This window comes from Nycticebus coucang, chromosome 6 (genome assembly GCF_027406575.1).
Source record: "Nycticebus coucang isolate mNycCou1 chromosome 6, mNycCou1.pri, whole genome shotgun sequence".
NCBI lineage: Eukaryota > Metazoa > Chordata > Mammalia > Primates > Lorisidae > Nycticebus > Nycticebus coucang.
In genome coordinates, this window is record NC_069785.1 from 489,869 (window position 1) to 561,957 (window position 72,089).

A 72,089-nucleotide genomic window follows, 5' to 3' on the forward strand; every position below is an offset into this window, starting at 1 on the left:
ATGTCAGAGGAACCATCCATATGATGCAATTTATGGCATAGATGTCCTTCTCCTGATGGGGGAGAATACTGAGAAATGTAATACATGCAGTCCCAGGTTATGGATGACTCAGAGTGTTGCACTTCATGCTGACAATCAAACTCAGAAGCTTCCCACAAGGACACTTTATAATTAAATGACTAACTTTATAACTGGAAACTCATTTCTTTCACGCATGCAAACAACCCCCCGTGATGTAAGCAGCTTGTTGTCACAGCCTGTTTACATCATTAGGGGTGGCTAGTTTCACAGATAGAGAAGCATCGGGTGGATAGATGAGAACACAAAGAATCACAAGATTGAGATGATTAAACTTTATGTCACATGCATTAGCTGACATATTCATTCTCATTCTAGAAGAATTTGTTAAGCTTGAGGACAAGGATCTTAAGATTGGGCACTTTACAAATGTTTATAAAAGTTGGTGAGAGTATGGTAATTTAAAATGGAAAATAAAGCAAAATGCTCTACAAATATCCACAATACATTTTTTATTTTTTCATATTTTTTTAATTGTTTGGGATTCATTGAGGGTGCAAAGAATCAGATTATACTGATTGCATTTGTTAGGTAAAGTCCATCTTACAATTTTGTCCTGCCCCCCAAGAGGTGTGCCATACACTGTGAACCCCCAGCTGCCTCCCTGCTTCCCTCTCCCTGCTCCCTCATTCTCTTACCCCCTGCCATTGATCAGATCATTTACTGCCTTCATATTAGAATTGAGTACATTGGATTCTTGTTTCTACATTCTTGTGATGCTTTCATAAGAAGAATGCATTCCAACTCAATACAGGCTAATACAAAAGATGAAAAGTTTCCATCTCTTTTAATAACTGAATACTATTCCATGGTATACACATACCACACTTGTTAATCCAGTCTAAAATCTTAGGCACGAAACAATAAAAATCCTCAAAGAAAGTGTGGGGAAAACCCTTGAAGACATTGGCCTGGGGAAAGAATTTATGAAGATGGCCATGGCAATTGCAACAACAAAAATAAACAAATGGGACTTAATTAAGGAGCTTCTGTATATTTAAGGAGACAGTAACCAAAGCAAAAAGACAGCCTTCAGAATTGGAACAGATATTTGCATGTTATAAATCACACAGAAGCTTGATAACTAGGATCTACAGATAACTCAAATTAAACAACAAAAAAGAACCACCTATATCACACATCTTCTCTAAAGAAGACAAAGTCCAGTCTCAGTGGCTCATGCCTGTAATCCTAGCACTCTAGGAGGCCCAGGCTTGCAGACCACCTGAGCTCATGGGTTCAAGACCAGCCTGAGCAAGAGCAAGACCCAGTCTCTAAAAATAGCTGGGTGCTGTGGCTGGTACCTGTAGTCCTAGCTACTCGGGAGGCTGAGGCAAGAGAATCGCTTGAGCCCAGGAGATAGAGGTGCTGTGAGCTATGACACCATGGCACTCTACCAAGGGCAACAAGTGACACTGTGTCTCAAAAAAATAAATAAAGACAGACAAACAGCAATCAACACCACCCTGAGATATCACCTAACCCCAGTGAGAATGGCCCACATCACAAAATCTCAAAGCTGCAAATGCTGGCATACATGTGGATAGAAGGGAACACTTTTACCCAATACCTTTCTCAAAGCACTGACTTCAGAGGCAAACTGCCCTTCTTCTGGAGGAGGCATATCCAGCTCTGTGATGGAGTAGATTTATTAGTCAGGTTTGTCCAGTGCAGTGGAGCACAGAGACTCTCTCCAGACAGAAGCTCCTGGACACAACTCTGAGTCCCTTCCTGTTTCCAGGTTTATTTTTACATTTGAGAAAGGGGGTAAATGAGCATCTAAATAACATGATCCATCTTCATGTGTACACATGTATGAGATGATGTAAGAAATTTTTTAATTGTTTATCACACAACAATTTAATAAAAACAAACCACAGTTTACCAAATTCTATCTTTATCACTAATCAGGCAACTCAAATAGTTCTGGGGCCAAGTTCCAGAGCCCACCCCAGACCTTCTATATACCAGGAGGACATGCACATAGGGCCTCCCCCTGCGCATGAAAACCAGCCCAGCCCTGACAAGGCAGCTCTGGAAGAGGAGCCCCAGCCCCGGGACTCCCAGGCCTTCCCACTCGCTGCTCAGGACTGAACACAGATGACGCACCATGGAGTCTGGACTGAGTTGGCTTCTCCTTGCTGCTCTGTTACAAGGTGATTTGTGGAGACTGGAGACTCGGAGTGTGTGAGTGGATGTGTGAGAGAGAACAGTGGGTGTGTGTGGAAGTATCTGACCAGATGTGTCTGTGTTTACAAGCGTCCAGTGAGAGGTGCAGCTGTTGGAGTCTGGGGGAGGCTTGGTCAAGCCTGGGGGGTCCCTAAGACTCTCCTGTGCAGCCTCTGGATTCACCTTCAACAGCAGCTGGATGCACTGGGTCCACCAGGCAGCAGGGAAGGGACTGGCGTGGGTCTCAAGCATCAGTGTTAATGGGAGTAATACATACTACGTGGACTCTGTGAAGGGTTGATTCACCATCTCCAGAGAGAACGGGGAGAACACTCTGCATCTGCAGATGAGCAGACTGGGGCCTGAGGACACGGAATTGTTTTAAAATGCAAGGGACACAGGGAGGGGACAGAAGTGTGAGCCCAGACAGGAAACTTCTGCGGGATGCAGAGGCCAGGGGGCACCGAGGACACATGCATGGAGTCACCCAGGGCAGGTGCAGGGTGTGCTCAGCCCCAGTTTTCTCTCCAGCTCTGGGACTCCCTCTGCATCTTAGTGTTTCCCCTGCGAGCCTCCCAGCGGAGTCCAGTATAGTAAAGTTGTAAAGATTTACAACTTTATTCCTACCGGTATAGTCCATAAATTTGAATAGTGTCTTAAAATAGGAGAAATCATTCTCTTATGACCCAGAGACACTTATAATTTGTGGAAGCAGAAAAATTCACAGGAGCCAGGTGAGGTTAGGGGAAATGTCAGATCAGGGTGCACGTCTGACATCAAGTGAAAGGGAGAGGGGAGAGGTGAGTGGAAATCATGACTACACTGTAATGCCAGCAAAGTGCAGACAGCCATTGGTGTCTCCCTGATCCAAGGTTGCCCTTGACATGCCCACAGCATCTCCCAGAGTGACTGTTATTACGACCACTACCAAGCTGGATCGTCACCTGGAACCAGCCCACAGGATGTGAGTCTTTAGCACAAACCTGGTGATGGATGGCAAGGGTGACAGTCAGGTGTCTGGTCCGTGGTGCTCCCGGTAGTTGGAGGGATGGGAGGTGAATTATCATGACCACACACTGTTCATGGACTTTAATAAAACAAAATATGGATTTACTTTAGTCTCTCAGGCAACGTATATGTATGTAAAAGACAGAATGTACTGTGCAAACAATTGTAATTTCCACATTCACCTCAGGTGCATTTTTCTTTTTTTTTTTTTTTTTTTTACCACTTAAATTATTTTATTCAAATGTAAAATTAATATTTACAATCACATTTTCTTTTTTTTTTAATTTTTTTATTAAATCATAACTGTATACAATGATATGATTATGGGGCATCATATACTCACTTCATAAACCATTTGACACATTTTTATCACAGTGGTTAACATAGCCTTTCCGGCGTTATCTCAGTTACTGTGCCAAAACATTTACATTCTACATTTACCAAGTTTCGCAAATACCCCTATAATATGCACCACAGGTGTGATCCCACCGATTCCCCTCCCTCTACCCACCCCCCGCCTTTCCCACTTCCCCCTATTGTTAAGTTGTAGCTGGGTTATAGCTTTCATGTGAGAGTCCCAAATTAGTTTCATAGTAGGGCTGTGTACATTGGGTATTTTTTCTTCCATTCTTGGGATACTTTACTAAGAAGAATATGTTCCAGCTCCATCCATGTAAACATGAAAGAGGTAAAGTCTCCATCTTTCTTTAAGGCTACATAGTATTCCATGGTATACATATACCACAATTTATTAATCCATTCGTGGATCGATGGGCACTTGGGCTTTTTCCATGACTTAGCTATTATGAATTGGGCTGCAATAAACATTCTGGTACAAATATCTTTGTTATGTTGTGATTTTTGGTCTTCTGGGTATATGCCCAGCAGAGGAATTACAGGATTGAATGGCAGATCTATTTTTAGATCTCTGAGTGTTCTCCATATATCTTTCCAAAAGGAATGTATTAATTTGCATTCCCACCAGCAGTGCAGAAGTGTTCCCTTTTCTCCGCATCCACGCCAACATCTCTGGTCTTGAGATTTTGTGATATAGGCTAGTCTCATTGGAGTTAGATGATATCTCAAAGTAGTTTTGATTTGCATTTCTCTGATGATTAAAGATGATGAGCATTTTTTCATATGTCTGAAGGCCGTGCGCCTGTCTTCTTCAGAGAAGTTTCTCTTCAAATCCCTTGCCCAGCCTGCGATGGGATCCCTTGTTTTTTTCTTGCTGATGCGTTTGAGTTCTCTGTGGATTCTGGTTATTAAACCTTTGTCAGAGTTATACCCTGCAAATATCTTCTCCCATTCTGAGGGCTGTCTGCTTGCTCTGCTTACTGTGTTCTTAGCTGTGCAGAAGCTTTTTAGTTTGATCAAGTCCAGTAGTGTATTTTTGAAGCTGCTTCAATTGCCCGGGGGGTTCTCCTCATGAAATACTCACCCAGACCAATTTCTTCAAGGGTTTTCCCTGCATTCTCCTCTAGTATTTTTATAGTTTCATGTCTTAAGTTTAAATCTTTAATCCAATGAGAGTCTATCTTAGTTAATGGTGAAAGGTGTGGGTCCAATTTCAGTCTTCTGCAGGTTGCCAGCCAGTTCACCCAGCACCATTTGTTAAATAGGGAATCTTTTCCCCACTGAATGTTTTTAATTGGCTTGTCAAAAATCAAATAGCGGTAAGTAGCTGGATTCATCTCTTGGTTCTCTATTCTATTCCAGATATCTACTTCTCTGTTTTTGTGCCAATACCATGCTGTTTTGATCACTATCGATTTGTAGTAAAGTCTGAGGTCTGGTAGTGTGATTCCTCCTGTTTTGTTTTTATTTCTGAGTAATGTCTTGGCTATTCGAGGTTTTTTCTGATTCCATATAAAACGAAGTAATGTTTTTTCAAGATCTTTAAAATATGACAGTGGGGCTTTAATAGGGAGTGCGTTGAAATTATATATTGCTTTGGGTAGTATGGACATTTTGATAATGTTGATTCTTCCTAGCCATGAGCATGGTATGTTTTTCCATTTGTTAACATTTTCAGCTATTTCTTTTCTTAGAGTTTCATAGTTCTCTTTATAGAGATCTTTCACGTCTTTTGTTAGGTAAATTCCCAAATATTTCATCTTCTTTGGCACTACTGTGAATGGGATAGAGTCCTTAACTGCTTTTTCGATTTGACTGTTGTTGGTGTATATAAAGGCTACCGATTTATGAATGTTGATTTTGTAACCTGAGACGCTGCTGTATTCCTTGATCACTTCTAGGAGTTTTGTAGTAGAGTCCCTAGTGTTTTCCAGATACACAATCATATCATCTGCGAAGAGCGAGAGTTTGATCTCTTCTGACCCTATATGGATACCCTTGATCGCCTTTTCTTCCCTAATTGCGGTGGCTAAAACTTCCATTACAATGTTGAAAAGCAATGGAGACAATGGGCAGCCTTGTCTGGTTCCTGATCTGAGTGGAAATGATTCCAATTTAACTCCATTCAATATGATATTGGCTGTGGGTTTGCTGTAGATAGCCTCTATCAGTTTAAGAAAAGTCCCTTCTAGACCAATTTTCTTGAGTGTTCTGATCATGAAGGGATGCTGGATATTATCAAAAGCTTTTTCTGCATCAATTGAGAGAATCATATGGTCTTTGTTTTTTAATTTGTTTATGTGCATTTATAGATTTACGTATATTGAACCAGCCTTGAGACCCTGGGATAAAACCAACTTGGTCATGATGTATAATTTGTTTGATGTGTTGTTGGATTCTGTTTGTTAGGATCTTGTTGAATATTTTTGCATCTATATTCATTAGTGATATTGGTCTATAATTTTCTTTTCTTGTTGGGTCTTTTCCTGGTTTGGGGATCAGGGTGATATTTGCTTCATAGAACGTGTTGGGTAATCTTCCTTCTTTTTCTACATTTTGGAACAGGTTGAGTAATATAGGTACTAATTCCTCTTTAAAGGTTTGGTAGAATTCTGACGTGAAACCATCTGGTCCCGGGCTTTTCTTTTTAGGGAGGTTTTGTATAGTTGATGCTATTTCTGAACTTGATATGGGTCTGTTCAACATTTCCACTTGATTCTGGTTAAGTCTTGGAAGGTGGCGTGCTTCCAAGTATCGGTCTATTTCCTTCAGATTTTCATATTTCTGAGAATAAAGTTTCTTGTAATATTCATGAAGGATTTTTTGGATTTCTGATGAGTCTGTGGTTATTTCGTCTTTGTTGTTTCTGATTGATGATATTAGAGATTTTACTCTTTTTTTCCTGATTAGGTTGGCCAGAGGTTTATCTATTTTATTGACCTTTTCAAAAAACCAGCTTTTTGATTTATTGATCTGTTGTATTATTCTTTTGTTTTCAATTTCATTTAATTCTGCTCTAATTTTGGTTATTTCTTTTCTTCTACTGGGTTTGGGGTTGGAATGTTCTTCCTTTTCCAGTTGCGTGAGATGTCCCATTAAGTTGTTAACTTCCTCTCTTTCCGTTCTCTTGAGGAAGGCTTGCAGTGCTATAAATTTCCCTCTTAGAACTGCCTTTGCAGTGTCCCAGAGGTTCTGATAGCTTGTGTCTTCATTGTCATTTTGTTTCAAAAAATTGTTGATTTCTTTCTTAATCTCATCTCTGACCCAGCTATCATTCAGCATAAGGTTATTTAACTTCCATGTTTTTGTATGGGTATGCAGATTCCTGTTGTTACTCAATTCAAGTTTTATTCCATGATGGTCCGAGAAGATGCATGGAATAATTTCTATTCCTTTAAATTTACTGAGGTTAGACTTGTGACCTAAAATGTGGTCAATTTTGGAGTAAGTTCCGTGGGCTGATGAGAAGTATGTGTATTCAGTTTTGTTGGGATGAAATGTTCTGTAGATGTCTGCTAAATCTAAATATTGGATGGTTAGGTTTAAATCTAAGATTTCTTTGCTCAGCTTCTTTCTGGAGGATCGATCCAACACTGCCAAGGGAGTGTTGAAATCTCCAACGATTATGGAGCTGGAGGAAATCAAGTTACTCATGTCTGTTAGAGTTTCTCTTATAAATTGAGGTGCATTCTGGTTGGGTGCATAGATATTAATAATTGAGATCTCGTCATATTGAGTATTACCCTTAACAAATATGAAGTGACCATTCTTGTCCTTCCTTACTTTTGATGGTTTAAAGCCTACTGTATCTGCAAATAAAATTGCAACACCTGCTTTTTTCTGATTACCATTTGCCTGAAATATGGATGACCATCCTTTCACCCTGAGTCTGTATCTGTCTTTTAAGTTGAGATGTGACTCTTGTATGCAACAAATATCTGGCTTGAGTTTTTGTATCCAGTCAGCTAACCTATGCCTCTTTAGAGGACAGTTTAAGCCATTCACATTGATGGAGAGTATTGATAAGTCTGGTGGAATTTTGGGTATCGAGTTTTTCAAAGGTCCAGTGGACATTTTTAATCCTTTCGCCAGTGTGGAAGTTGGAGTTTGATCCGAAGTTTCTGAGCGAGTTTACTTTTGTGGTATAGGATTGGGTTGGTCATTGTGGAGGATAGGTCTGAGAACATCCTGAAGAGCTGGTTTACTTATGGCAAATTTTTTCAACATATGAATGTCATTGAAGTATTTAATTTCTCCATCATAGATGAAACTCAGTTTAGCTGGATACAAGATCCTGGGTTGAAAGTTTTTTTGCTTTAGGAGATTAAAAGTTGATGACCAGCCTCTTCTTGCTTGAAAAGTTTCAGCAGAGAGATCTGCAGTTATTCTAATATTCTTACCTTTGTACGTTATAGTTTTCTTTCGCCGGGCTGCTTTGAGAATCTTCTCTTTCATGTTAACTTTAGTGAAGCTAATTATGATATGTCTGGGAGATGGCTTATTGGGGTTGAATCGTGCTGGGGTTCTGAACTGTCTGCTATCTGAATTTCAGATTCTCTAGGCATGTCTGGAAAATTTTCTTTCATAATTTCATGTAGAAGGGCCTCTGTGTCCTTGGCAGCTACTTCATCATTCTCCGAAATTCCTATAACCCTTATGTTGTTTTTTTTCGAATTATCTGAGAGCTCTCTGAGTGAGTGATCCGTTTTTGCTCTCCATTTCTCTTCCTCTTTGAGAGATTGGGAGCGTTCGAAGACTTTATTTTCAATGTCAGAAATCCTTTCTTCTGCTTGCTCCATTCTGTTACTGAGGGATTCTACTGTATTTTTCATATCTTTGAGGGCTGTAAGTTCTTGTTTCAGTGTGTCTAAGTCTTTGGTGGTTTTGTCTTTAAATTCGTTAAATTCTTGAGACAATTTTTGAATTTCTCCTCGAATTCCTAATTCCATTTTATTAATCTTGTCTGCAAACCAAATTCTGAATTCGACTTCTGACATCTCAGCCAGTTGTTTATGAATGGGATCTTCAATCACATCTGCCGTATCTTTTCTTGGGGGGGTTGATCTATTCTGGTTATTCATGTTACCAGAGTTTTTCCGCTGATTCCGCCCCATGGTTTACTCCCTTTGGTTTTTCCCCTGGGGTTTTATCGAGGGCCCGTACAGTGTTGTGGCCTGAGAAACTGGGGCCCTGTCTGGTGTGGTGGAGCAAAGTGGTTCTGTCTTATTTTCAGCTGGTTTCTGTTCGATCCTATTGCAACTTCTACTCTGGCTTGAAGTCTCAGCTGTGTGGAAAAATCAGCAATTAAGTCACCCCGCCTGCCCACCTCTGGCCCCAGTTGGAAAAGGAGAATCAAACCTTCCTACAATCGCACACCCAGGGCACCGCCTGAAGAGTCCTCAGTCTATTAGCCCAGTTCAAAAGGTCCGAATCAGCTGTCTCAATCGGCACTTGTCTCAGGTGGAAGGGTTCAAGAGGTCTCTGGGAACTGGATCACAGGGGCCTGGTGACTCCTCTGACACAGCTCACCCCAGTGCAGCGTGGAGTCAGGAGGAGCCACCCAGCAAACAGAGCAGTCTGGGAAGGTTGACGTCTCCTTCCCCACTTTGCCCCTCCGTCGGACCCAGTCACTGGTATCTCTGCAGATGGCTAACCCAGTTGCCTGCAGTGAACAGACACTCCAGGGGTTTGCACCTGCCTGAATCGCAAGGAAGTCTGCCAGGCCCCCGCAGACTGCCGCTATCTAGCAGGAGGAGATGGGGCCTGACATCTTTGAGTGTTTGATGCAGGTGATGGGAAGGAGGTGTTCACTCAGGCTTAGCCCCGTCCCTGATGCATGCTGCTAACAGAACAGAACAGAACAGACAACTTTGTGAGGTTCTGTCTCTGTTCCTGTCGTCGCCTACAGGAGACGGGCTGTTTTGAGTTCAAACGTCTTTGCTGCTGGAGAATTGCGTCTGAACACCTCTCTGGGTCGGCCCCGCCCTGGAGGCTTCCGGGTTTGTGACCCGTGTCACCAGTGGCCTCCTCTGGTTGCCCAGGGAGACAGGGGGTGTGGCCTCAGAATATCCAGAAGTGAGCGTTCTGCCGTTAAAGAAAAAACGGCTGTTGATCTACCTCCAGGGAACTGCTGCTCTGGTGTGGGCACTCAGGCGACCCTTTTCTCCTCTGTCCCGCGCCCCAGAGTCAGCACTGAGCGGCCGCAGTTTGTGCTGGGTCCACACCCCTTAAGAGATCCCCCAAGAATCAGAATTCTTGGGGGATGGGCCCCCAGACCCCGATTGGGAGTGGGGCGGGGGGAAGCTAGAGTTTCATTCAGTTTCACGCAATACTACCGTCCGGGGAGGGCTCCTGCACTGCACCGCAGGGAAGTGTCGCCAAGGCTTGATTTCCCCTCAGCAGAGTGCCCTCTCCTCGCTCACGTGTCCCAGAGTCAGCGCTGACCTGACGCAGCTCAGGCACTGTGCACTCCCCTCGAGAAATCACCCAAGGAGCCGAACTCCTGGGGGATAGGCCCTCAGACCCCGAGTGAGAGTAGGGGTTCTCAGCTCTCAGCGGGGAGGCCAGAGTCTGATTCAGTCTTGGGCCCCATATGCCTGGGGAGGGTTGCTGCACTGCACCGCAGGGAAGTGCCGCGAGGTGTGACTCCCCCTCAGCCCGGTGCCCTCTCCTCACTCGGCGCGCCTCAGAGTCAATGCTGACCAGTCGCACTCAAGGGGACTGTCCACTCCCCTTGAGAAATCACCCAAGGATCCGAAGTTCTGGGGGACAGGCCTCCAGACCTCAGTGGGCGGGAGGGGAGCACCGGGGATTCAGGGTTGCCAGCAAAGGATTTCCAAAGTTTAATTCAGCCCTATGTCCGGCAGGAGAACACCACGGCACCCCAGTAGGGGAGGTAGGTCCAGTTTTTAGAAGGTCTCTCCCGTGGAGTGTAGTGGGAGGGCCTTTAATTTCTGCCCGCTTGTTCAATTATGGGGCTCTAGAGCCGGTCTCATGGGGGAGGGGTACTCCCGTCCGCTTGGTGGTGGATTTTGTACCTTTTGTTTGCGTCCTTGTGATCACAACTTGCCTCAGCGGGGGAGGAGGACTCCCGTCCGCTTGGTGGTGGATTTTGTACCTTTTGTTTGCGTCCTTGTGATCACAACTTGCCTCAGCGGTGTTGATGTGCCTTCTCTCTTGGTGAGGCTCAAGTCCACCAGGATACTTACTAAATTCCTGTCCCTTAACTCTCCTTCTGGACGGGAGCCTTTGTTGAAAGCTGGCTTCAGTCCGCCATCTTGTCTCCCACCCTCAGGTGCATTTTTCCCTAACTTTCTCCTGGTCAGTGATTCCACTGACATGAGGGATTGTTCAATGTACTGTGAAATGAATTGGTTCTCATAGCCATTGGTTTCTGTCCATGTGCAGAGGTCTTGAACAGTACATTTCATCAACTCCAGACACAACTACTACCCTGACCCAGAGAAAGAGCAAAGACTTCCCTGACTGCTGAGTCTGAGGTGAAACCTGGCCCTGCCCATCTCAGAGCCTGCAGAGACCCCAAACATCACTCCCTATATCAAGTGCTGCCTCCCATGTGCAGGGAGCTCAGACTGCCCCCTCTGCTGACAGTGACTCAGGTCTGATTGTGGGGCTGAGAATCAGGACACTTGAAATTCATTCTGAACATTACCTTCCTCAGAGATGCAGGTGATAATCCAATCCCACGTCCCCTGACACCTCGTTTTCATTCTATATTGCTGCATATTTGGGGAAAGTAAAGGGTTGCCATATATTCACCTGAATCTAGCCTCAAAATCTATTGAATTTTTCTGGGAAACTCACACATAGGACAAAAGTGGGTTTTGTATTCTTACCAGAATATGTGCCTTTGGAAATTTCAGTGTGTTGTCCTGAGAATACAGCTCACTTGGTTGGTCCTGAGACAAGGAATGTAACTGTGACCTGGGAAGAATGAGACAACTTTGGACAATGTCAGATCCACCATCTTTCATTCCTTTTGTATTCTTCTGGTGTCACTTGTAATGTTTTCTCTTTACTTTCTTACATTTCTTTTTGAGTTGTACATCCTTTCTCTTTTACTTACTCTACTTAGTGTTTCTCATTTTTAACTTTCCAAAAGGAAAATAAAACCATTCAGGGCTGTGTTGATATTTCTAATGTTTTACATTCTCTATTTCATTTATTGATCTCATTTCCCTAAAGGATCATAAATACATCAATGTGAACTAGAGTGAGCCCTTGTTTTCACACCATGTTATTCTCAGGCTCAGTGAAACCTGTAACGTTGTCTTCTGAGGGATCTGTGGATTTGATGTGGCTCCTCCTCATGACCTGAATGAGAATCTGCCACCCATGTGGATGGGACAACGAACAGGGTGGTGTGAGGGGAGGAGGGCTGCCGTGAGGTCCAGACTGTCCTCTGCTAGGGACACCCCTCTTCCTCCTCACTCTGCCATTCAATCATTTCTTTCAAGGTGAAAAGTCCCTTCAATTTCTCTCTGACATTTGGATGGAAGCCTAGAAAGGAGACTTATCAAACCTAAATTCTGCATCTGCTCTCTTGGGGAATGTGCTTCTTTCTTCTCCTCTGTCCTGAGTCCACAAGCTGAAAACTCTCCTATTCCACTGCAGCCCACACTGCCTCTGCTCACACTGTCCAATGTGGCACCTGCAGCTTTGGCTCCTGGAACATGCCCCTGCCCTGTTTACCTGTAGCCTCTGACTGCCTTCCAGTTCATTCACGGTCTCTCAGATCACGACCCAGAAATTTTACACCAACATAATACTTACCTTCAACCCCTCTTCATTTTCTTTTCTTCCAAGTCATATCTTCATTCTAACAGCCTTTGTCATCTTACCTGAACTTCTGCACAGAAAAGGGTTAACTCAGCAGGTGTGGGTTGCCCAAACTGTATGCATTCCTGAAAGAAATCTATTCCTACAACTAATCCATGGTAAGCCCTGAGAGATGGGCTCTGATCTCTTTAACACACCTCCTGATAGCAGCATTTTAAAACCACATTAATGAGACATGCTGTCTGTGTAAACACTCCCCAGTAAATTACTTGCAGAACTCACTAAGTTAGGGTGTATGCATATACCCTTGAAACTAAAACCAACTTTAAGACCTAGATATATCTACCACCTCCCAAGGTCTCCTCACAGTCCCATTATTGTTATCAATTAACTTGCTTTTTGATCTGTTTGGGGGGTGAATAAAACATACTAGTTGATCACATGCTGATTTCTGGTGAATGCCTATTTGTGCCCCAGGGTCTGGTCTCTGGGTATGGGGGATCAGATGTGCAGGTCCTACAACCCTGTGACTGACCCCAGTGAGCAGCGCTGGGCACCAAGGCTGAGGGAAGCTTCCCTGCAGAACACCCCTCACACATGTGGTCAAACATCACTTCTGGTAGAACTGAAGGTGCACAGGAGGCTAACTGGGGAGAGGACCCCTGGGAGCTGGTACCTGGTGACCCTGGGAATTACTCTATGTGCCTTGCTAATTTTCATTTGTATAATAAGTGACCAGGAGTGTAGTATCTTATTCTAAGACCTGTGTTTATATTGCTCAGAGAGACCTAGGATGGTCTTGGCAGACTCTATATGATTACATCAGAAGTAGGGATTGTCTGAAGAACCCTGCCATGTTGATGCATGGCTAAAGCATAGTTTAGCAAAGCAAGGGATGAAAAGGTGGTGGAGATGAGCCTCTGACTGCTGATGCCTGCAGCATCACGTGGAGTGAGACAGCAGGTGCTCCAAGTAACTTGTTCGGGGTAAACGTTATCAGTGGGAGTTGGGAATGGTATAGTCACACTCTAGAGGCTCATTTCATGAACACTGAGACAGTTCAGAAATGTGTGTGTACAGGTAATAACTGAAAAGAGCAAAAACTGCTGCACCCAGTCCTGGCCCTCTGCATGCTAAGCTGTGGCTACAAGATTGATTTACAATCAATATGAACATTTTTCCTGAAAACACGAACCACAGTGTGAAAGAAGGTGGCCCCGATCTAGGGGTGGAGAGGAAAACCCTTTAAACTACTAAATCCAGGCAGTAGCAGGAGAGGTGTATCACGTCGTGACATGAATTTTATGCTATTTTGGGTGGATGCTGGATCCACAACTTACAACAGGACAGTCACACATGGTAGCAAGTGAGCCTATAACACAGCACCGTCTGTTTGTCATGTGAGAAAAGTGGACTCTGCAGATGAAGACACTGGCTCATTACCCAAAGCCTGGTGCTCTGGCTTCATGAAGGTGAGGATGTTCACCACATAACATGCACCTTTCCCAGGATGTGGAACGTGCTGTGATCAAGGGGGCCCTTTTGGTTCTGCACTGCAGGACCCCTTACTGTGCAAATTATATATCTTTGGATATATACAGTGTTGTTTTCCATCAGATTCCCCCTTGGGCCTTAGAGACACTGAGAAAATGAGACTGATTCAAAAAAGCATGGAACAGACACAGGGGAGAAGCAGGGCACTAGTGCCAAGAAGGTGGACGCACTTCAGTGGTTAATGGAGAAAGAAATGGCTAAAGAAGACAGTGGTGAGGTTGACACACGTGTCAGAAAACAGCACTACTGGTCGTGGGTAGAGCAGTGTGTTCCCTTCAAGGCTGCGGACACTGACAGACCTGACCACATGTTCCCTACTTACTGTGTTTGTAGGAATGTGAAAATGCAGAAGACAAAAGGGCTTTTACAAACTTGCCCTGAGTGTCATTAGCAAAGGTCTGGATAATTACACAAGATGAGGATTGCTGAAGGGCTGTGGCAATCTCCTGCCCCAGCTGGGTGCCCAGACCATGTTCACACGCGTGTGCAAAGGGCAGGTGGTGAGGCCAAGTCCTAGTGTCAATTCTTGTGAGCAGGTGCCTCTGCATGAAATTATCAGTTCACAGTCTCCCCAGGCTCTACTCCTGTTTGTTTGTTAGTTTTTCTTTTCTTTCTTTAGCATGTGAATCTAGTTGTATTCCAACAACTTCCCCCACAGGATCATAGACAAGCATGGACAGGAAGGAGCCCTGGCCTGAGTCCTGTGTGTACTTGGAACAGAATATGAGGGAGGCTGGGAGGGATTATTGGGACCCTCTTACACCTGCTCCGAGGTGCACATCAGTCTAGGAGGGGCCTTGGGGGTGCTGGGCTATGACCTCTGGGGAGCCTCCACTGTGGGGCAGGGAGTTAATATGCAAACTCAAGTGAGGGACACCCCCTTTAAATTCTCAGGAGGGTGGGCCTCCCACACTACCCGCTGGACCCTCAGTGCAGCCCTCACTGTGCTCCAGGATGGGGTCTGCCGTCGTCCTCACCCTCCTCCTGGCTATTCTTTCAGGTCAGTCCCGGCTAAAGATCAGGGGTCACAGGAGGGGTTGGCAGGAGGACCCTGATCTCAGTCCTGCTTCTCCCACACAGGCGTCTGTGCCGAGGTGCAGCTGGTGCAGTCAGGGGCAGAGGTGAGACGGCCCGGGGAGTCTCTGAGGATCTCCTGCAAGGCGTCTGGATACAGCTTCACAAGCTCCTATATGCACTGAGTGCGCCAGAGGCCAGGGAAGGGACTAGAGTGGGTGGGGAGAATCGATCCTAGTGATTCTGAAACAAAGTACAGCCCGGCTTTCCAAGGCCACGTCACCATCTCCACCGACAACACCATCAACACCGCTTTTCTGTGATGGAGCAGCCTGAAGGCCGAGGACACCGCCATGTATTTCTGCGCTAGGGACACCGCCATGGAACTGCAGGGAGAGCCCAGACACAGACCTCCTGCGGGGCGCGGCCGCCAGGGGGCGCGCGTGACACAGGCACGGAGATACCCAAGGCAGGTGCAGGAGGACTCAGCACTGGTTTCCTATAGGGTCGCGGCTTTCTCTCTGTAGAACAGTCACCACAACGTCTGTGGATTCATGGTTCCGAGCTTCCCTCCAAAGTCTCTGATTTAGATATGTTACTGGTAGTAAGAAAAAAATGTCTCCAGCACACGAAAGGCACAGAGAGGCTTGCAGTTACCTTATCATGTCCCCAAATGTACCTTAATTAGCAACATTTCTGAATAAGTCACTAAATATAATAATACAGATTCTTCCTTGGACCCCACTATGAAGCACAGAACCCAGAACATAAATTTACTTCTAGTCAAAAAGCAGGATAAAACCCTAATAGTTATCAGGGTCCTTGGGAATCACAGTATTTTTCAGTAAAAGAAAGAAGACCCCATGGTGCTCAAGGTCTAAGAAACAAGCTCAGGACAATCAATTGTAGTGGACATGACACAAGACCTTTCCTGTTAATGGGAGCCTAACCCACCACAGAGCCCTTATGAAAACCATGAGCCAGTCTCCCTTTCTGCTCTATCAATCCACTTTTGGCTTTCTTGAGAGGCCTTCCCTGCTCTCAGCAGACATCTCAATACTGGACATAATAAAGCTTTCTGTGTTCACCGTGTGTGTGTGTTTGTGTGTGTGTGTGTGAGAGAGAGAGAGAGAAGCAGAGCCAACATCCACACTAAGCATGGTGGGGGCTTCTCTGACCTTGTGTCATGTCCACTACAATTGATTGTCCTGAGCTTAGTCTTGTTAAATAGGGAAGGTGAAGGGATGACCCTGAAGATTTTCAGCAGACAGAAATCAACTAAGAGATTCTCACTTCTTATTCCATTCAACAACTATTTTTTTGAAAAACAATTTTCAGAATCAGATAAAAGACAATGATGGATAGACAGCAATCATGTATGCGGAGAAATAGAAGATATTTTATTAATATGAGCATATAATAATAATAATAATATGACTGAGAGGGTGAAGAGTTAGACAGAGTTTTCAGTCTATGGTAGGAGGAAGCTTCTCACTGTTCATGATTATCAGCTTATTCTGAAGGTCTTGGGTCTGTTCTCTGCTTCAAAACACCAGAAGCTTCTCAGTTTCTGTGAGAATTCTCAGGTTTGCATCCTTTATCAGAGGAGCCTTCCAAGAGACTAGAATTCTCTATTGATTCTTTAGTTGTGAAATATGAACCCCAGAATTGCCTCATTGGAATTTCGCTACTATTACGATTTCTTCACAGTCCTTAATAATATTTGTCCAGTGTGGCTCTGATGCAGTGTTCACCTGATGTCCCCTCCAGTACACACTGTTACTTGCTTGAACATGACACAATTTTAGAAAGTTGCAGTAAAAATGTAGCCTGACTCCATTGGTGATAGGAATGTGTATAACACATACACTAGTTTCAAGACCTTTTGTCCTGCATATAATATCTAAAATGCTACTATTTGTGGAAAAGTCTAAGTGTATGATCTGTCCAGATACCAAGCCATTGGGTAATAACTGACGTGTCCTTGAGTGAGTGCAACATGACACCACAAGTGCTAATGGCAAGGCCCTTGCCCAAGAGAGTTCAAACAAGGTTTCAAATTGTGAAATTTGAAATTGAATCTATTAATGGCAATTTGATCAACATTTCAGAAGATTTTATATAGATCACTGTGGTGCCATATAAGTCATGGTACTGTCTTACAGGTTTAGAAGAGATATAACCTAGGTTGAGTCTGCTTTTCCTGTGTAATGATCTGCTACAACATTTGCTTAGCTCTCATGCTATTTTTTTTTTTTTTGGATAATTTCCAAGGTTATATCATGTCTCTAGAATTTAAAAGTTTATTTAAATCTTTCTCAGCTTGTTATTCACTTTACTAGAAGTTATAAGAAACACTTTTGTTTTCAAAGCATCCCAAATTCACTTGCTATTCCAAACACTTGTGAATTTAATCTGTTTTTGGCTAATTGACAAGCTCCATGAAGTTTAATTGACTTCTGCAATGTGGGTTGATTTTTCATCTGGTGGGAGACCATATTCCAATGGAAAATTTGCTTAGTGACATGAATTAATTGTACTATTGAGGTATGAATAGTAGATAAATAATATTACCTTGGGGACTTTGGGAGGAATCTTATCTAAAATATAAGCAAACTTTCCCTGCTGTAGCTAAAATAACTGGGCCCACACTTAGCAATAAGCTATGTCACCTGTCAATCACACTGTGACTCACCTCTCCTGAGACTCACTCTTACTTGACAACCAGTTATTTTTTATTGTATTGTCTCTAGGATATCATTTATAGCTAATTTAGCAAAAAGTAAGGCAAACAATAGGAATTGAATAAAAAGTGAGAAAAATAATAACCTAATGAAATAAGAAACCTGGATGTGAGAAGCTCCAGCCTTGGCTCATTCAAAAGTTTATTCCATAAGGAGTTTTATTTTCTCAGTTTTCCACACTGATACATTCAGAATGTCAGCTTTATTCCTGATTTTCTAAAGGAAAGGAGAAAACTGTGAGTAATATGGTTCTGTAAACATACTAAATAGAACCTCTAAAGATTGAACAAGAGTAAGAGACAGGCTCATGCCTGTAATCCTAGCACTCTAGGAGGCAAAGGTGGGCTGATTACTTGAGCTCAGGAGTTTGAGTACAGCGTGAGCAAGAGTGAGACCCCATACCTAAAAACAGTCAGGTGTCGTAGTTGGTGTCACTAGTCTCAGCTACTAGGGAGGCTGAGGAAAAAAGATCTCTTGGACTCAAGAGTCTGAGGCTTCTGTAAGCTGTGATACCACAATACTCTATCCAGGGTGACAGAGTGAGATTCCATCTCAAAAAAAAAAAGAAAGAAAGAAAAAGAAAAAGAAAATTCTACCACACCAAGTATGAGTAGCATGATGCCTTCCATAAAAGTGAGTCTCCCAACCAAGCAAATCTCAGAAATAAGTGAATTCACAGAAATAAGATGAGTTTTATGACACCTTAAAAACAACAAATAATACCAATTGTCTTGAAATAGTTTCAACATTTAGAAAGGAATTCTCCCTAAATTATGATACAAGGAAAGGAGCACCCTCATACAAAACCCTGGTAAAGGCAGAACAACAACAACAACAACAAAAATATAAGAAAACATTCATGATTGACTGAAATGTAAAAGTTCTCAACAGAACTTAACCAAGTCCAAAGCCACATCAACAAGATAAGGCACAACATTAAACCAGGTTTTATGTGAAAGATACAATGATGGTTCATCATTCACAAAGCAGTAAATGTGATTTGCCACATAAACATAACTAAAGAAAACTAATATGATAATTTCATAGGCAGGCAAAGACATTGTTGAAATTCAACATCGCTTCTCAGTTAAAAGCCTCAACATGCTAGACGTGAAAGTAACGTACCTCCAAACAATAAAAGCTAAATATGACAGACCCCACAGATAAGACCATACAAAATGGGGAAGTTGAAATCCCTCCATACATGAACTGGAACAAACAAGAATATCCACTTTGAAAACTTTTATTCAGTGTAGGACTGAACATTCTAGCCAGAACAATTAGGATAGAAAAAGAAATACAAAGATCCAAATTGGCAAAAAGAAAGAAAAGTAAATTTCCCTTCTTTGCTGATGATAAAATCCTATACCTAGAAAATCCAAAAGATTCTGCAAAAAAGTTCTCAGAAATGAGCAATGAATTCAGGATATTTTCAAAGTACAAAATCATGGACACAAGTGAGTAGCATCAGTAGCATTTCCATACAGCAGTTCTGTCCTAAAACCACATTAACTAAAGCTACCAAAGATGCAAAACTTAGAAGTACACTCACCAATAAGGGGAAAGAAGTCTGCAAGGAGAACAACAGAACAAGGATGAAAGGAATTCTAGGTTACATGGACGTATATAGAAATATCCTATGATCATAGATTGGAAGAATTAATCTAGCTGAAACCACCATACTAACCATAGCAATCTACAAATTAAATCCATTCTTTACCAAAATGCCAAGATCATTTGTCACAGAATTATAAAACTCAATTATAGCATTTATGTAGAATCAAAATCGGACTTGAATAGCCAAAACAATCCTAAGGGGAAAAAGTAGGCTTGAAGCACCACGTTGTTTGACTTCAAATGATAGCACAAGAATCCACTAACTAAAGAGCACGGTCCTGGCATGAAAACGTGCAGGTAGGTCAAGGGAACAGAACAGAGGACACAGAACAGTTCACATACTTACAACAGATGATCATTGACAATGTCTATACTAACATACACTGAGGGAAAGGCATCATGTTCTTTTTTAATTTCAGATAATATGAGGGCACAAATGTTTAGGTTACAATGTTTGCATTTCTAAGCTAAAGCTCAAGTTGTAGTTGAGCCCTTCACCCAGGAGTGTGATGTACACCGTGCACTGAGCCCCTTAGGCAAGAGCTTACCAAACTACCTCTGTCCTCCTATTTTTCCTTTCCTTCTTTTCTTCTTCCCTCTCTCTTGAATATACATGAATTTTTACTACATCTGTGCATGAACTTCTTTACATGTTGGTTTCATGTTACTATTGAGTGCATTGGATTCTTGCTTTTCCTCTCTCATGATACTTCACTAAGAAGAATGTGTTTCACCTTCATCCAGGTAAATACAAAACGTGTAAGTCTCCATCCTTTACACGGCTGAATAGTATTCCATGCACTATTCAGGTATACTGATGGCATACATATAGAATGGTTTGTTAATCCATTCATGAGTTGATGGGCACTTGGGTTTCTTCCATGGAGACAGTGTTTCCAATAGATGGTTCTGGGAAAATTGGATCACCAGATCCACAAAAATGAAAATGTACACCTGTGTCTCACGAGATGTAAAAGTCAACCATAGATAAACTAAAGAATTCAATGTAAAACCTGAAACTGTGAAGACACTATAACTAAAGCCGCAGAAAACACTTCTGCACATTGATTGAGACAAAGAATCCATGACTATGACCTCAGAAGCACAGGCGACCACAGCAAAGCTGAACAAATGAGACTTAAGACAAAAAGCTTGTGCACAACCACAGACATAATCACGATAGTGAACAGAGAATTCGCAGAATGGGAGAAAATATATATGCAGATTGTTAATCATACAGGGTGCTTATATCCAGAATTTACAAGGAACTTAAACAACTAACAACAAAAAGACAATAATGATCTCATTAAAACAAAGGGTGTATACATAAGTATACTTTCTCTTTCCCTTTTTCATTTTTTTTTTCTTTTTTATTTTTTGAGGACACATTGGGTAAAACCTTGTGGATGTTTCTGAAATGAATGGTCTTTTCAAAAGATTTGCAAATGTTCAACAAGCATAAGAGAATACGTTCGATAGCAATTATTTTCTGAGAAAGGCAAATAACAAATGCAGCGAGATAGTTATCTTTCCAGCAGTCAAATATCTAAGACAGAAGACAGCAGAAGACACAGGGTAACATATATAGGCAAAGTTACCGATAAAAATAACTCACATAAGCGCACCCTATAAGGAAATTGCTATTGAGATGTCCGAATGAACTAAAAATAGAACTATGAATTTGATACAGCCAGCCCTCTACTGGGTATCTAAGCAAAGGATAAGAAAGAATTATGACAAAAGTATACCCACAAGTGTACTGCAATTCTATTCATAACAGCAAAGACATATAATCTACCCAAGGGCTCCTCCACAATGACTGGATGGGTGTTTCTGTTAATGGTGACATCATGGTCATCAGACTATGGCAGAAACAGCTGTCACTACCTCAGATGAAACAAGTGTCTAAACACATGAACAGGTGGACAACAGCACCAGGGCAGAGCGGAGGATGGGCCAGTCGGCATCCAGAGGTGCTAACATATGTTATCTCACTGTCCAGTGGTAGCAAAAGTTATAAAATATTCAGAGAAAAAAACAAAGTCCTACCGACGGACAAGAAAAAATTTTAGGTAACAAAATCATAAGAGTGAGGTCTGATGTTGGACATCAGAAGCTGAGACTTGACAGCAACCATTACAAATATTAAAAATGATAAGGGAAATTACATGCAGGAAAGTAAAGGGTAGTAATATAACAGGATTTCATTAAATAGTTAATTCTGTGGAGATATTTTTATAAGGAATATAATGGAAATTGGAATTATTTTGGCCAGTGGTGTAATGTTACTTTCTTAGGTAGCTAATGCTTTTTACAAACATTTCTGTTTTTTGTTGTTGTTGTTGTTGTTATTATTGTTTTTTATAAAAGTAAATTGATTTCAGGTTAATTAAGAATACAAACAACCAGGTCAAATTATTTTATTTTGTCAGGTGGAGTCCCTCTTGTCTTTATGGCTCCCACACAAAAGAGGTACCAAACAGGGCAGCACCTGTGGCTCAATGGAATAGGGCTCTGGCCCCACATGCTGGAGGTGGAGGGTTCAAACCCAGCCCAAAACTGCAAAAAAAAAAAAACAAACAAACAGGAAGCGGGGGTTCCAAACACCCTACCCCATTCCCATTCCGTGAAAGCACAACAAATGCCTCCCCCTACATAATTACCCCCCAATTTGAATTGAAATAGGTTTTTCTCCTAACCGGGTGTACATGAGATTGTCTGATGGCTTCATAATAGTACTGATACATAAACGCTTTTCCATTCTTGTGATATCTTACTAAGAGGAATGTGTTTCAACTCCATACAGGGTATTACAAGGGATATGAAGTCACCATCTTTTTTAATTGCTGATCCTTTTTTAAAATGTTGATCTATTCCTGAGCTGATGGGCCTTTTGGTTCTTTCGACTTCTTGGTAATTGTAAACTGAGCTGCAATGGGCAGCCTAGTGCAAAAGTCCTTAATATAAAATTTTTTTTCTTCTGGGTAGATACCTAGTAGAGGGATTTAAAGACAAGATTTCCCATATGTTTTTTGAAAGAACTCCTTCAGTGTATTAAATATTCATGTGTTTCACTACATTGGAAGGCTCTTCATGACAATTAAAAAGTGCATTCTATTTTTTGTATAGCATCAAAACTTCATGCAACATAGAAAGATACGTAAATATAGAAGAGTCCCAATAATAATTTTGCACATTTTTCACAAATATATGTTCCTTTTGTGACCACTGTCATTATAAATTAACGTTAACAAATGCACTCATTTTAAAAAACACACTTTCTGAGCTTGCTACATTGGTATGTAAAAATTTCCAGTGCCCTAGGAAACAGAGTCCAAGGCAACTGAGATTCAGAGAAACCCATTCTCAGAAGGTGACTGTCTGATGCCTCTACCTGGACCCAATCCAGTTCTTTATTAAATTCAATCAAATTCTCACTGAAATTCATCCCCTGTTCCTGATTTCTAAGAGGTGACAGCTCTGATTCCTTCTTCCAGCTCCCACCTCTGTGCAAGGCACAGAAGAGGTACAATAAATGTTTAGGAACAATGCTGCCAACACCACTCCATGTCCCTGTGACTTTCAAGTCTATCCATCTGAGGACACCCCAGAGCAGGTCACACTAGGGTGATCTGAAGCCCATCTCAACCTCCCTGCTGAGTCCATGTGTCATGCACAGGTAGGATTCTAGGGCACTCAGGGGCCCCTGCAGGACAGGCTGCCTGGTGTCAGGCACAGCTGGCTGCTGATCCACAGGCACCTCTCACAACTCACACACTTTATGTCCTGTGTGTGTCATGATGCTGAAACACCTCAGGGCAGCACCACAGGTGATCCCACTGGGTCTGGGGTCAGACAGTGCTCAGCAAACAGCCTGGGTGGGCCTGTCTCCCCCAATTTCCCTGATGTCCCAGTGACAAGAGCCCAAACATACAGGGTATAGCAGACAAAAGCAGGATTAAATTTAAAAATTGTAAAGCTTATTGTGCATAAAAAAGAATGTGAACTGAATGGGAGACCTTAAAGTAGAAGTTGTGAGAGGAGGCGGGGCTCTTGGCAGTGAGACAGCAGCTTTTAATGCATGAGTGAGGTCCTACATGGATCTCTCTTGTCCTATTAGGTCTGTGTAAGCTTACTTAAAGTTATCAGGCTGACATGAAGGAAAGTGTAAGTTTTGTTTAGGATTGAAGATAGAATTTTCAGAGAAATCCAAATAGTTTAATTATCAGGCATACTCCTCTGGGCATTTGGGGTAAGGACATGCCAAGCTGTGGACTCTACTTACATTTTATTACTCTGTCAACTATCTGTGATCAGCCAAGTTAAGGAAAAGTGCACAGCACACCCCCTGGGGAAGGGCTCAGCTACAGTTTGGACCTCACCTGACAAACAAACAATGTAACCTAACCATTGTACCTCATATCAATCTGAAAATTAAAATATAGTAATTTAAACAGGAATGAGAACATACATAATCATGAAAATATATTTTAAAAAAAACATTAAGTTCAACGGAAGCAGATGGTCTGAGTGTTGTACTGAGGGGCTGAGGAGGGAGCGGCAAGACTGAGAGTGGAGGCAGCTGCAGCCTCTGCTTCCTCAGAAGAACCGAGACATTCAGGAGACACCCTCCCTTCCACTAGATTGTCCCAGAAAAACCACTTGAATAAAACAGAAAGGTGACAGGGGCCACCGGGGGTGGACGAAGGGGCACTGAGGCTGCCTGCCCAGAGTGCTCAGAGCACTGCCCAGCCCCAGCCTGGACCCAGAGAGCAGGTGAGTGAAAGTCCCCAGGGCCACACAATTCCCTCCAAAACCTTTACCCCTTACTCCTGTGATGTTTAGAATGTGCCTAAATTCCTCAGTAAAGGGACTGAAAATAATCAAATGCACAATTTTGTCCAAAAGAACAAAGGGAAAGACAGATAATAACATGAGAAATGTCTGCGATACATGAAAATGCACCTGTTTAATTCTGCTTCTCTTCACACGCATAAGGTAATAACAGGAGTCAATAGACATCAAGCCATATTCCCATAAAGGTAAGAGGGTCTGCGTGTATGATCACTCAGTCTGACTTGGGGTGATTGGGTTCAGTGAGCATTTGGCTACAGGCATGAGAAGCACAGGCCCAGATATGGGGCTCATTCCGCGCAGGTGAGAGCTCTGAACACAGAAAGACAATATGAGCCTCTCTGTACATAGAAAACATTTGACAATACATACTGTGTTTCTTCTGTATGTGCAAAAGAAAAATGTTACCTGTAACAAGCGTTTATTAAACAGAGGCAATATTTGTTGACCAATTATACCTGCATAATATTCCATGGTGTACATACACCACAATTTACTAATCCTTTCGTGGGTTGATGGGGACTTGGGCTTCTTCCATGACTTAGCAATTATGTATTGGGCTGCAACAAACATTCTGGTGCTAAGATAAAACTGCTTTGGGCTGCAGTAAACATTCTAATTGCTAAGATAAAACTGCTTTTAAATGTAAAAATATTTTTACTGGAATTAGACGATATCTCAAGGTAGTTTTGATTGCATTTCTCTGATGATTAAGGATGATGAGCATTTTTTCATGTGTCTGTAGGCCATGTACCTGTCTTCTTCAGAGAAGCTTCTATTCAAGTTCCTTGCCCACGATGAGGTGTGATCACTTGTTCTTTTCTAGCTGGTATGTTTGGATTCTTTGTGGATTCTGATTATCAAATCGTTGCCAGAGACATAATCTACAAATATCTTCTCCCATTCTGAGGGCTGTCTGCTTGCTTTATGTACTATGTTCTTGGCTGTGCAGAAGCTTTTTAGAAAGAGTAGCCCACATCACAAAATCCCAAAACCATAGATGTTTGCATGAATTTGGAGAAAAGGGAAAACTTCTGCACTGCTGGTGGGAATGCAAACTAATATGTTCCTTTTGGAAAGAAGTTTGGAGATCATTTAGGGATCTCAAAACAGACCTGCTATTCCATATTGTAATCCCTCTACTAGGTATATATCCAGAAGACCAAAAATGACTTTATAACAAAAATATTTGCACCAGAATATTAAATGTAGCCCAATTCATATTTGCTAAGTTATGGAAGAAGCCCAAGTGCCCATCAACTCACAAATAGATTAATAAATTGTGGTATATGTACACCATAGAATATTATGCAACCTTAAAATGGATGGAGATTTTACCTCTTTTACGTTTACATGGAAGGAGCTGGAACATATTCTTCTTAGTAAAGTATCCCAAGAATAAAAGAAAAAGTATCCAATGTACTCAGACTTACTATGAAACCTATATATAATCACCCACACTTCCATGTTTACGCTATAACCCAACTACAGCCCAAGATGAAGGGTAAAGAGGAGGGGGAGGGGAGAGAAGGGCGGAGGATGGGTGGAGGGAAGGTAATTGGTCAGACCACACCTATGGTGCATTTTACAAGGGTAAATGTCAAATCTCCTAAGTGTAGAGTATAAACATCTTCAACAATAATTAAGAAAGTGCAGTGAAGGCTATGTGAACCAGTTTATTGTAAGAATTTCAAATTGTATATAAAACCAGCACATTCTACCCCATAAAAGCATTATTATACATAGCTATGATTTTATGACTAAAAAAAGGTTAAAATGTTCAAAATTAACATGTCAGGTATGCTATATTTCTATCACAGCTGAACCTCATAATAATCTATCACAACTTTCCAAATCCTACAATGGTTAAGTATTTGCCCCAGCACACCCACACCTCCCTCAACCTCCCACCCAAGACCTCCTATATAGCAGGAGCACATGCAAATAGGGCCTCCCTCTTCTCACAAAAACCACCCAAGCCCTGACACTGCAGCTCTGGGAGAGGAGCCCCAGCCCCAGGACTCCCAGGTCTACCCACTCGCTGCTCAGGACTGAACACAGACGACGCACCATGGAGTCTGGGCTGAGCTGGTTTCTCTTGGTTGCTCTGTTACAAGGTGATTCGTGGAGAACTGGAGACTCGAAGTGTGTGAGCGGGTGTGAGAGAGAGAACAGAGGGTGTGTGTGGAGGTTTCTGACCAGGTGTCTCTGTGTTTGCAGGTGTCCAGTGTGAGGTGAAGCTGGTGGAGTCTGGGGGAGGCTTGGTCCAGCCTGGGGGATCCCAGAAACTCTCCTGTGAAGCCTCTGGATTCACCTTCAGTGATTACTACATGTCCTGGGTCCGCCAGGCCCCAGGGAAGGGTCTGGAGTGGGTTGGTTTTATTAGAAACAAAGCTAATGGTGGAACCGCTGAATATGCTGCATCCGTGAAAGGCAGATTCACCATCTCAAGAGATGATTCCAAAAGCGTTACCCATCTGCAAATGAACAGCCTGAAACCCGAGGACACGGCTGTGTATTACTGTGCCAGGGACACAGCGAGGGGACTGCAGTGTGAGCCCAGACAAGAACCTCCTGAGGGCACAGGAGGCCATCAGGGGATGCCCCGGACCCACAAAGCACAGACTCAGCCCAGGGCAGGTACCTCTGGAGACTAAGAGCTGGTTTCCTGCCAGGGTCTGGGGCTTCCTCTCCAGATAACAGTTTCCTCTGGAGAATGTCTCTACAGTTATAATCCTGTCCCAACAATCCTTAAATACAAAACTTTGTTGTTGTTTGGTTGGTTTGGTATCGGAAGGACTCTCTCCCACCTGCACAAAAGTCAGGAAATCTCGTTAAAGGCCAAAATGACCCTAGAGTTGTCACCAGAAACAGGGTTCTGAGGAAGTTTAGGGGAATCTCATGCGACTTCCATCACATTCTGGGCACAGTGCTCAGTGGGATTTCCTGATCAGGAGCAGTGGGAGATGGGACAGGGTCAGTGCCCTGGAAAGGCTGACGTTTAGAGTCTGTCCTTCCCCTAATTTGTAACTGCACATCTGACTCAGAACTGACTCCATTGTCCTCTTTTCTGCTAATCCATTTTTGCTTTTGTATCTAGCATTCCCTATCTCAATTCCCTTTTCTCTGTTTTTCCTGAAAATGGGTGGGAGGGTGCTTTCTATGTTCTAAATCCCTGGGATCAGGCCCTTTGCCTGCAGCTCAGGTGGGGCTCAGGCTGTGGCCACTGCACGACCTCAGAAAGGCTCATAGAATGTTCTCAAACTCCTGCTTCCCTAGTAACTGAATTAAAGACCATACCACTTACCACATGACAGCCAATATGTTCAAAGACCACATTTGGAGCAAGGAAAGTGATTTATTCAGAAAACCATCCAACCCATAAGATGGGAAGAAGTGTCCTAAAGAAACTTCTGAAGATGGTGTGAACTACAGAATCTTTCTGGCGTTAAGGGAACTGGGAGAGAAGAGAAGGTTAAGGTCAAGGGATGACTGACAGTCACAGACATCTAGATGCCAGCAAGGCTATGAGAAGGGTGTGAAATTTGTTTGATTTTCATCACCTGACTGGTGGTGATGTAATCTAGGAGAAAGTGTTCCTATAAGTCTTCACCATGAGACTATCACTTGTGTGTGCACTTCCTTATTTCATTAGGAAACAGTTTGGGGACTGGGCTATTACCATTTATTTTTCAAAGTTAAATTATAATCTAGTTCTTTCTATCATTACCTGCTCTATGTGCAGATCTCACCAAAATTTTAACCTGCAGAATATGACCAAAATGGATTCAGTCAGGATACGCCTCCCTGTACTGCTACCACTGCCCGATGGCCAGATTTTTTTCCACCAACTTGTGGGTCTGGGGACTGAGAGGCATCATCTCTCAACTGGACACTCCCTGCTGTAAGGGGTCACTTGGGAAGACTATGGAAGAAACACCTTTGACCTGGATAGTATTATACCCTTTCATGTCTCATTAAGAGCACTGGTCACAGGTATCTCTTCTCTTGCTCAGATAGTTTCAAGCAGCCTTGCGTAACTGTGGGTCATAACACATGAGTTTTGCTGGTGTGAAGGTCACCATGACCAGAGAAGGAACAGGAGGGCCTAACTGAAGAATGTCTCCCATGAGTGAAGGAATTTTACATGTAATAGAAATCCAAGGATATAAATCTGGGAGCCAGTCTCCAAAGGATCCCAGATTAAACCTGCCCTGGTGCTCTGACAAGTGCTGATGCCAAGCGTCCTATTCTGTGCCTGTATCAATACGGCCTCTAAGCTGAAGGAGGGCTGAACAGGAGTGTAGGAGGAGGTGTGTGACCACACAGACTCGCTGCCCTGCAGTCACAATCCAGGGTAATGTGATGTCAAGTGTTACTGTAACAAAGGAGTCTGAGAACTTTTTAGACATCAAGGGCAGAAACAGTTTATTAGTGACATGTTTATACTTTCAGATACATTTCTTACTCTGTGTTAATGGGCAGCCATAACCCCCACTTAAGAAGACCATAACCAAAGCAACATGCAACTGGGATAGCCCCTTGGAGGCCTCAGGCTACCCTGGCGAACAGTTTTAGGGAGATGTTCAAACAGGCAACTTCTGGCGTGGTATGTACAGAAAAGTAGGTAGCGAGTGTCCCCAACCAACAACTTTCCCCACTGCCTTTCCCTTTAAACAATCATCTGCCTGAAGGGAACTTCCATGGTCCACACAGACAAACATTTTCCTGAGGACGTACAAACAGTGTCTGCTCCTATCTGAAAGTTTGCAGAAGCATTCTGGGTAACATGAAGTTCAGGTTGTTGAACCAGGAATCTGGGTGAGGGTGTTGACCATGTTCCTCTGGAAGCTGGCTCTCTTTCACTTCATCTAGTCTTTGAGAAAACAGTTTTTTGTTTGTTTGTTTTTAGAGACAGAGTCTCACTTTTTCACCCTTGTTAGAGTGACACCTCCAGCTCTTCAGCTTAGGTGATTCTCTTGCCTCAGCCTCCCGAGTAGCTGAGACTACAGGTGCCTGCCACAGTGCTGGCTATTTTTTTGTTGCAGTTTGGCTGGGGCCGGGTTTGAACCCACCACTCTCAGCACATTGGGCTGGTGCCCTGGTAACTAAGCCAAAGGCACGGCCCAGAGAAAACATTTTTTATTAAGACTTATTTTAATTTATTTCAAAGTCTTATAGGGGTACAAATTTTCTTGGTCTCATGCACAAATTTTTTTATTCTTGAGTCAGGGCTCTAAGTGTGCTGATCCCAAGAATAGTGTTCGTTGTACCTGTTGGTAGGTTTCAGCCCTTCGTCCTCCCCCTCCCTCCACTTGATTTCCACTGAGCCTTACTTGCCTCCGTGCACTTCTGTGCTCACTGGTAAGTTCCAGTTTAATAGCGAGTGCATGTGGTGTGTGTTTTTCATTCCTTAGATACTTCACAAAGGATAAGCATCTGTGGTTCCACCCAATGTAAAAGGCATAAGTTCATCCCTCTTCATAGCTGAGAGTATTCTTTAGTACACACATACCATGTTTTGTTAATCCCCTCATGGGCTGATGGACACTTGTATGGATCCCACATCTTTGCAATTGTGAATTGGACTGTAAGATACATCCAAGTCTTCATGATAAAATGATTTCTTTTCCCTTGGGTACACCCCAGTAGTAACATTGCTGGATTCATGATAGGTCTGCTTTACTTCCTTGAGGAACATCCGCACTGCATTCCACTGAGGTTGTCCTAATGTGCAGTGCCTCCCACCATGTGTAAGCATTCCTTTCTCTCTGCATCCACACCACCTATATTGTTTTCATCTTATAATTAGAGCAATTCTAACTGGGGGAAGGTGACAACTCATTGCAGTTTTACTTTGCATTTCTGTAATTATCAGTAATGTTCAGTGTTTTTTCAAAATTTTATTGTCCATTTGTCTATCTTCTTTTGGAAAACTTTCATTTACATCTTTCCCCCACTATTCAGTGTGTTTTTTCTTGTTAATTTCCTTCAGTTGTTTATAGATTCAGGTTGTTTTCCCAAATTATTGTTAGAATATAGATTGTGAATATTTTCTTCCACTCTGTCAATTAACTGTTTGCTCTATTGATAATTTCCTTAGCTGTGTAGAAACTTTTTGATTTAATGAAGTCCCTTTTATTTCTATTTTCTGACTGCGATTTCTATTGGGGTCTTCTTCAGAAATTCTTTTCTTGATGTAACATTCTCACCAGGCATAAACTGACAAATAGGGGCCACAGAGTTCCCATTTGAGGAGTTAAATAATTTATTAATGAATTAAAATAAAGAGGAAGGTTCTGAAAAGACTGAACTTTGAGTCTCCAGAATAAGTGGGAAAATTAGGGAGACAATTTGGCCAGTAGAAAGGGCACCTGTAGACTGGTGGGTCCTTATCATTACTTTCCACCAGGGCCTGAGTAAGAGAGAACTACAGAGGATCAAAGTAGAGAGTTGTCAGCGGACGCACAGGTTCACTGATAAACTGGCTACTCTAAGTCTAATGTGTAAGAGGAGACAAGGGTACAACTGAACACAGCAGCAAACACAGGATCAGAGTGTCCCTAACCTGGCTGAGGCTGAAGCTCTCAACCCAGCCATGGGATAGGTTAGGGAGTGTAAATACACTGAGATATCCTAAGTAAAGGACTGTTTTTCCAGTCAAGTGAAAAGCCGAAAGGGCAACTCAAGCAAATGGTGGTCATTTCCATGTCACTTATCCTCTTCATGACAGAGCAGCTGCAGGTCCTCCAGAGCTCATGAGCCCCCAGTATTCCTACTTCCAGACACGGCAGGAGTCTGCTGGACATGCCTCTTAGACCTGAGTGTTCTAAGCCCTCAGCTTTTATCTGAGAGTTTAACTGAGGAGTAAGGATGAAAGAAGCACTTAAATGGTCTCATTTCCCAGGCACAATTGATCTTTTGGCCCTTGTTCTGTCCACATTTGCAGGACGCCCAAAGTCTTGTCCGAAGCGGAGGTCTGGCCCTGACTGTGGAGGAGTGGTCCTCCTGGAAGCAGCCTTGTGAACAGAGGCCAGTACAGTGCCTGGAGTCGTAACACATTTGGCAATGGTAAATCTCCCCCTGTGTCAGTTGGTTTTTGCACCAAAGCAGGAACCAGGAATGGCCTCCCATGTAATATTCTAAAGGGGCTCAAACTTAGCCTGCCTGTGGGAGCCACTCTAACCCACAGCAGGATGACTGGCAGCATCTCACCTCCAGTCAAATAAGTTTCCTGACATACTTTTGCAACGTTTCTTTGTAAAGTGTGATTCATTTCTTCAATTTGCCTCAACAGTGCAATTTCCAGAGGAATATAGTTCTCAGCTAATCCTTGGGCTTTGCATGTTTGTTGAGTATGTTAGAAATGAAGGAAGGTCCATGATCACTTTGAAGGGCATTTGCAGAGTAAAACTAAAATGACCACATTCACCTCAGGTGCATTTTCCCTTAATTTCTCCTAGTCAGTGTTTCCACTGACATAAGGGATTGTTAAATGTACTGTGAGATGAATTGGTTCTCATATCCATTTGTTTCTGTCCATGTGAAGAAGTCCTGAGAAGAGGAACTTTGGTGACCTCCAGATACAATGCTACCCCGACCTAGAGCAAGAGCAGAGATTTCCCTCACTGCTGAGTCTGAGTTGGGAGCTGACCCTGCCCACCTCAGAGCCCAAACATCACTCCATATATCAGGTGCTGCCCCATGTGCCGGGAGCTCAGACTGTCCCCTCTGCTAACAGTGACTCAGGTGTGACTGTGGGGCCCAGAATTAGGACAGTTGACTTGTATTCTGAATTTTAACCTTCCTCACAGATGTAGGTGATGATCCAAACTCCCTTCCCCTGACATCTGTTTTATTTAACTATAGTTGAATATGTGAGGAGAATAAAGTGGGGTTATATAGTTCCCTCAGTCTACCTCAAAATAGACAGAATTTGTTGAGAAACAACAGATGGGACAAAATTGGGTTTAACTTTCATACCAAAATATGTGTGTTTGTCGTAAAGGCTATGATAACCAGTTTGATGAAAATATTTCAATTTGTATGTAAAAGCATCATATTGTATCGATTGCATTAATGCATAAAACTATGATTTAATAAAAAAAAGTATCTTTGCAAATTACAATGTTTTGAATTTTCCTAAACACCAGCACCTGTACTTTTCAGATGACTTGGAAACACATCTATGTTACAATGTTTTATAATCATTCCTGTTTTCTTCACTCCTTTTTGTCTTTGCAATTTGGTTTGCCTGACTTCCAATGACATTGTTTTAAAGCCCTGACCTCACTTGCAGACTGAGCCAACCCCTCTGCTGAGTGTGCACAAGGCTTCTTCTATGCAGAGCACAGTGCTTCTGACTGTTAGGAAACTCCATCAGATATTAATGTTTCCATCTGTCAGCAGAGTCACTGTCAGATCCTGCGGTCTTCCCATGTTGTCATGTAGAGATTTTACTCAGTATGCTCTTTTATTTGAAGCTCTAAGTGCTCTGTCATTCACAGTCATATTCAGATCGTTTGTCTACTACGGCTCTGGGCTTTCTCTCTGTTGTATCTCATATTTATGTTCATAACCACATATGTTGGGCTGGAGAGTTGTTCTTGCCTTTTTAGTTTATTGGATGCATTTTCTGCCTGTAGATTCTCATGTCCTACCTTTGCTAGGCACTTAGTCTACAGCTTCTTCTGACCCTCCTCAGAGATCTTTCTGCAGTCTGTATTTTCAGTGGTGACCAGGGTTGAATCTGCTCCTTCTGCGTCCATCAGAGACTTCAGGTTTCCCAGTGACACCTTGTCTGTGCTCTCTGCTTGGCTTCATGTTCTCCCCTGTGCTCTCCTGCAGAGGTTCTGTCTGTTCCAACTATCCACATACAATCCACTGTGAAACTCCCCTGACAACTGTCAGCGTATGGAAGGTCTCAGACTAATATCAGAGTCTCTGACCTTCTCCTGAGCTGTAATTCTAGGTAGGCATCAGGACCCTGGGACTTTGTGCTGCCTTCCTGGTGCTGCTGTCTCTGCCCCAGGTTTGCTGAAGGTCCCAGTTTTCCTGCCCCTCGTCCTGGGCAGAGTGTCTCCTGTTAGCATTTATTGTTCTCTCTCACAGCCCCAGTGTTTTTCCATCAGGGTCCTCAGCTTCCTGATTTGATGCCCTTCCCTGCAGATCAAGGCCTTTATTCCACTGGGAAGTAGTTGGGGGGTGGTTCTGAAGAAAACTTTGGTGGGGACCTCTGTGTCCCTCTCAGCTCCTATGAGGACCTCTGTGCCCCCAGGATGCCAGATTTGAAGACTTCAATGAAAATCAAGTCTTTAATTTTATAATGGTAATAAAATAGGTGAGTCAAAGTAAATTTCAGAAGTATGTGCTCTCTGTCTCTCTCTCCCACTGTGAATTTTGTGGAAAGGGAGATTTTTGTGACTGTCCTTTTTCCAAAGAAAAAAGATAAGAGGATAGAAACCTCCTTGAGCATGTGGCCCCTGAGAATTTTCCATCATCAAGCCTTCACCTCACTTAGCTCCCCAAAGTTAAATACAGATTCATAGTTTCAACTTCTCACACCCTACACTGTGTGTAGCAGCCTCTGCCCCAGATTAGATAATTCCATGGCCTTGTTTATTCCTGCAAGAACATGTCTCTCCCCTCATGACAGGTTTGTTGTGAGTTCTGTAACTTCAATTATCTGAAGTATTAAGGAATGTTTCCCACATTGTAGCTCTGCAGTTTTTATGTTGTTGTCAGTGTTGTTCTAAGGATGAAAACAAGAAACTGCTTCTCATCTGTGTACAACTTCAGGATGTGTGAGAGACTTACTAGTTAGATGTTGAAAATGTAAGAGTTACATGTTGATCAAGAGCTTAATAGACAATAATTACATGAAATTTCTGCAGTGGAATACTACCCTCATTAGAATTCATGACCGTTTCATACACTCGACCCTATGTATAGCAAGTATATATGCTCAGTGAATAAGCGAAAGTAATAAGCATAAAAACTGTAGTATTCCATTTGTATGAATTCTACAAAATAATAACTCATTTAAAGTAGCGTAATAGTGATGTATATTTGCCTAGGGAACTAACAGAAGAAGGAAAAGTGAAAGAAGGAAAAATAGAAGAACAGAAGATAAGTTTAAAGGAATTGATTTGTTCACTATCTTTATAATGATTATTGATATGCCAATATTTATAACTTATGCACGTTAAATATATGCAATTTAGTCCATATGAATTATACCTCACTCAAGTAATTACAGAAATAATAAAATACTGAGAGGGAAGAAGTGATAGAGATAAAAATGACCCAGATCCCTGAAAATTCAACTCCATCAAACCTAATCCTCTCCATTTGGGGGGTAAAATCTCAAAGCAGCAAAATTACAAATGTTCCCATTACAGAATTATTCAAACCTCATTAGGCAGGCCCAACTCTATCCTGGAGTGGATTTGTGGGTCATGGGATTCTAGTACTGAGGAGTTCATTCTCAGATGCCAAAAAGTCACTCTGACCACACGTGAAATACTGGACACATCTCTGAGCCCCTCTGTGCTCCATGGTGAGCCTCACATTTGTAACATGGAAAAATCCAGAACACTTACAACACATGATCCTTGCACATATGTAAACATGAAATAAGAACCAAGTATGCTAAGGTTTATCACATTGTAATCGCATAATAAGAATTTTTATTTTATCACGTGGCAAACAGATCATATTCTTGCCCTAGAGTACTCACGCCTCCTCTGGGCCCTGCCCTCCCCCAGGCATCCCACACAGACCTCCTATATAGCAGGAGAACATGCAAATAGGGCCTCCCTCTGCCCATGAAAACCAGCCCAACCCTTACCCTGCAGCTTTAGGAGAGGAGCACATCCCCGGACTCCCAGGGCTGCTCAGGATTGAACATAGACGGTGAACCATGGAGTCTGGGCTAAGCTGGCTTCTCCTTGCTGCTCTATTACAAAGTGATTTATGGAGAACTGAGGGAGACTAGGAGTGTGTGAGTGGATGTGAGAGAGAGAACAGAGGGTGTGTGTGTGGAGGTTTCTGACCAGGTGTCTCTCTGTTTACAGGTGTCCAGTGTGAAGTGCAGCTGGTGGAGTCTGGGGGAGGAGTGGTCCAGCCTGGCGGGTCCCTGAGGCTCACTTGTGTAGCCTCTGGATTCACATTAAGCAGCTACCACATGAACTGGGTCCGCCAAGCCCCAGGGAAGGGGCTGGAGTAGGTATCACGCTTTAGTACTGGTGGTAGCACATACTACCTGGAGTCTGTGAAGGGCCGATTCACCATCTCCAAAGACAATGGAAAAAACACTGTGTATCTACAAATGGACAGTCTGAGGACCGAGGACACGGCCATATAGTTTTGTTGAGGGACACAGTGAAGTAACGGCAGTGTGAGCCCATACATGAACCTCCTGTGGGGCGCAGCCATCAGAGGAGCTCATCCTCCAGCTCAGAATCTGGTGCAAAGGGAAGCTGAGGTTTCCTTCCAGCCCCTGGTGTTTCCTCTCTTCTCTATCATTTATCATCATCATGACAGTTAGTGATTTCTGGTAAGGCCTTGGCTTCTAACATCTGAAAGGGAATGACTTGGAACCTAATTTCAATAAAATTATAAGACTTTTTTTTGCAGTTATCTGCTAGATACAGAATATCATTAAAATCCTTGCAACAGATGGTGCCTGTGGCTCAAAGGAGTAGGACACAGCCCCATATGCTGCAGGTGGTGGGATCAAGCACAGTCCCAGGCAAAAAAATCCTTGCAACATGTGGAATCTTGGGCAAGATTGCTGACTGGAGCCAGCTTTCCACACAGGTTCCCATCCAGAAGGAGAGTTAATGACAATTGTTTAAGTAAGCTATTGGATAGTAAGATGTTGGTTTGGGGCTAAGTCAATAGGGAAGGTAGAAGAATGCACATCAAACCTGCTGATGTGAGCTGCAACCCCAAGTAAGCTATTGGATAGTAAGATGTTGGTTTTGGGCTAAGTCAATAGGGAAAGTTGAAGAATGCACATCAACCCTCCTGATGTGAGCTGCAACCCCAAGGGAACAAATAATAGCTGAGACTTTAATCCAGAGTTACTGAATCACTAGTATTAGACTGAGATCAGCTGAAAACAAGACAAAGCCACTTAGCCACACCACACCAAGGACCCCTCCCCGCCCCCAGTGTCTCAGGCCATAGCACTGTATGGGTCCTTTCCAGTGCTCTAGGGGGAAAGGTACAGACCCCAGTCCCACCTCCTCAGCAAAGAGTTGGCTAATCCCTACTCCAGGATCCCCCAACTCAACTTCACCTTAACTGCTCATCTAGCCAAATGGTGTAAAGCAATCATTGGGCAGAATCAGTGGAAAAACTCTGGAAACATGAATAATCCGAGTAGTTCAACTCCCCAAAGGAATGACATGGCAGACACAACTGAAGATCCCATTCATAAACAGATGTCTGAGATGTAAAAAATTGAATTCAGATTTTGTTTTGCAAATAAGATTAATAGAATGCAAGTAAAGTTGGAGTTAGAAATTTACAGAGCATTTCAGAAGTTGTCTCAAGAATTCAATGAATTCAAAGAGAAAATCACCACAGTTTTTAACTCTGAGATAAGAACTTGCAGCCCTCAAAAGATCTGAGAAATACAGTGGAATCCCTCAGTAACAGAAGGGATCAGGCAGAAGAAAGGATTTCTGACATTGAAGACAAAGCTTTTTAAAGCTCCCAAACACTAAAAGAGGAAGAGACGTGGAGAACAAAAATGGATCATTCTCTCAGAGAGCTCTATGATAATTCAAAGAAAACTAATATTCACCTTACAGGAATTCCTGACGGTGTTGAGCTGGCTTCAAAAGGCCCCGATGCTCAGCTCCATGAGATAATCAAAGAGAACTTCCAAGACATGCCATTCTGAAATTTAGATAGCAGGCAATTTCAGAACCCAAACTCAAGTCAACAACTCTGAAAGCAGACAGACAGAAGAAAACCATAACTTACAAGGGGAAGAATATTAGAATGACTGGATATCTCTCTGCTGAAAACTTCCAAGCTAGATGAGGGTGGTCATTGACTTTTAATCTCCTAAAAAAAAAATAATTTTCAAACCAGGATTTTGTACCCAGCTAAACTGGAGAAATTAAATACTTAAATGACATTCATATGTTGAAGAAATTTGCCATAACTAAAACAGCTCTCCAGGATATTCTCAGACCTATCCTCCATAATGACCAGTACAATCCTCTACCACAAAAGAAAACTCACTCAGAAACTTTTGATCAAACTTCAACTTCCACTGGCGTGAAAGGATTAAAAATGTCCACTGGACTTTCAAAAATCTCGATATCCAAAATTCTACCAGGCTTATCAATATTCTCAATTAATGTGAATGGTTTAAATGGCCCTCTAGAGAGGTAGAGGTTGGCTGTCTGGATGCAAAAACTCAGGACAGATATTCGCCGCATACAGGAGTCTCATCTTACCTTAAATATAAATATAGACTCAGTGTGAAGAGATGGTCATCTATATTTCAGGCAAATGGAAATCAGAAAAAAGCAGGTGTTGCAATTTTATTCACAGATACAATAGGCTTTAAACCAACAAAAGTAAGGAAAGATAAGGATGGTCACTTCACATTTGTTAAGAGTAACACACAACATGATGAGATTTCAATTATTAAAATTTATGTATCCAACCAGAATGCACCTCAATTTATAAGACAGACCCTAACAGACGAGTGCAACTTGATTTCCTCCAGCACCATAAAAGTCAGAGATTTTAACACTCTTTTGGCAGTGTTGCATAGATCCTCAAATAAGAAACTAAGTAGAGAAATTTTAGATGTAAACTTTACTATTCAACATTTGAATTTAACAGATATCTACAGAACATTTCATCCCCAGAAAATTGAATACACATTTTTCTCATCACCCCCTGGAACATTCTCCAAAATTGGTCACATCTTAGGTCACAAGTCTAGCCACAGCAAATTCAAAAGAATAGAAAATATTCCTTGCATCTTCTCAGACCATCATGTAATGAAAATCGAACTCAGTAACAATAGGAATGTGCATACTCACATAAAAACATGGAAGCTAAATAATCTTATGATGAATGATAGCTGGGTCACAGACAAGATAAAGAAGGAAATTACCACATTTTTGGAACAAAACAATAATGAAGACATAAATTACCAGAACCTCCTGGATACCACAAAGGCACTCCTAAAAGGGAAATTTATAGCACTGCAAGCCTTCCTCAAGAGAAGACAGGAAGTTAACAACTTAATGGGACATCCCAAGCAACTGGAAAAGAAAGAACCAATCCCAAACCCAGCAGAAGAAAAGAAATAACCAAAATTAGAGCAGAATTGAATGAAATTGACAACAAAAAGGATTATACAAAAGATCAATAAATCTAAAAGTTGGTTTTTTGAAAGGTCAGTAAAATAGATAAACCTTTGACTAACCTAACCAGAAAGAAAAGAGTAAAATCTCTAATTTCATCAATCAGAAATGGCAAAGACGAAATAACCACAGATTCCTCAGAAATTCAAAAAATCCTTAATGAATATTACAAGAAACTCTATTCTCAGAAATACAAAAATTTCAAGGAAATAAACCAAAATGTGGAAGCATGCAACCTTCCAAGACTTAGTCATAATGAAGTGGAAATGTTGATAGGCCTATATCAAGTTCTGAAATAGCATCAACTATACAAAATCTCCCTAAAAAGAAAAGCCCGGGACCACATGGCTTCCCATCAGAATTCTACCAAACTTTTAAAGAAGAACTAATATTTACATGACTTAACATTTTCCAAAATATAGAAAAAAGAAGGAATACTACCCAACACGTTCTATGAAGTAAATATGATCTTGATCCCCAAATGAGAAAAAGACCCAATAAGAAATGAAAATTATACCACTAATGAATATTGACGCAAGTGTATTCAACAAGATCCTACCAAACAGAATCCACCAACACATCAAACAAATTGTACACCATGACCAAGTGCGTTTTATCACAGGGTCTCAAGGCTAATTCAACATACATAAGTCTATTATTATAATTCATCACATAAACAAAATAAAAAACAAAGACCTTATGATTCTCTCAATTGATGCAGAGAAAGCTGTTGATAATATCCAGCATCCTTTCATGAGCAGAAAGCTTTAAAAAATTGGTATAGAAGAAATGTTAACTAGTGTGATGAAAATGTGTCAAACGGTCTACAAACCAAGTGTATGGTGCCCCATGATCATACTAATGTACACAGCTATGATTTAATAAAAAAAAAAGAAGAAGAAGAAACATTTCTTAAACTGATAGAGGCCATCTACAGCAAACCCAGAGCCAATATCATGTTGTATGGAGTTAAATTTAAATCATTCCCACTCAGATCAGAAACCAGGCAAGGTTTCCCATGATCTCCACTGCTTTTTAACATTGTAATGCAAGTCTTAGACATTGCAATACAGCAAGAAAAGGCAATCAAGCGTCTCCATATATGGTCAGAGGAGATCAAACTTTCACTCTTCACAGAGGATATGATTGTGTATCTGGAAAACACCAGTGACTCAAGCACAAAACTCTTAGATGTAATCGCGGAATACAGCAGTGTCTCAGGATACAAAATCAACACTCACAAATTTGTAGCCTTTAGGTATACCAACAATAGTCAAGCTTAAAAAACATTCAAGGACTCTATTTTTTTCACAGTAGCACCAAAGAAGATGAAATATTTGGGAGTTTACCTAAAAAAGGACGTGAAAGATCTCCATAAAGAGAACTATGAAACTCTAAAACAAGTAATAGCTGAAGATGTTAACAAATGGAACAACATACCATGCTTATGGCTGGGAAGAATAAACATTGTTAACATGTCCATACTACCCAAAGCAATACAGAATTTTAATACAATCCCTATTAATTCTACACTGTCATACTTTAAAAATCTCAAAAAAAAAAATATTCGTTTTATATAGAATCAGAAAAAAACTCAACTACCCAAGATATTTTTTTTCTGAGTACAGAAATAAAAACAAATCAGGAGGAATCATGCCACCAGACCCCAGATTATACTACAAATAGATAGTGATCAAAACAGCATGGTACTGGCACAAAAACAGAGAGGTAAATGTATGGAACAGAATAGAGAACCAAGAGGTGAACCGAGCTACTTACCATTACTTGATCTTTGACAAGCCAATTAAAAACATTCAGCAGGGAAAAGATTTCCTATTTAACAAATAGTGCTCGGTGAACTGGCTAGCGACCAGTAGAAGACTGAAACTGGACCCACACCTTTCACCATTAACTAAGATAGACTCTCATTGGATTAAATATTTAAACTTAAGACATGAAGCTATAAAAATACCAGAAGAAAGTGCAGGGAAAACACTTGAAGAAATCAGCCTGGGTGAATACTTTTTAAGGAAGACCTCCAGGCAATTGAAACAACACCAAAAATACATTACTGAAATCTGATCAAAGCAAAAAATACAGTAAGTAAAGCAAGCAGACAACTCTCAGAATGGGAGAAGATATTTGCATGTTATGTCTGTGACAAAAGTTTAATAACTAGTAATAACTAGTATCCACAGAGAACTCAAACGTAATAGCAAGAAAAGAACTAGTGATTCCATCTCAAGGTGGGCAAGGGACTTGAAGAGAAACTTCTCTGAAGAAGACAGGTGCATGGCCTACAGACACATGAAAAAATGCTCATCATCCATAATCATCAGAGAAATGAAAATCAAAATCACTTTGAGATGTCATCTAACCCCAGTAACAGTAGCCCACATCACAAAATCCCAAAACCAGAGATGTTGGTGTGGATGTGGAGAAAACGGAACACTTCTGCACTGATGGTGGGAATGCAAACTAATTCATTCCTTTTGGAAAGATGTTTGGAGATCACTTAGGGATCTAAAAATAGACCTGGCATTTGATCCTTCACTTCCTCTGTTAGGTATATATCCAGAAGACCAAAAATCACTTTATAAAAAAGATACTTGCACCAGAATGTTTACTGCAGCCCAATTTTTAATTGCTAAGTCATGGAAGAAGCCCAAGTGCCCAATGACCCACAAATGGATTAATAAATTGTGGTATATGTACACGAAGGAATCTTATGCAGCCTTAAAAAAGATGGAGACTTTACCTCTTTCATGTTTACATGGATGGAGCTGGAACATATTCTTCTTAGCAAAGTATCTCAGGAGTGGAAGAAAAAGTATCCAATGTACTCAGCCCTACTATGAAACCAATTTATAGCTTTCATATGAAAGCTATAATGCAACTCAAGCCCAAGAAGAAGGGGAAAGAGGAGAGGGAGGGACTTGTAGGGAGGAGTATGGGTGGAGGGAGGGTAACTGGTAAGACCACACCTACAGTGCATTTTACAAGGGTACATTTTAAATTTACTAGGTGTAGAGTACAAATGTCTTAACACAATTATAAAAACATCCTTGCAACAAGATGCCGTCCTCCCTCCATCCACACTGTAATGTCCTGAGGTTTTGTATTTCCTACACTGTGTTTGTCATTCAGTAGGAAACTTGTCTCTGAGATGACTCTGTGTGTCTTGGAGTTTGACTTAGCTCTTGCCTGTTATCTGAGGGGTGTGGGGAGGAACCCTCATTTCAGTGTGTCTTTCCCACACGTGAATCTGCCTGTGTGACCTCAGGTGGTTCCTCCACTTCATTCTCCTGCTGAAGCTCCTGGTCTCCCTTGTCCACACAGATGGCACCAGTTCCTTCAGTGTCACCCCTCAATGTCTGGTAAATCACCTCCCTAGTCCTGATTCCTACGATGCCACCACTGTTCTTGCAGCTGACCAGGCTCCCTAAACACCCTGAACCCACTGGCTGTTCCCCAACCATGGCTTTTGTATCAACAGTGGAGAACAAATGCCCGCCCAAGTACTGGCTTCTCCTGGGCTGGCAGAGTGAGGGTCGTTTGCACACCATGGACAGGTCAGGAGAGAGCTCACGTCTGTGCACTTGTGCCCTGGTCAGTCTTGGAGCTGTCCTTTCAGCTGGGTACAGGGATCCTGCAGGAGGTGGGGGTTCACCATGGGGGCCTGCCTCAGAGCCTCCTGGGGGCTGGGTGTGAGATATTGGTAACTCCTCATAGTTAGATGGGATGGTGCTGTCATCCATGAGAAATGAACCAGCACAGAGCATAGCATGCAATGCCACTGCACTTTCTAATTTGATATTTGGCAAAAGTGGTATTAAGATTTAGTTGTACCTGAACATATATGTGTGTGTGTGCATAAATATATTTAGTTTTTGAGTTTGGAATATACAGACATACACATGGAAGAATATAATTTTGGACCATCACTTCTCACTATTAATAAATTATTAGTTAAATTAAGTCACATAATAAAATGGAAGCTGTGTGTGTTCTGTGAAGAAATTCACCCTCGTTATTTCACGTGTGTATGTGTGCATCAGTGCTGTGTGTGTCTCTGTGTATGTACACCTGGCTGGAGGTTTTCTGAAATTCCTGGATCTGTGATTCACACATCTGTCATGGGGTAGAGCCCTACTGACATTGTGACTTCGATATTAATTTTTCTTAGCTGGCAGGTTTGCTATTGAGTTTCCAGTTATACCAGTTCTCACTCTCCAGGTTGATGTACTGCTCCTTCTCTTTGCATTTTATGTTTGCAATTCTTCAGACCTATTTGCAGGGTCATGGGTTCTTTTTGAAGGTGAAACCACTGCGTTTATGACCCTGTGAAAGGCTTGATTATTTCTTATTCCAGTACTTTTTATTACTTTGAGCATTTCTATTTGAATATTTCTTAATATCGTCATATCCCTGCTAAGATTACCTATGTGGTCCTGCATTCTGACTATGTTTGCTTTTATATATGCGTATTTTAAGATACTATTTACAGTAACTTTACAATTCCTGTTTAATCACAAATTTCTACTATTGTGGGTGTAATTCGGGAACTCATTTTTATCATTTTCATTATGCCTTTTTACATGAGTCTTGACTGATGCATGTAGCTACACATTATAAGTGTCATTGCTGGGTACTAATCTGTAGCATTCTGAACCCCAATTGATTCAGCCTCTTTTGGATGAGTGTTTAGGATTTGTGGTGTTTAAGGTTACATTCTGTCTTAGACTGTCTGGATCAGGCCTACCCATGGTTCAGAAGTCAGCTTGGACCCTGAGTCTTACTGAGCATGTGACCTACCGTGAGGCTCTCTGAGAGCCCATTGGGGGTGTGCACCACAGTGCAGACTGAAGCTGATGACATGAAAATTAAGCTTAAGTCTATTCTGGGTCACCTCAAAGGCTATTAAACCTGTTCCCAGGCTAGAGGGTCTTGGTACATCCATTTGAAAATGGCAGCTATGCTCTGATTGGTACATTGGTAGGACATTCCTTCTGCCCCTGGTCTAAGCAACCACTGGAGACAAGGTTAAGGTGAGATGAGGTGTGGGGCCCCATCCTTCTCCTCTCTCCTCAGGAGAAACAGGTGTCTGGCTATGTCCCTCTCACAGACGCACAAATGCCAGCTCTCTTCTTTCTTGTAGAATTCCCCACACCATGGAATGAGAATCCTGTGTTTGCTGCCAGCTGAAGCACCCTGGTAGAAGTGGATAGCCCCTCACCCTTCTACAGGGCTCTGGGCCCCCTGGATTTGATCTGTGCTGGTGACCTCTTTTTTCTAGTCTCCTCTCTCAGCTTCACAACTCCTCTCAGAGGGGTCCTTACATTTCCCTGCTGTCTCTTCCAGTGGTCCACAATTGTTTTCTGCCCTCCTCAGCCTGACCCCTACTCTTCAGTGGAGAGTCTGACAATGGTGTCTCTACTTAGCCATCTAGGTGGTGCCTCAGTGTACATTGTTAAATTTGTAATGATATACTTTATGTTTTCCCTCTAAGCTAGACATGTCGGGTTTGATAGTCGCTTCACTTCTTATTTAATGTACATTCCCTCCTATACGTGACACATCCTGTCCTTTCTAGGCATTGACTGTGGAAGTTGTTGTGAAGTTGCTCAGTCTGCATGTCCCATATTTGGTGCAGTGGCTGCTCGTGTTGAAGGTTCTCTCTGGCATGAGCACAGACTTTGGACTCCTCCAGGATCCTCTATTGGTGTTTCCTGCCAGGCTTTGTATTTACTTTATGTTTTCCTGGAGACAGTGTATTTTGTCTCTCCCAGGCACATTCTAATTTTAAATTTACCTACCAGTTGTTGATATGTGGGAAGGCATTGCATGAGAGGGCAGTCTTTGACCTTGACACTGACACAATTTTCTAGGCCAGGATCGTGACCCTTGGTCTGCAATGAGCTCTCCCATGGTACTGCCGCTCCTGCAGAGGTGATGCCAGTCTGCATGTGCTTCCCTCTTCCACTATTGTAAAGTGTCTTTTTGATTTTCCACAAACCTTCTCTGCCATGGCCCAGGTATGTCTCCTTAAATCTTCTCGGCTGGTACATTTTCCTGTGGCTTAAAGCTTGTGATCTGCGTGATGAGAGAGAAACTATAGTTCTGAATGTAACCCTTGTCAGGACCACTGCCCCACCAGTTTGCTGGCATTGCTCAAGTGTCCCTAAGATTTCAGGTTTGTCATTCCTCATACAACATCCTTGCTTTGAAGTTTAATTCCTTAGTTCTGAGTTTGTGATGGGGAAAGTAGGCTTGGATGCATTTCAGAAATATGAATAAATTTTCCCTCGTGCTAACATCTGTGAGGAAGCATTTTGTCATATGTCCCCAACACTGTAGCAAAAGGCTTCAAGGGAAATAAAATAGCAGCACCACAACTCGGTAACCCCTAGGACATTCTAAGGATCCAACCCTGACTATGCTCAGGTTCTCACGATCCAGTACCTGCTTCTATAAACAGCGCTATCCAGTCCTGTCCTATGTGCCTCCTGCTGGCCGCTTCCTAACATGGACCAATATTCTGGACCCGCTTCTCCCTGGAAGTGCTGGTTCCCTCACAGATTCCACCTTTTCACTCCATACACCACTTCCGTGTTTGAGGTATTAAACACATGGTGCTCACGTGCAGCTCATCCCTGTGGGCTGTTGTTGGTGATGGTGATTACAATGGAGATGTTCTTGTTCTTGTTACTGTGGAAGGAAAAATGCTCTTTTCTCTGCTGTCTCATCTTCCACTTGAGTAGCAGCTTTATCTATGAATCCAACGTATTGGGAATAATATGAATATCAGTGAGTACCATGATAAACATGCAAACTTGGTAAGTTTACAAACTGGAATGTCACTCGTTAGTAACTGTACAAGCTTACTTGGTAAACACTACACCATGGCTGAGTTCATAGGGATTAATGCTGAATTAAGTAAACCAAAGAAATAAAAGTATATATTCTGCTGGGATCCTTCCCTACGGGCAGGGTCCATTAAGACCTGTGGATCTGTCAGTGACCAACTGAAGAAATATAAAGTTAGAAACGACAAGAAAGAAAAAGACAAGACACCCAGACTAGAATTTTCAAAGATTGGAGCTCAGGGGACCATCACCTGCTTCTGGGGTTCCAGTGGTGGCCCCCAGTGTCAGTTCCACTCAGTTTTTTTTGAAGACTATTTGTGCATTATTCCAGAGGGTAAGCTGAGGAAGGGGACAATGACTCCAGCAGTTTCTCTTAGTTAGCATATCAGCTTGTATTTTTTTCTATAATCATTAACTTTAAGGGTCTGAGCAGTCTTGAGAAATCCAGACCCTGAGCCTTGTGTGGGGGCAGCCTTCTGTCTGAGGTCACACACACAGATTCCTAGTGAGATGTTGAACTCTGCTAGTTCACTGTGGAGTAAAACTCCACTGGTGTCAATCTCCTCTGAAGAATTTGTGGGAGAGAGAAATTTTCCTCTCATCACCACCATAGAGGGTCTTTCTCTGTGATAAAGGATATAATCTCTCCTACCAGTATTTCAAAGTTCCAGCTTTTTCCTTGATTTCTGCCCTTGCCGAATACAAATCTCCACAATGGGTATTTGCTTTGTCTGTTTACTGGGCAGTAAATGGCCTAGTTAATGTATCTTTCCAGGCCTTGCCACAGCATCTTCTGTGGCCATAAATTCTTCAGATTGTTCACAGATGTAGCAGGGGTATTAGTAAACTGTATCGCTAGTATGTTGGAGTTTTAGGAAAAGCAGGAAACTTTCTCACATAATAAATTTAGCAGCAGCTGGTTAAAGATAAACTAGCTGACTTTGTTCTGACTCACTCATCTTACTTTTTAATTTTTCCATTCTTCTGGGGGTGTTTTCCCTTGCCGATAATGGGGGCTCAGGTCCCCATTCTGCCTGCAATACTGCATGATTCCACTTTTATAAATTGTAGAAAATAGACAAGTAACATGAAATAGATCAGTAGAAAGTATAGGAGAAGGAAAGGGAAATAAGGAGGAATTTCAAAAAAAATAATAATAAGACAAAATGAGAATTGGCCTGTTCACTGTCTCACACATGGTGATGACTATCTCAACGTTTCTTAATAATCTTTAAATATGTGAACTTCACTGTATGTCAAAGGTTAATTAACATTAAGTAAACAAACAAAATGGATGGATTCAGTAGAAATAAGTGAAGAAAAGATGGACAATAACACATGAACCAGGAGACACTCCTGAAACCACATTGTGTGAACCCTGCTCCTCTGTGAACCCAGGATATCTGTGTATTTAAGTAAACACTAGAATACAGTAAAATCACTAATATTCTCATAACAAGAAGGGATTTTTGCAAACTACATGACTCATGACAAGCCCCAGCCTGGAGTCATTACAAGAGGCATTCAGGTTCAGTGGTGAGAAGGATAGGCCCAGAAAACAAGCTCCCTCTAACCAGATGGTAGCTCGTAGACACATCATACAGTGCACCTGAAATTGTGGGTTTTATTCTACATGTGTCAATGAAGACAATGTAGATACCTGTCACTCAGACTCATGTTTCAGGGTAAACCAGATACCCTCACAAAAACTAAATTTTTCACAGTAGAATACTTCCAGACCTCCATCAGCATCCCACCTCACACCTCCTATATACTGGGAGGACACACAAATAGGTCCTCTTGCTGCTCATGAAACCGAGCCCAGCCCTGACCATGCAGCTCTGGGAGAGGAGCCTCAGCCCCGGGACTCAGTTCTGCCCAAGCGCTGTTCAGGACTGAGCATAGTCAACCATGGAGTCTGGGCTGAGCTGGCTTCTCCTCGTTGCTCTATTACATGGTCATTCCTGGGGAACTGGAGACTTGGAGTGGGTGAGTGGATGTGAGAGAGAGAACGGAGGGGGTGTGTGGAGGTTTCTGACCAGGTGTCTCTGTGTTTCCAGGTATGCAGGGTGAGGTGCAGTTGGTGGAGTCTTGGGGAGGCTTGGTCCAGCCTTGAGCTGGAGAGTCCCTGAGACTCTCCTGTGCAGCCTCTTGATTCACCTTCAGCAGCTACTGGAGACTGAGTCTGCCAGGCTCCAGGGAAGGGGCTTGAGTGGGTCTCATACATCAGTGCAAATGGTGGTAGCACAAACTACGTGGACTCTGTGAAGGGCCGATTCACCATTTCCAGAGACAACAGCAAGAACACTCTGTATCTTCAAATGAGCAAGCAGTCTGAGGCCCAAGGATACAGCCGTGTATTACTGTGCAAGGGACACAGTGACTGGACGGCAGTCTCAGCCCAAACATGAACCTCCTGCGTGGTGCGGCCGCCAGGGGGCGCCCGGGACCTACAAAGCACAGACTCAGCCCAGAGCAGGTGCAGGTCGTGAATAAGAGCTGGTTTCCAGCCAGGGTCTGAGACTTACTCTCCGGATAACAGTTTCATCTGTTATAATCCTGTCCAAACAGTTGAAGACTCCAAACACAAAACGTTGTTTGGTCGGTTGGTAACGTAAGGACTCTCTCCCACATGCACAAAAATCAGAAAATCACTTTAGTGGCCAAAATGAACCTACAGTTTTCACCAGAAATGGAGTCCTGAGGAAGTTCGGGGAAAACGGATGTGTCTTCAGTCACATTCCGGGCACAGCGCTCAGTGGGATTTCCTGATTAGGAGCAGTCGGAGCTGGAACAGGGTCAGTACACTGGAAAGTCTGACGTTTAGAATCTGTCCTTCCCCTAATGTATAACTGCACATCTGACTCAGAACTGACCCAGTTGTCCTCTTTTCTCCTAATCCATATTTTCCTTTGTATCCAGGCTTAATTATCTCAATTCCCATTTCTCCATGTTTTTACTGAAAACAGTTGGGGAGGGTGAGTTCTATGTTTAAATCCCAGGGCTCAGGCCCTTTACCTGCAGCTCAGGTGGGGCTCAGGTTGTGGCCCCCGAAGGACCTGAGAAAGGCTTATAAAACTTTCTCAAACCTTCAGCTTCCCTACTAACTAAATTCACAACCATACCACTCACCACATGACAGCCAATAATTTGAAACACCACATTTGGGGTGAAGAAAGTGATTTAATCAGAAAGCCATCAAACCAAGAAGATGGGGATAATTGTCCTAAAGAAACTTCTGAAGGTGGTGAGAACTTCAGGATCTTTCCTGTGTTAAGGGAAGAGGGGGACTGAAGGTGTTGGTGTTAAGGTATGACTGACCACCACAGACATCTATATGCCAGCAAGAGTCTGAGAAGGTTGTGACGTTCATTTCATTTTTGTCACCTGAATATGAGTGATGTGATCCAGGTTACAGTATTCCTATAGTGTTCACATGAGACACTCACTTGTGTGTACACATCCTTATTTCATTGGGAATCAGTTTAAGGACTGGGTTATCATTATTTATTTTCAAAGAACAAATTATAATCTAGATTACTTGTATCATTAGCTGCTCTGTGTGCAGATCTCAGAACAATTTTAACTTGAAGAATATGAGCACAGGGGTGAGATGAAAAATGCATCCAGTCAGGATAAGGCTCCCTGTACTGTTACCACTGCCCCATGGCCAGAAATTTTTCCACCAACTTGTGGGTCTGGGGACAGAGAGACATCATCTCTCAACAGGCTACTCCCTGCTGTAAGGGGTCACTGGAGCAGACCATGGAACAAAAGCCTTTGACCTGGCTAGTAGAATACACTTCCATGTCCCTTTAAGAGCAATGGTCACAGGTGTCTCTTCTCACTGAGCCACAGGCGCTGCCCCTCAGGTGTCTCTTCTCTTGCTCTGACAGTTTCAGGCAGCCTCGGATAACATTTGGTCATAACATGAGTTTTGCCTGTATGAAGGTAACCATGACCAAAGAAGGAACAGTAGCAGGGATAAATGAAGAATGTCTCCTATGATTCATGGAATTCCACATGTAATTGGAATCCAGGAATATAAATCTAGGAGCCATTCTCTCAAGGATCGCAGATTAAACCTGCCCGGGTGCTTTGAAGTCTCTTGAAGCCAAGTGGCCTGCTGTCTGATTGTATCGATATGGCCTGTGTGCTGTAGAGGGCTGAACAGGAGTGTAGGAGGAGGTCAGTGACCACACAGACTCCCTGCCCTGCAGGCACAGTCCAGGGTAATGTGAGTGTCAAGTGTTATAACAAAATTAGAGTCCGATGCCTTTGTAGACAGCAAGGGCAGAGAGTGTAAATAGTTGCTCCCACTTTATTAGCTATTTTCTCTGTTGATTATTTCCTCAGCATGTAGAAGCTTTTTGATTTAATGAAGTCCCATTCATGTATTTTTTCTGGCTGTGATTTCCATTGACATCTTTTTTACAAATTGTTTCCTTGATGGAATATTTTCTACAAGCATATATTGGACAAATAGTGATCCATGGGCCCATTTAAGGAGTTCAATAATTTATTAATGGGTTAAAATAAAGAGGGTGGTTCTGAAAAAAACTGAAGTTTCAGTGTCTAGAAAGGTGGGGAATTTAGGGAGATAATTTAGCCAGTAGAAAGGGCATCTGTAGGCTTGTGGGTCCTTATCATTACTTTGCACAAGGGCCTGAGTAAGAGAGAGCAGAGAGTTATCAGTGGATGGCACAGGTACTCTGACAAACTGGCTTCCCCATGTTTAATGTGTAAGAGGCGACACGGGTAAACTGAACATAGCAGCAACCATAAGATCAGAGTGGCCCTGAACTAGCTGAGGCTAAGGCTCTCAACCCAGCCAGAGTTGGGATAGGTTAGGAAGGGGTCAGTAGACTGACAGATTGTAAGTAAACTGTTGTCTTTCCAGTGAAGTGAAAATCCCCAAAGGACAAGTCAAGGAAATGGTGGTCATTTCTCCGTCACTTATCCTCTTCCTGACAGAGCAGCTAAGCTCCTCCTGGGCTCCTGAGCCCATGGTCTTCCTGCTTCCAGAGATGGCAGGAGTCTGCTGGACATGCCTCGTAGACCTGAGTGTGCTGTTTCCACAGCTTCAACCAGGAAGTTTAAATGGGGAGTGGGGACAAGAGCAGCACCTTAAATGGTCTCAGTTCCCAGGCACACTTGATCTTTAGGCCCTTGTTCTGTCCATGTCTGCAGGACACCCAACCACTTGTCCAAAGAAAAGGTCTGCCCTGACTGTGGAGGAGTGTTCCTGCTGGAAGCAGACCCATGAACAGAGGTCAGTACAGTGCCTGGAGTCTTAACACATTTGGCAATGGTAAATCTCCTCATGTGTTGGTTGGTTGTTGCACCAAGGCCGGAACCAGGAATGGCCTCCAATGTAATGTTCTAAAGAGTCTCGAACTTAGCCTGCCTGTGGGAGCCACTCTAACCCACAGCGGGGTAATTGGCAGCATCTCACCCCCAGTCAAATAAGTTTCCTGACATACTTTTGCAATGTTTCTCTGTAAAGTGTGATTCATCTGTTCAATTTGCCTCAACAGTGCAGTCTCAAGAGGAATATAGTTCTCAGCTAATCTGTGAGCTTTGCATGCTTGTTGAGTATGTTAGAAATGAAGGAAGGTCCATTATCACTTTGAAGGGTATTGGCAGAGTAAAACTAAAATGTCCACATTCACCCCAGGTGCATTTTTCCTTAATTTCTCCTAGTCGGTATTTCCACCAACATAAGGGATTGTTAAATGTACTGTGAGATGAATTGATTCTTATATCCGTTTGTTTCTGTCCATGTGCAGAGGTCATGAGTAGAGTAAGTTGATCATCTCTTTACACAACCACTACCCTGACCCAGAGAAAGAGCAGAGACTTCCCTGACTGCTGAGTCTGAGTTGGGAGCTGACTCCGCCCCCATCAGAGCCTGCAGAGACCCCAAACATCACTCCATATATCAGGTGCTGCCCCGAATGCAGGGAGCTCAGACTGTCCCCTCTGCTGACAGTGACTCAGGTCTGACTGTGGGGCTCAGAATCAGAACAGATGAATTTTATTCTGAATATTAACCTGCCTCAGAGATGTAGGTGATGTTTCCAATCCCTTTCCCCTGACATCTGTTTTATTTCCCCACTGCTGAATATATGAAGAGAGTAAAAAGGGGCCATATAGTTGCCTAAGTGTACCTCAAAATCTACTGAATTATCTGAAAAACAGGCAGATTGGACAAAATTGGGTTTAACATTCATACCAAAAGATGTGTGTTTGGAAATTTCAATGTTTTGAATGTTCCTGAACACCAGCAGCTGTACTTCTCAGTTGACTTTGAAACATATCTATGTTACAATGTTTTATAATCATTCCTGTTTTCTTCACTCCTTTTTGTCTTTGCAATTTTGTTTGCCTGACTTCCAATGACATTTTTTTAAAGCTCACTCAGCACTGCTGAGTGTGCACAAGGCTCCTTCTATGCAGAGCACAGTGCTTCTGACTGTCATGAAACTCCATCAGATATTAGTGTTTCATCTGTCACCAGAGTCACTGTCAGATCCTGTGGTCTTCCCATGTTGTCATGTGGAGATTTTACTGAATATGCTCTTTTATTTGATAGCTCTAAGTGCTCTGTCATTCACAGTCATATTCAGACTGTTTGTCTACTCCGGCTCTGGTGTTTTTCTCTGATGTATCTTGTATTTATGTTGATAACCACAAATGTTTGCGTTGTAAAGTTGATCTTGCCTTGTTAGTTTATTGGATGCATTTTCTGCCTGTAGTTTCTCATGTCCTTCCTTTGCTAGGCACTTAGTCTACAGCTTCTTCTGAACATCCTCAGAGGTCCCTCTGTATTCTGTATTTACAGTGATGACCAGGGTTGAATCTGCTCCTTCTGCGTCCATCAGAGATTTCGGATTCCCCAGTGACACCTTGTCTCTGTTCCCTGCTTGGCTTCATGTTCTCCCCTGTGCTCTCCTGCAGAGGCTCTCTCTGTTCCAACTATCCACATACACGCCAGTGTGAAACTCACCTGACAATTGTCATGGTGTGGAAGGTCTTGGACTAATGTCTAGAGTCTCTGACCTTCTCCCGAGCTGTAATTCTAAACAGGCATTGGGACCCTGGGTCTGAGTGCTACCTTCCGGGTCCTGCTGTCTCTGCTCCAGGTTTGCTGATTGCCCCAGTTTTCCTGCCCCTCCTCCTGGGCAGAGTGTTTCTCCCCAGTGTTTCTCCATCAGGGTCCTCAGCTTCCAGATTTGATGCTCTTCCCTGCAGATAAGACCAATATTCCACTGGGATGTCGGGGGGGCGCTCTGATGAAAACTTAGGTGGGGACCTCTGTGTCCCTGCCAGTTCCTATGCGGTCCACTGTACCCCCAGGTTGCCATATTGATGATTTTATTGAAAATCAAATTTGTAATTTTTACTAAAATATGTGATTCAATATGCATTTCAGAAGTGTGTGCTCTCTGTCTCTCTCTCCCACAGTGAATTTTACAAAAAGGGAGATTTTTGTGACTGTCCTTTTTCCAAAGGGAAGAGATAAGAGGATAGAAACCCCCTGGAGCATGTGACCCCAGAGAACTTCCCACCATAAAGCCTTTACCACACTCAGCTTCCTGCAGTGAAAGACACATTCATAGCTTGATCCTCTCACAGCCTACACTGTGTGTGGCAGACTCTGCCCCAGATGAAATAACTCCCTGGCCTTGTTTATTCCTGCAAGAACATGTCTCTCCCCACATGTCAGGTTTGTTGTTAGTTCTATAACTTTAATTAACTGAAGTATTAAGGAATGTTTTCCACATTGTAGCTCTACAGTTTTTGTGTTGTTGTTAGTGTTTTTAAAAATAAAAACAAGAAGCTACTTCTCACTTGTGTACAACTTCAAGATGAATGACATATTTACTAGCTAGACCCTGAAAATATAAGACTTACATAATGATCAACAGCTTAATAAACAATAATTACATGAAATTTCTGTAGTGGAATACTACCCTCATTAGAATTCATGATTGTTTCATACACTCCACGCTATGGATATATTTTCAAGTATAGGTGCTCAGTCAATAAGCAAAAGTAATAAGCAGAAAAAATATATTATTCCATTTATATGAATTCTACAAAATGAAAACTAACCTAAAGTAGTATAAGAACAATGTATATTTGCCTAGGGAATTAGTAGAAGAAGGAAAAGGGAACGAAGGAAAGAAGAACAGAAGATAAGGTTGAAGGAATTGATTTGTTTACTATCTTTATAATGACTATGAATATGCCAATATTTATAACTTATACACTTTAAATATAAGCGGTTTAGTCTGTATGAATTATACCTCATTCAAGTAATTAAAAAAATAATAAAATACTGAGACAGAAGAAGTGACAGACAAAAAAGTGTCCCAAATTCCTATAAATTCAACTCCATCAATCCTAAACTCTCCATTTTGGGGTAAAGTGTCAAAGTGGCAAAATTACGAATGATCCCGTTACGGAATTATTCAAACCTCACAAGGAAGGCCCAACTCTGTCCTGGAGTAGGTTCATGGGTCAGGGGAGTCTAGTGCTGAGAACTTCATGCTCAGATACCAAAAAAGTAACTCTGACCAGATGGGAAATACTGTACACATCTCAGAGACCCTCCATGCTCCAGGGTGAGTCTCACATTTGTAACATGGAAAAATCAGGGAAACTACAACACATGATCCATGTCCACGTGTAAACAGGAAATACAATGATAAACGCTAATAAGAATTACATTACATCACATTACAATCTCATAATAAGAATTTATATTTTCACAAGAATTACCCTTGTCATATTCCTGCCCCAGCACACTCACACCCTCCCTCAGGGTCCCACCCAAGACCTCTGATTTTGCAGGAGGACATGCAAATAGGGCCTCCCTCTGCCCATGAAAACCAGCCCAGCTCTGACCCTGCAGCTCTGGGAGAGGAGCCTCAGCCCCGGGACTCCCAGGTCTGCCCACTGGCTGCTCAGGACTGAAGACAGACGACCCGCCATGGAGTCTGGGCTGAGCTGGCTTCTCCTGGTTGCTCTCTTACAAGGTGATTCATGGAGAACTGGAGACTCGGAGTGTGTGAGTGGATGTGAGAGAGAGAGAACAGAGGGTGTGTGTGGAGGTGTCTGACCAGGTGTCTCTGTGTTTGCAGGTGTCCAGTGCGAGGTGAAGCTGGTGGAGTCTGGGGGAGGCTTGGTCCGGCCTGGGGGCTCCCTCGAACTCTCCTGCGCAGCCTCTGGATTCACATTCAGCAGCTACTGGATGAGCTGGGTCCGCCAGGCTGAAGGCAAGGGACTGGAATGGGTCTCAAGCATCAATAGCAATGGTGGTAGCACATACTACCCGGACTCCGTGAAGGGCCGATTCACCATCTCCAGAGACAACGGCAAGAACACTTTGCATCTGCGAATGAACAGCCTGAAGCCCGAGGACACCGCGGTGTATTTCTGTGCGAGGGACACAGCGAGGAGAAGGCAGTGGGAGCCCAAACACAAACCTCCTGCGGAGCGTGGCCGCTAGGGGGCGCCCGGGACACGGGCGAGGAGTCACCCAGGGCAGATGCGGGGGATAGGGGTAGGGAGTGCTCGGCCCTGGTGTCTGCTCAGGGTGGTGGTTTCCTCTCTATGTGGCAGTTTCCTCTGGGGAACATCTCTGGATTTATGACTCTGTGTTTTGCTCCGACATTTCTGAATTGGATGTGTTTGAGCAAATAACCAAAACCTCACACCTGCACAAAATAGAGAGAGAAGCTTTCAGTCGCTTTATCTGTCCCCAAATGGACATGAATTATCAACACTTTTAAGTCAGTAAATCTATAAAAAAATTTCTCTTGTATCCACAGTGCAGCACAGAACACAGAACTGAAGGTGCCCGTGGTCAGAAAGCAGGACAACACGACTCCTGGACCTCAGGGACAGCGGGAGGCACCTTCCTAAGTGAGAGGACAAGACCCCACGGTGGTCAGTGTCTAAGCAACCAGCTCACAACGTCCAAGGCAGTGGACAGACGCCAAGGCGGAGAGGCCCCACCAGTGTAGAGTGAGGGTTTTGGGTCAGCAAGGGAATATGGGCAGTTTGGTACCTCCGTTACCCAGATGTCTGCTGAGAGAAGGGACATTCCTCAAGAATCCCAGCATGGCTGAACAGGCAGGAGAGGGGTCTCGCTCAGGGCTTTCATACTGGTTTGGTGGAGGGGTTGTTGAGGGTTCCCACTGGTAGAGAAATATTTCTGGGATTAGAACCACCACTGGCGTCTAAGTGAGGGTGACCCCAGGAGGCCTTACTAGATTTTCCATGTGGGAGGGAATAGTATAGGATGAATGGATGTCCCTGAGGTGTCAGCACTGAGACATTGAAAAGTCGATTCTGACACTTATTTCACTCAGCAACTCTAAAAGAAAAGAAACAGTTAAATAAATGAAATCTGGATGGAACTGGATACCATTCTCCAACGTATCTCAAGAACATGAAAACAAAGACCACATGTACTCACTATTAAATTAAAACTAACCTGGGCGGCGCCTGTGGCTCAGTGGGTAAGGCGCTGGCCCCATATACCGAGGGTGGCGGGTTCAAACCCGGCCCCGGCCAAACTGCAACCAAAAAAAAAAAAAAAAATAGCCGGGCGTTGTGGCAGGCGCCTGTAGTCCCAGCTACTCCGGAGGCTGAGGCAAGAGAATCGCTTAAGCCCAGGAGTTGGAGGTGCTGTGAGCTGTGTGAGGCCATGGCACTCTACCAAGGGCCATAAAGTGAGACTGTGTCTCTACAAAAAAAAAAACTAACTGATGTGCATGGGGGTGCACAGAAGAATGTAAAATTGAGGTAAAATGAACAAGAAGGGAGGCTGTAAGCGGGGAAGGAAAAGAACTACCTAATGGGCACAGTAAACACTATTTGGGTGATGGGCACACCTATAGCCAGGACTCAATCTTTACAAAAGCAATCCATGTAAACAAACACATTTGTACCCACTCATACTTTGAAATAAGAAAGGAAATAAAGTCCAAATGAATAGACATTAACCATGTCTATAGAAAAATAGAAGGAAGTTTTTTAGTACATAGTAATTATGATGGTAAGGAGGAGAAGTAATTAGACAGGTGTCTTTGTGAAATGTCTTGACTGGAAGCTTTTCACTATTTGAGATCATCAGATTATTATTACTTTTTATTGTTGAGGATTCATTGAGGGTACAAAGAACCAGGCTATACTGATTGCACTTGTTAGGTAAAGTCCCTTTTATAATTGTGTACTGCCCACAAGAGATGTGTCATATACTGTGACCCCCCCATCACCCTCCCTCCTTCCCACTCTCCGTTCCCCCATTACTCCACCCCCCACATTGTACTAGGTCATCATTTGTCCTCGTACCAGAATTGAGTGCATAGGATTCTTGCTTCTCCATTCCTCTGATGCTTTACTAAGAAAAATGTGTTCCACTTCCATCCAGGTTAACATAAACGATGTAAAGTCTCCATCTTTTTTAGTGGCTGAAGAGTATTTCATGGTATACATATACCACAGCTCGTTAATCCATTCCTGGGTTGGTGGGCATTTAGACTGTTTCGACAATTTGTTAATTGTAAACTGAACTGCAATAAACAGTCTACTGCAAATGTCCTTATGATAAAATGATTTTTTCCTTCTGTGTAGATGCCCAGTAATGGATTGCAGGATCAAATGGGAGGTCTAGCTTGAGTTCTTTGAGGATTCTCTATATTTCCTTCCAAAAAGGTTGTATTAGTTTGCAGTCCCACCAGCAATGTAAAAGGGTTCCCTTCTCTCCACTTCCATGCCAGTATTGGCAGCTTTGAGATTTTGTGACGTGGGCCCTTCTAACTGGGGTTACTTGACATCCTGGGTAGTTTTCATTTGCTTGTGCTTTATGACTAGGAATGATGAGCATTTTTTTATGTCTGTTAGCCATTCATCTATCTTCTTTAGAGAAGGTTCTATTCATCTCTCTTGCCCATTGACTTAGAGGATTGATGGCTCTTTATATATTGATTAATATGAGTTCTCTATAGACCCTAGTAATCAAGCTTTTGTCGGATTCATAATGTGCAAGTATCTTTTCCCCCTCTGATGGTTGTCTGTTTGCTTTGGTTATTGTCTACTTAGCTGTACAGAAGCTATTCAGTTTAGTTAAGTCCCACTCATTTATTTTTGTTGTAGTTGCATTTACCACTGAGGTCTTCTTCATGAAGCCTTTCCCCAGGTCTATAACTTTAAGTGTTTTGCCCATACTTCCTTCAAGAATTTTTGTTTCATGCCTTGGTTTTAAATCTTTTATCCATCTTGAATCAATTTTCATGAGTAGAGAAACTTGCGGGTCCAGTTTCATTCTTTTACATGTGGTTATCCAGTTCACCCAGCACCATTTATTGAATAGGGATTCTTTCCCCCTGTATATATTCTTGTTTGGTTTATCAAACATTAGTTGGCTGTAAGCTGATACTTACATCTCATGGTTTTCTACTCTGTTCCAGATGTCTATGTCTCTATTTTTGTGCCAGTACCATGTTCTTTTGATCACTACGGCTTTATAGTACAGCCTAAAGTCTAGAAGGCTGATGCTCCCAGCTTTGTTTTTCTTACTAAAAATTGCCTTAGCTATTGGGATTTTTTCTGGTTCCATACAAACTGAAGAATTACTTTTTCCAAATCTTGAAAGTATAATGTTGAAATTTTAATGGGAATTTCATTGCCCCTGTAGATTGCTTTGAGAAGTATAGACATTTTAACAATTTGATTCTTCCCAGCTAGGAACATATGTTTTTGCAATTGTTAGTATCTTCTTCTATTTATTTTCTTAGGATTTCATGATATTCTTTATAGAGGTCCTTCACCTATTTTGTTATGTGTATGACCAGGTATCTCATTTTCTTTGAAGCTACTGTAAAGGGAATTTTGTCCTTAATTAGCTTCTCATCTTGGCTGTTATTGGTGTATACAAAGGCTACTGATTTGTGGACATCAGTTTTATATCCTGAGATTTTACTTTATTTATTTTTATTACCTCCAGGGATCATGGGGTTGAGTCTTTGGGTTTCTCTAAATATAAGATAGTATCATTGGCAAAGAGGAAGAGTTTGACTTCTTCTGTCCCCCATTTGGATGCCCTTTATTTCCTTCTCTTGCCTGATTGTATCAGGTAGAACTTGCAACACTATGTTGAACAGTAATAGTAATAGAAGATAGCCTTGTCTTTTTCCAGTTCTAAGTGGAAAAGTTTTCATTTGCATTCCATTCAGTATAATATTAGCTGTGGGTTTGTTATAGATGGCTTCGATCAGTTTAAGAAATGTGCTAACTATGCCTATATTTTTCAGAGTTCTAATTAGTAAAACATGCTGAGTTTTATTAAATGCTTTCTCTGCATCTATTGAGAGGGTCATTTAGTTTATTTTTGCTTCTATGGATATGGTGAATTACATTTCTGGACTTGCATACGTTAAACCAGCCTTGCATCCCTAGGATGAAACCTACTTAATCATGCTGTATGGCTTTTCTAATGAGAAGCTAGAATCTATTGTATAGGATTTCACTGGGAATTTTTGCATCTATATCCATGAGTGAAATTGTTCTGAAGTTCTCCTTTTTAGTTGGGGCTTTTCCTGGTTTGGGCATCAGGGAGATGTTTCCTTTGTAGAACATGTTGGGGAAGATTTTTTCTTTGTCAATTTTTGGAATGGTTTCTGCAGTATGGGTATAAGCTTTTCTTTGAAACTTTGATAGGATTCTGGTGTGAAGCCATCTGGACCAGTGCATTGCTTTCTTGGGAGATTTTATTGTTTCTTTGATGTCAGTGCTTGAAATTGGTCTGTTCTAGAGATATAGTTCTTCGTGATTAAGTCTAGGGAGAGGGTGTGATTCCAAGTATTGATTCATTTCCTCTGCATTATAGAATTTCTGCACATAGATTTTCTTCTAGTATTCAGAGAAGAATTTGTTGCATTTGTTATTTCCCCTTTATTCTTTCTGAAATAGATTACTAGAGATTTTACTTTTCTGTTTCTAGTTAGTCTGGCTAATCTGTTTTATTTATGTCTTCAAAAAAAACCCAACTTTTTGTTTCATAAATTATCTGATTTTTTTTTTGTGTGTGTGTTCCATTTTATTAATCTCTGATTTAATTCTGCTTATTTCTTTTCTTCTCTTGAGATTAGGATTAGATTGTTCTTCTTTTTCCTATTCCATAAGATGTTTGTAAGTATGTTGATGTAGTCCCTGTTTTTCAAATGTAGGCATCTACTGGGATAAATTTTCCTCTCAAGACTGCTTTTGCAGTTATTGGCTTTGATAACTTGTATCTTCATTGTTGTTATGTTTGATGAGTTTGACAATTTCTTATTTACTCTCTTCCTGAATCCAACTATCATTTAGCATAAGGTTGTTTAATTTCCATGCCTTTGTATGTGTATGACCATTTTTATTGGAGTTGAGTTTTTGCCTTGAGAAGTGACAAGGTATAATTTCAATTCCTTTAATTTTGCTGAGGTTTTATTTATAGGATGTTATCTATTTTGGAGTATGTGCCATGGGCTGATAAGAAAAATTTGTATTCTTTTGCTTTGGGATGGTGTGTTCTATATATTTCTCATATTTCATTTGTTCTAGGGTCATGTTTAATTCCTTTGTATCTTTGTTTACTTTCTTTTTAGAGGACCTGTCCCCTTCTGTCACAAGAGTGTTAAAGTCCCAAGCTGCTGTGGGGTTATGGGATATCATATTGCTCAGACCCTTCAAGGTTCATTTCATAGATCTGGAAGCATTTAAGTTAGGTACATAAATTTTAAAATTGAAATGTCTTTTGTATTGTTCCTTTGATCAGTATGAAGTGTCAACTTTGTCTTTCTTAACTACAGTTGTTTTGAATCCACTTGTATCTGAGAACAATACTGCAACCCCACCTTTCTTCTGATTTCCATTTGCTTAAATTACTATTTTCTATACCTTGACCCTGAGTCTTGATTTTTCCCCCAAGGCTAGGTGTGTCTCATGGAGATAGCATGTGGATGTCTTATGATTTTGTTATCCAATAGCCAGCCTGGGCTGAATTATTGATATAAATAATATCAATGTGAGCCACTCACATTTATTGAGAGTATTGATGTGTCTTAGAATTTTATTCATCTTGTTATAAGAACTTCTATTGTGTAGTTTTATCCCTGGTGCCATTGTGGAAGTTACATTGTGGCCTATAGCTTCCCTGTGTTTACTTTGGTGGTGGGCAGTTTTGGTGTTCAGTGTTGAGAAAGGGTCTAATAATTTCCTGTAGCCCTGGCCTTGTTGTGGTGAATTTCCTCAGGGTTTCTATATATGCAAAAGATTTTACCTGTCTTCAATTTTCCAGTTTACTTTTGCAGGATACAGAATTATATGCTGTAAATTGTTGTGTTTAAAAACGTTGAAGGTGGATGACCATGCTCTTTTGCCTTGGAAAGTTTCAGGTAAAACGTCTGCAGTCTACCTAATGGCTCTGGCCCTGTACATCAGTTGACACTTACTCCTGGCTGCTTGCAGAAATTTTTCTATCTTCTTGACTTTAGACAAGATCATTATAATGTGTCCTGGAGAGGCTCTGTTTGAGTTGAGATGACCCACGGTTTGATATCCATCTGAAAGAAGTCTGTCAGTATCTTTAGTAAAACTTGTTTTCATTTTTGATAGTCTCCAGTAAGGTTTCCATACTTTGGGACAATCTCTGGGACAATCTTCTTCCATTTCATGGATTCCTATTATTCATATGTTTGAACACTTCATGGATTCTCATGGTTCTCAAAGTGCCTGCTCTGTTTTCTCACTCTTCTTTTCTGCCTCTGTAACTATCTGGATTAACTTGAATGCTTTATCCTCTACCTCTGATATTCTTTGTTTTGCATGGCCTAATCTATTTTTAATACTTACTGCATATTTGCATTCTTTGATTGTCTCATTCATTTCCCTAAAATCTGCCCTACTTGTACTATATTCTACATTTGCCTCACCTGACTTTTGGTTCTTTCTATTTTCTCATCCATTCCTTTTATTGTCTTCATCATCCATGTTTTAAATTCCCCTTTGATCAACTCCATTAATTCTTTGTAGGAGGAGTCTTCAGTAAAACCTGAATCATGGTCCTTTGAAAAAGGTGCTCTATTTTGGCTTTTCATGTTGGTGCTTCCTCATATATTCTTTCTTCTTATTCACCTCCTAATGCTCCTTTTTCTTTCTCCCTTCCTCCTTGGCTTCAAATTACCTTGCCTCACAGGTTAGGTGATGAAGAGGCTACTTGATATGAGGCCAAAAGGAGGAGAAGGGTAAAGAGTGAGCAGGGAAAAAGAAGAGGAAAGAAAGAATGAGCAAAAAAAGAAGGAAATGTAAAGTAAAAGACAAGGAAAAAAGTTAAGGGTAATAACAGAAAAATACTGAATAAGAGGAGAGGAGGATGGGAAGAGAGAATCAGCTTGATTGAAAAAATGGTATTCGGAGGGGAGACAAGATGGCGGACTGAAGCCAGCTTTCAACAAAGGCTCCCGTCCAGAAGGAGAGTTAAGGGACAGGAATTTAGTAAGTATCCTGGTGGACTTGAGCCTCACCAAGAGAGAAGGCTGAAGAACGCACATCAACACCGCTGAGGCAAGTTGTGATGACAAGGACGCAAACAAAAGGTACAAAATCTACCACCAAGCGGATGGGAATCCCCCTCCCCCATGAGACCGGCTCTAGAGCCCCACAATTGAACAAGCGGGCAGAAATTAAAGCCCCTCCCACTACACTCCACGGGAGAGACCTTCTAAAAACTGGACCTACCTCCCCTACTGGGGTGCCGTGGCGTTCTCCTGCCGGACATAGGGCTGAATAAAACTTTGGGAATCCTTTGCCGGCAACCCTGAATCCCCGGCGCTCCCCTCCCGCCCACTGAGGTCTGGAGGCCTGTCCCCCAGAACTTCGGATCCTTGGGTGATTTCTCAAGGGGAGTGGACAGTCCCCGAGTTGCGACTGGTCAGCATTGACTCTGAGGCGCGCCGAGTGAGGAGAGGGCACCGGGCTGAGGGGGAGTCACGCCTCGCGGCACTTCCCTGCGGTGCAGTGCACCAACCCTCCCCAGGCATAGGGGGCCCAAGACTGAATCAGACTCTGGCCTCCCCGCTGAGAGCTGAGAACCCCTACTCTCACTCGGGGTCTGAGGGCCTATCCCCCAGGAGTTCGGCTCCTTGGGTGATTTCTCGAGGGGAGTGCACAGTGCCTGAGCTGCGTCAGGTCAGCGCTGACTCTGGGACACGTGAGCGAGGAGAGGGCACTCCGCTGAGGGGAAATCAAGCCTTGGTGGCACTTCCCTGCGGTGCAGTGCAGGAGCCCTCCCCGGACCGTAGTATTGCGTGAAACTGAATGAAACTCTAGCTTCCCCCCGCCCCACTCCCAATCCGGGTCTGGGGGCCCATCCCCCAAGAGTTCTGATTCTTGGGGGATCTCTTAAGGGGTGTGGACCCAGCACAAACTGCGGCCGCTCAGTGCTGACTCTGGGGCCAGGACAGAGGAGAAAAGGGTCGCCTGAGTGCCCACACCAGAGCAGCAGTTCCCTGGAGGTAGATCAACAGCCGTTTTTTCTTTAATGGCAGAACGCTCACTTCTGGATATTCTGAGGCCACACCCCCTGTCTCCCTGGGCAACCAGAGGAGGCCACCGGTGACACGGCTCACAAACCCAGAAGCCTCCAGGGCGGGGCCGACCCAGAGAGGTGTTCAGACGCAATTCTCCAGCAGCAAAGACATTTGAACTCAAAACAGCCCGTCTCCTGTAGGCGACGACAGGAACAGAGACAGAACCTCACAAAGTTGTCTGTTCTGTTCTGTTCTGTTAGCAGCATCCATCAGGGACGGGGCTAAGCCTGAGTGAACACCTCCTTCCCATCACCTGCATCAAACACTCAAAGATGTCAGGCCCCATCTCCTCCTGCTAGATAGCGGCAGTCTGCGGGGGCCTGGCAGACTTCCTTGCGATTCAGGCAGGTGCAAACCCCTGGAGTGTCTGTTCACTGCAGGCAACTGGGTTAGCCATCTGCAGAGATACCAGTGACTGGGTCCGATGGAGGGGCAAAGTGGGGAAGGAGACGTCAACCTTCCCAGACTGCTCTGTTTGAGGGGTGGCTCCTCCTGACTCCACGCTGCACTGGGGTGAGCTGTCTCAGAGGAGTCATCAGGCCCCTGTGATCCAGTTCCCAGAGACCTCTTGAACCCTTCCACCTGAGACAAGTGCCGATTGAGACAGTTGATTCGGACCTTTTGAACTGGGCTAATAGACTGAGGACTTTTCAGGTGGTGCCCTGGGTGTGCGATTGTAGGAAGGTTTGATTCTCCTTTTCCAACTGGGGCCAGAGGTGGGCAGGCGGGGTGACTTAATTGCTGATTTTTCCACACAGCTGAGACTTCAAGCCAGAGTAGAAGTTGCAATAGGATCGAACAGAAACCAGCTGAAAACAAGACAGAACCACTTTGCTCCACCACACCAGACAGGGCCCCAGTTTCTCAGGCCACAACACTGTACGGGCCCTCGATAAAACCCCAGGGGAAAAACCAAAGGGAGTAAACCATGGGGCGGAATCAGCGGAAAAACTCTGGTAACATGAATAACCAGAATAGATCAACCCCCCCAAGAAAAGATACGGCAGATGTGATTGAAGATCCCATTCATAAACAACTGGCTGAGATGTCAGAAGTCGAATTCAGAATTTGGTTTGCAGACAAGATTAATAAAATGGAATTAGGAATTCGAGGAGAAATTCAAAAACTGTCTCAAGAATTTAACGAATTTAAAGACAAAACCACCAAAGACTTAGACACACTGAAACAAGAACTTACAGCCCTCAAAGATATGAAAAATACAGTAGAATCCCTCAGTAACAGAATGGAGCAAGCAGAAGAAAGGATTTCTGACATTGAAGATAAAGTCTTCGAACGCTCCCAATCTCTCAAAGAGGAAGAGAAATGGAGAGCAAAAATGGATCACTCACTCAGAGAGCTCTCAGATAATACGAAAAAAAATAACATAAGGGTTATAGGAATTTCGGAGACTGATGAAGTTGCAGCCAAGGGCACAGAGGCCCTTCTACATGAAATTATGAAAGAAAATTTTCCAGACATGCCTAGAGAACCTGAAATTCAGATAGCAGACAGCTTCAGAACCCCAGCACGATTCAACCCCAATAAGCCATCTCCCAGACATATCATAATTAGCTTCACTAAAGTTAACATGAAAGAGAAGATTCTCAAAGCAGCCCGGCGAAAGAAAACTATAACGTACAAAGGTAAGAATATTAGAATAACTGCAGATCTCTCTGCTGAAACTTTTCAAGCAAGAAGAGGCTGGTCATCAACTTTTAATCTCCTAAAGCAAAAAAACTTTCAACCCAGGATCTTGTATCCAGCTAAACTGAGTTTCATCTATGATGGAGAAATTAAATACTTCAATGACATTCATATGTTGAAAAAATTTGCCATAAGTAAACCAGCTCTTCAGGATGTTCTCAGACCTATCCTCCACAATGACCAACCCAATCCTATACCACAAAAGTAAACTCACTCAGAAACTTCGGATCAAACTCCAACTTCCACACTGGCGAAAGGACTAAAAATGTCCACTGGACCTTTGAAAAACTCGATACCCAAAATTCCACCAGACTTATCCTTACTCTCCATCAATGTGAATGGCTTAAACTGTCCTCTAAAGAAGCATAGGTTAGCTGACTGGATACAAAAACTTAAGCCAGATATTTGTTGCATACAAGAGTCACATCTCAACTTAAAAGACAAATACAGACTCAGGGTGAAAGGATGGTCATCCATATTTCAGGCAAATGGTAATCAGAAAAAAGCAGGTGTTGCAATTTTATTTGCAGATACAGTAGGCTTTAAACCATCAAAAGTAAGGAAGGACAAGAATGGTCACTTCATATTTGTTAAGGGTGATACTCAATATGACGAGATCTCAATTATTAATATCTATGCACCCAACCAGAATGCACCTCAATTTATAAGAGAAACTCTAACAGACATGAGTAACTTGATTTCCTCCAGCTCCATAATCGTTGGAGATTTCAACACTCCCTTGGCAGTGTTGGATCGATCCTCCAGAAAGAAGCTGAGCAAAGAAATCTTAGATTTAAACCTAACCATACAATATTTAGATTTAGCAGACATCTACAGAACATTTCATCCCAACAAAACTGAATACACATACTTCTCATCAGCCCACGGAACTTACTCCAAAATTGATCACATTTTAGGTCACAAGTCTAACCTCAGTAAATTTAAAGGAATAGAAATTATTCCATGCATCTTCTCAGACCATCATGGAATAAAACTTGAATTGAGTAACAACAGGAATCTGCATACCCATACAAAAACATGGAAGTTAAATAACCTTATGCTGAATGATAGCTGGGTCAGAGATGAGATTAAGAAAGAAATCACCAATTTTTTGGAACAAAATGACAATGAAGACACAAACTATCAGAACCTCTGGGACACTGCAAAGGCAGTTCTAAGAGGGAAATTTATAGCACTGCAAGCCTTCCTCAAGAGAACGGAAAGGGAGGAAGTTAACAACTTAATGGGACATCTCACGCAACTGGAAAAGGAAGAACATTCCAACCCCAAACCCAGTAGAAGAAAAGAAATAACCAAAATTAGAGCAGAATTAAATGAAATTGAAAACAAAAGAATAATACAACAGATCAATAAATCAAAAAGCTGGTTTTTTGAAAAGGTCAATAAAATAGATAAACCTCTGGCCAACCTAATCAGGAAAAAAAGAGTAAAATCTCTAATATCATCAATCAGAAACAACAAAGACGAAATAACCACAGACTCATCAGAAATCCAAAAAATCCTTAATGAATATTACAAGAAACTTTATTCTCAGAAATATGAAAATCTGAAGGAAATAGACCGATACTTGGAAGCACGCCACCTTCCAAGACTTAACCAGAATCAAGTGGAAATGTTGAACAGACCCATATCAAGTTCAGAAATAGCATCAACTATACAAAACCTCCCTAAAAAGAAAAGCCCGGGACCAGATGGTTTCACGTCAGAATTCTACCAAACCTTTAAAGAGGAATTAGTACCTATATTACTCAACCTGTTCCAAAATGTAGAAAAAGAAGGAAGACTACCCAACACGTTCTATGAAGCAAATATCACCCTGATCCCCAAACCAGGAAAAGACCCAACAAGAAAAGAAAATTATAGACCAATATCACTAATGAATATAGATGCAAAAATATTCAACAAGATCCTAACAAACAGAATCCAGCAACACATCAAACAAATTATACATCATGACCAAGTTGGTTTTATCCCAGGGTCTCAAGGCTGGTTCAATATACGTAAATCTATAAATGTAATTCAGCACATAAACAAATTAAAAAACAAAGACCATATGATTCTCTCAATTGATGCAGAAAAAGCTTTTGATAATATCCAGCATCCCTTCATGATCAGAACACTCAAGAAAATTGGTCTAGAAGGGACTTTTCTTAAACTGATAGAGGCTATCTACAGCAAACCCACAGCCAATATCATATTGAATGGAGTTAAATTGGAATCATTTCCACTCAGATCAGGAACCAGACAAGGCTGCCCATTGTCTCCATTGCTTTTCAACATTGTAATGGAAGTTTTAGCCACCGCAATTAGGGAAGAAAAGGCGATCAAGGGTATCCATATAGGGTCAGAAGAGATCAAACTCTCGCTCTTCGCAGATGATATGATTGTGTATCGGGAAAACACTAGGGACTCTACTACAAAACTCCTAGAAGTGATCAAGGAATACAGCAGCGTCTCAGGTTACAAAGTCAACATTCATAAATCGGTAGCCTTTATATACACCAACAACAGTCAAATTGAAAAAACAGTTAAGGACTCTATCCCATTCACAGTACTGCCAAAGAAGATGAAATATTTGGGAATTTACCTAACAAAAGACGTGAAAGATCTCTATAAAGAGAACTATGAAACTCTAAGAAAAGAAATAGCTGAAAATGTTAACAAATGGAAAAACATACCATGCTCATGGCTAGGAAGAATGAACATTATCAAAATGTCCATACTACCCAAAGCAATATATAATTTCAACGCACTCCCTATTAAAGCTCCACTGTCATATTTTAAAGATCTTGAAAAAACATTACTTCGTTTTATATGGAATCAGAAAAAACCTCGAATAGCCAAGACATTACTCAGAAATAAAAACGAAACAGGAGGAATCACACTACCAGACCTCAGACTTTACTACAAATCGATAGTGATCAAAACAGCATGGTATTGGCACAAAAACAGAGAAGTAGATATCTGGAATAGAATAGAGAACCAAGAGATGAATCCAGCTACTTACCGCTATTTGATTTTTGACAAGCCAATTAAAAACATTCAGTGGGGAAAAGATTCCCTATTTAACAAATGGTGCTGGGTGAACTGGCTGGCAACCTGCAGAAGACTGAAATTGGACCCACACCTTTCACCATTAACTAAGATAGACTCTCATTGGATTAAAGATTTAAACTTAAGACATGAAACTATAAAAATTCTAGAGGAGAATGCAGGGAAAACCCTTGAAGAAATTGGTCTGGGTGAGTATTTCATGAGGAGAACCCCCCGGGCAATTGAAGCAGCTTCAAAAATACACTACTGGGACTTGATCAAACTAAAAAGCTTCTGCACAGCTAAGAACACAGTAAGCAGAGCAAGCAGACAGCCCTCAGAATGGGAGAAGATATTTGCAGGGTATAACTCTGACAAAGGTTTAATAACCAGAATCCACAGAGAACTCAAACGCATCAGCAAGAAAAAAACAAGGGATCCCATCGCAGGCTGGGCAAGGGATTTGAAGAGAAACTTCTCTGAAGAAGACAGGCGCACGGCCTTCAGACATATGAAAAAATGCTCATCATCTTTAATCATCAGAGAAATGCAAATCAAAACTACTTTGAGATATCATCTAACTCCAATGAGACTAGCCTATATCACAAAATCTCAAGACCAGAGATGTTGGCGTGGATGCGGAGAAAAGGGAACACTTCTCCACTGCTGGTGGGAATGCAAATTAATACATTCCTTTTGGAAAGATATATGGAGAACACTCAGAGATCTAAAAATAGATCTGCCATTCAATCCTGTAATTCCTCTGCTGGGCATATACCCAGAAGACCAAAAATCACAACATAACAAAGATATTTGTACCAGAATGTTTATTGCAGCCCAATTCATAATAGCTAAGTCATGGAAAAAGCCCAAGTGCCCATCGATCCACGAATGGATTAATAAATTGTGGTATATGTATACCATGGAATACTATGCAGCCTTAAAGAAAGATGGAGACTTTACCTCTTTCATGTTTACATGGATGGAGCTGGAACATATTCTTCTTAGTAAAGTATCCCAAGAATGGAAGAAAAAATACCCAATGTACACAGCCCTACTATGAAACTAATTTGGGGCTCTCACATGAAAGCTATAACCCAGCTACAACTTAACAATAGGGGGAAGTGGGAAAGGGGGTGGGTGGGTAGAGGGAGGGGAATCGGTGGGATCACACCTGTGGTGTATATTACAGGGGTATTTGCAAAACTTGGTAAATGTAGAATGTAAATGTTTTGGCACAGTAACTGAGATAACGCCGGAAAGGCTATGTTAACCACTGTGATAAAAATGTGTCAAATGGTTTATGAAGTGAGTATATGATGCCCCATAATCATATCACTGTATACAGTTATGATTTAATAAAAAAATTAAAAAAAAAAAAAGAAAAAATGGTATTCATCAGCACTGTACTTAGAAAACAGAGGTAACTCAAGGATTTTGAGAGGCAAAGCTGTGCTGGGTGGATTCCTCAAAATCAGGTACTCCTTACCAGCCCAAGCAGAGCCAGACTCTGCCAAAATAAGAAAAGAAAAAGAGTAAAAACAAAAAAAGAAGGAAAAAATTGAGTAAGGATGAAAAAGAAATAAAAAATTCTGCAGAGTGATCTTGCCAATACTTTTATCCTAAGGCCAAAATAGAAGAGTATCTTGGCCTCCTTGAGCCAGACTACTGCTGTGGCCTACCTGCCAAACCAAATCTTTGTTACTCCAGCTCTCAGCAAAATAAGAAATAAATAATCATAAAATAAGAATAGGTAAAGGAAATTAAAAATACTGTTACATCAAATAAAGGAGAGAGAAGGAAGAGGAATAAAGAAAGAAATGAGAAAGACAAAAAAAATGGAGGGGATTTTGTAACTGTTGCAGAAGTGACTTATGTGGGAGAGATGAGACAGGTAGAAGAATCTCTATCCAAAGAGAAAATGTACAGGAGTGATATAGGGACAGACAATAGATAAGGCTAAAATACTGAAAGCACAAAAAGCAGGATCCCTTGATCTTGACAAGAGGAAAAATGAAAGTTTAGAAAAGATCCAACCAAAGAAATTAGCAAAATAAATAAGTAAATAAATCAAAATTAAAAAGAAAGCTCTGATAACCAACAATAAGCAACCTCAGCAACAAATATTAGACGAAAAATAAAGAAAACAACACTAATAACTACAAGAAAAAAGAAAACATTTAAAAAATTTAAAAATAATTATAAATGTACATATATAAAAGTATATACATATAGCAGAAGGGTCCTACTTTAGTAGGACTATGTATGTGTTAGAATTGATTGCAAGGACACCAGGTGACACTGTACTTTCAGGGGATGGACAACACCACTTGTCAGCTCCCTCTAATTCCCAGGCATAGACCAGTTTCCCACCTTAATTTTTCACCGTGATCACCTGATCATCTCCCGAGCATTCAGATCTCACCAAGTTGGGATCTTAAAGCTCTCCGGAATCCTACAGAGGCAAGTCTCACCGTGTCCACTGCCAACAGCTCCTATGGGGTGCAGGAGTCCCTGAGACCTGTCATGAGTGGAGTTCTGATCACAGCAGGTGGAACTAAGAAGGTAGTGTCTTAGGGCCCCAGTAAGAGGCCCACCCTCAAGACCTTCTCCCAGCCTTCCCACAATGGCCACCTGGCTTCTGAGACCTTCCCAGTATGGCTGTCTCCACCGCTGCCAAACTGATGGCAAGTCCACTCCAACCAATGCTGAAATCTGGCTACTGTACACCCTGAGTGTGTACCCATTCTTCCAAGCTGTTCATTAAACACAAGATTTCCCCTGAAAACTGCAAACTCCAAAAAGGTTTCCTCACATCTTGAACATCAGCAGAGGGGGCGGTCATTGCCACCAACCTGCAAAAACTTGCCTAGTATGTCAGAACTCCACCGCTGCAGTTCATGCATTATATCCAGTACATCAACAGCTCAGCACACACCCTGAGCCAAAGCTTCAAGAAGGATCTCTGGCCAGCTACAGCGTGGCTTTCTTTGAATCCCCAGTTGTACTAAAAGAGCTCCGTCCAATGATCCTTCCAGTCTGCCATCTTGCTCTGCCCCTCAATCATCAGGTTATTCTGACAGACTTAGGTTATCTCTCTGCTTCACCCTATCAGGAACATCACACAGCTTAAGTAGAGAGAATCATGGGGCCTCAAAGTGAAAGGTTACATTGGTCATTTCTTTTTTATTTATTTTTTTCCCTTTTATTAAGTCATATACACATAGGTAATGAATTATGAATTTACGCATTTGTGAGGTACAATGTATTGATTTATAATTTTATTATTTATATTTTATTTATTTTTATTGATTTTTTATTTTATTATTTTCTGACAGACAGGGTATTCTGAAAGACTTGAGTTATCTCTCTGCTTCATCCTATCAGGAACATCACACAGCCTGAGTAGAAAGAATCATGGGGCCTCCAAGTGGAGAGTTACATTGATCATTTCTTTTTTATTTATTTTTTTTTACTTTTATTAAGTCATATACACATAGGTAATGAACACATTTATGTATTTATGGGGCAAAATGTGTTGATTTTTTATACAATTTTGAGTGCTTACATCAAACTAATTAATAGCTTTCACCTCATTTACGTAATTATTGTGTTAAGACATTTATGTACTATACTTGATAGATTTGACTTGTATCCTTGCATTGTACTCCTTAGGTGTGGTCCCACCATTTACCCGCCCTCTATCAAACCTCTCCTCTCCTCTGCCCTCCCCCTACACTTCTCTCCTTCATCCTGGGCTATAGTTGAACACTTCTGCACTGCTGGTGGGAATGCAAGCTAATACGTTCCTTTTAGAAAGAAGTTTAGAGATTACTCATGGATCTAAAAGTAGATCTGCTGTTTGATCCTGCAATTCCTCTACTAAGTGAATATCCAAAAGACCAAAAATCACTTTGCAACAAAGATAATTGCACCAGATTGTTCGTTGCACCTCAGTTCATAATTGCCAAGTCGTGGAAGAACCCCAAGTGCCCATGGACACATGAATGGATTAATAAGTTGGGATATATGTATACCTTGGAATACTATGCAGCATTAAAAAAAGATGGAGACTTTACCTCTTTAATGTTTACATGGATGGAGCTGGAACATATTCTTCTTAGTAAAGCATCTCAAGAATGGAAGGAAATGTACCCAATGTACTCAGTACTTTTATGAAACCAGTTTATAATTACTCACACTTTCTTATGAAAGAGAGATCACATT

General features: G+C 42.1%; 1 pseudogene and 2 gene segments (V, D, J or C); all 3 read left to right on the plus strand.

The window, feature by feature from the left end:
- The first annotated feature begins 2,117 nt into the window (after window positions 1-2,117).
- LOC128587724 (immunoglobulin heavy variable 3-49-like) lies at window positions 2,118-31,220 on the plus strand. The segment is given in 3 exon segments: window positions 2,118-2,234; window positions 26,415-26,834; window positions 31,144-31,220. Coding segments are annotated over 3 exon segments (543 nt in total).
- Window positions 31,221-35,052: 3,832 nt separating this feature from the next.
- LOC128587725 (immunoglobulin heavy variable 3-23-like) lies at window positions 35,053-47,958 on the plus strand (annotated as a pseudogene).
- A 6,406-nt stretch (window positions 47,959-54,364) lies between these two features.
- Window positions 54,365-54,979, plus strand: LOC128587726 (immunoglobulin heavy variable 3-23-like). The segment is given in 2 exon segments: window positions 54,365-54,506; window positions 54,612-54,979. Coding segments are annotated over 2 exon segments (414 nt in total).
- The last annotated feature ends 17,110 nt before the right edge of the window (window positions 54,980-72,089 follow it).